Here is a 72,089-nt window from a genome sequence, read left to right as displayed (position 1 = left end):
GAGACTTTATTTTCTTGGGCTCCAAAATCACTGCAGATGGTGACTGAAGCCATGAAATTAAAAGACGCTTGCTCCTTGGAAGAAAAGCTATGACCAACCTAGACAGCATATTAAAAAGCAGAGACATTACTTTACCAACAAGGCCCATCTATCAAAGCTATGGTTTTTCTAGTAGTTGTGTATGGATGTGATAGTTGGAGTATAAAGAATGCTGAGCACTGAAGAATTGATGCTTTGTATTGTGGTGTTGGAGAAGACACTTGAGAGTCCCTTGAATTGCAAGGAGATCAAATTAGTCAATCCTGAAGGAAGTCAGTCCTGAAAGTTCATTGGAAGGACTGATGCTGAAACTGAAACTCTAATACTTTGGCCACCTGATTTGAAGAAGTGACTCATTGGAAAAGACCCTGATGCTGGGAAAGATTGAACGCAGAAAGAGAAGGGGATGACAGAGGATGAGATGGTTGGATGGCACCACCGACTCAATGGACATGAGTTTGAGCAAGCTCCGGGAGTTGGTGATGGACAAGGAGGTCTGGCATGCTACAGTCCATGGGGTTGCAAAGAGTCAGACATGACTGAGTGACTAAACTGAACTGATCTGGATTGAACTTTTTCCCAACAGTCAACAAATGGCACAAGACTTTTCTTGTATTGAACTGTCTTTAGAAAAATACCTTGATAAAGCACTCATGGTGAAGGATGTAACCTGAGGAAATGGATTTGGGACTAATATAATGAAAAAAAGTGGCTGAACTATTCTGAATAAAAAAGGGAAGGCATTTAATTTTGATTCTAGGAGGGAACATAAAAGAGAAGAAAGAAGCAAGGAAAAAGCGTGAAGCTAGCAAAAGAGTAAGAAGCTATAGATGTACTTGGGGTGAACTGTCCTGGGGATAGAATGGGGAAGGGGCTGTTTATTCTTTTCTTTCTTTTTTATATATTGTTTAAACTATGAAAGTATGATACCACATTTACAGGAGACTTGGAAAATGCAGAACAAAGTTATACATAGTTCCACTATATATTACAATCATTTTTAAGTAGATAAGATTTTTAGTTGGAGTTTCTACCTCAAACTCTCAAAAATTAATAAAATTAGTATGCAGAAAAGTAGAAGCATATAGTAGACCTGAAAAGCACTATAAACCAATTCAACATAATTAAGATTTACATAATTTTCACACAACAGTAGGATACAAATTCTATTCAAGTTCCCATGAGTTCTCCAATTCTATTCAAGTTCTCCAATGAGGAGACACTGGATCATATACAGGGACCTAAAACAAGGTGCAAAAATTTCAAGGTCTAAAGGCACTGAAATCATAGAGTCTGTTCTCTTATCAATGTGGAATTATGTTAGAAATCAACATCAAAAGATGTTTGAAAATAACCCACATATTTTCAAATGGAATGTGATATTTATTAAGAGAGATCTTTGACTTAGCCATTGAAAGCCTCAGTAAAGTTAGAAGACTGAAAAAACAGAGGGTGATTGCAGAGAAGAAAGCATTTAAATGAGAAGTTAATATCAAAATGAGAAATTAATATTCAAGATACTTTAAAAACTCCATGTATTTAGAAATTAAATGTCCACTTTTAAAGGATGGGTCTCTAAGAAGCCATAACAAGGAAAATTAGAAAATATTTATGACAGAATAAAAATGAAAAGAGGATTTACCAAAATTTGTTTCATGCAGCTGAAACTGCCAGGAAAGGGCTTTTAAGGCTAGAGAGGTGGGGTTTTATTTTTTTTTTTGGAGGTTTTTAAAAAATTTTGTATGAATTAGGCTTCCTATGTTTGAAAGTAACACAAACCCAAATCAAAGAAGTTTCAATAAAAAAATCTTAGTGGCTCATAAAGTTTGGAAAGATTCTAGGAGAGTCTATAGCATCTAAGGAAGAGTTATGGAAACCAGAGCTGAGGGAACTGGAGCCAGAAACTTAAATTAACATTGCCAGATCTCTCTCTCTCTCTCTTTGCCTTCTCTCCTTCCTTCTCCTATCTTGCTAATCTCTGCTTAACTCTTTCTTTCTCCATGTGCGTCTTACTCTTCTCTACTGCAGACAGGACTTTGCCATGTGGTAAGAGATATGACTACTATCAGACCCATCTCAATGACCACAGAGAGTTTTCTTCGGGTACTAGTATGCATATCGGAGAAGGCAATGGCACTCCACTCTAGTACTCTTGCTTGGAAAATCCCATGGACGGAGGAGCCTTGTCGGGGGCAGTCCATGGGGTCACTGAGGGTCGGACACGACTGGGCGCCTTCACTTTCACTTTTCACTTTCATGCATTGGAGAAGGAAATGGCAACCCACTCAAGTGTTCTTGCCTGGAGAATCCCCGGGATGGGGGAGCCTGGTGGGCTGCCGTCTATGGGGTCACACAGAGTCGGACACGATTGAAGCAACTTAGCAGCAGCAGCAGTATGCATATAATGGGACTTCCCATGTGGCGCTAGTGGTAAGGAACTAGCCTGCCAGTGTAGGAGATTGTAAGAGACCAGGGTTTGATGGAAGAGGGCATGGCAGCCCACTCTAGTATTCTTGCTTAGAGAATCTCATGGACAGAGGGGCCTCACTGGCTACAGTCCATAGGGTTGTAAAGAGTTGGACATAACTGAAAAGACTTAGCACACACACATATATATATATATAACAATCCTAGGGATCTTCTCTAATTAGCTTTACTTGGATTACATGTCCATCCCTGTATCAATCATCAGTGCCAGTGATATAGGGCACAATGATTGTCCTACACAAATCATGTGACTATATTTTGGCCTAGAGAGGAAGGGTCTATTATCAGAAGAATGGAGATGGAAATGTTTACTGGGAAGATAAAAATGATAGTGAAATCTTTGTGTTGCTTAAACCACCTCCCCACCCCCCCATTTCAAAAACCTTCAGTACAATCTTCTTTCCAGCAACAGGTTTGTGTAAATGGAATTTTTTTAGGTAGAAATTTTGGAAGGGATCTTAAGCCTTCCAAAGGTCTGGTTTAAGGTAGTAAAGAATAGGGAAATACACATAGATATCAAATGATCCATAAACTGAACTAATTTAGCAGAAGCAGGATTTTTAAACTGAACTAATTTAGCAGAAGCAGGAATTTGGAGCCATAAGTGACTATGAGAATAATGCTATGAAAGAGGGCATTGGATTGCAAAAGATGTAGTGTGGAGATTTGAGCCCTTCTTATGTACCTCTGTTACCTGGAAAGGGGCGGATTAATATTGTTGGCTTATTACAATGGGGTGTTGTAGGTTCTTCCAAGATTCCCCTGATGGGACTATTTAACTGTAATTCTTGTCATGTGGGTGATGCTTCTTATCCGACTGGCTGGTTTTTAACTTCACCTCCCAGGAATGAGCCTCCTATAGTCAACATAGGGTACATCTATGGCGTCATGAACTTTCAAACTGGCTCTGTGTGAACTCCATTTTAGACAGCCTGTGTCTGGTATGAGGAAATATTCTTATTTCTGTTCTGCCATCTGTGGATGGTCAGCCTTCTTTTTTACTCTGCTCTGTGGCCCCAGGCCTGTCTATCTCCAAACTCCAGAGGACACAGATCATGCTGAATGATCTGCTGCTTATGATTCTACTGAAGCCCTTCCAGTCAGCTTAAGGTGATGGAAAATTCCCCTTCCCCGCACTGTGAACACAGCATTTACACAACTCTTCTAAAGAGATTCTGTGCTTCCTCATCTCTTCAACTTTAACTCTTGATTATAGGGAATATGCTGAGGGTCACAAAACCTGCTTTTGATTATCTCCTTTGTAAACTCCTCAAAAAAGGGCAAGCTTTGTGAGGAGAGCTTGGCATCTACTGTTTTATTTTTGGTTTTGTAGACTTAGCCCAAACTCACAAAGAAAGAATACTGTTTTAAGTTCCTTTTAACAAGCATTGGGCTTTCCTGGTGGCTCAGACAGTAAAGAATCTGCCTACTTTGTGGGAGACCTGGGTTTGATCCCTAGGTGGGTAAGATCCCCTGGAGAAGGGAATGGCAACCTGCTCCAGTATTCTTGCCTGGAGAATTCCATGGACACAGGAGCCTGGTGGGTTACAGTCCATGGGATTGCAAACAGTCAGACAGGATTGAAGGACTAACAGACACACACGTACAAGCATTACTTCCCTTAAACATTTCAGTATATTGGTCCCATTTTACACATGAGAAAACAGGCTTAGAAAGGTTAAGTGACTATTTGAGATCATACAGAGAATAAGTGGCAGGGATAGACTCTGAACCCAGATTTTTCTGACTCCCAGATCTTGATGCGTCTTTAACTTTAAAAGTGTTAATTGATTACCAGGGAGGCCTAGAGTTTTGTGGTTAATGCTCTGAATCAGATGTGAGGAGCCTTGATCAAATGCTGGTGCCTCTGATTCATTATGGTGTTGGTCCATTCACCTTTGTGTCTCACTTTTCCTTTCTGTGAGCTGTGGAACATAAAAGTAATACTTCTATTTTATTTTTTTCTATTCCTTCCTGGTTGGTGTTGGTGAGGAGATTTAGGGGTTGGTGAGTAGGAAAAAGAATTGGTAGGATTAAAGTTTATTGAACATCCACTACTATGTTCCAGGCTGGCTCTGTGAGAGGCTCTTTACTATTTAATGTAACTGGTATTGACTAAAATCATTTAGCAACAAGTATAGCACAGTCAATGACCAATTAGGATGATACTGGCCATTAACAGTTAGTAGGCTGCACCCTTGAGACCTGCCTGAGTGTGGGCCTCAAAGAAACAGGCTTACAGAGCAGCTCACACAGGTCAAACAACCAATGAGGAGGGGCTTGGACAATTTTCTGGGCTGATTCATGACAAAGTCCATAATCTTTCCAGCTATTTGATGAATACTCAGGAGACAGTATCCACACGGAGTTGAGCTATTATTATCCTCAGATGTAGGTACTTTGATGTTACTTAGGAAAGGTAAACGGAGAAGGCAATGGCACCCCACTCCAGTACTCTTGCTTGGAAAATCCCACGGACGGAGGAGCCTGGAAGGCTGTGGTCCATGGGGTCGCTGAGGGTCAGACACGACTGAGCGACTTCACTTTCACTTTTCACTTTCATGCATTGGAGAAGGAAATGGCAAGCCCACTCCAGTGTTCTTGCCTGGAGAATCCCAGGGACAGGGGAGCCTGGTGGGCTGCCATCTATGGGGTCGCACAGAGTCGGACACGACTGAAGTGACTTAGCATAACATAGCATAGCGTAGGAAAGGTAAACAAGGCTAAGAGCTTTTATTTTTATGGTTCTCCTTTCAAAAGAACACTGTTTTGCTTCTTTCTCTTATCTATCTTTTTCTCATGCCTCTGGTGAAATAGGGAGAAAGCAATGGCACCCCACTCCAGTACTCTTGCCTGGAAAATCCCATGGACGGAGGAGCCTGGAAGGCTGTGGTCCATGGGGTCGTTGAGGGTCAGACACGACTGAGCGACTTCACTTTCACTTTTCACTTTCATGAATTGGAGAAGGAAATGGCAACCCACTCCAGTGTTCTTGCCTGGAGAATCCCAGGGATAGGGGAGCCTGGTGGGCTGCCGTCTACGGGGTCTCACAGAGTCAGATACGACTGAAGTGACTTAGCAGCAGCAGCTGGTGAAATAACTAGTTCAGTTACAAGCCTCAAAACCTTATATTCAGAATCTTACTTCCTCCTGTTGTGGCAGGACTACCTAATCAAGATACATGTACACGACTAAGAACAACACAAGAGAAAAAAGAAAGAAGGACAGAGGGGGAACAGATCAAAAAGAAAGAAAAGGTGACAAAGACAGAGAGGGAAGAAAGGAAAGAGGGAAGAAAAAGCAAACAAACAAAGATGCGGTTCAGACCAGGGCTAGTTCCGGAGCTTGTTTCTACAGATTAATGAATGGAAAGTTTGCAAATTTGGAAGTCATTTCTGACTCCCTAACAGCTTTCAACATCAAAGTGCTTCAGAGTCCCCAGTGTATTCACTTAACCCCAGGGCTCTGGTAATGCCCACCTGGGAGGGGAGGTAAGAAAGGTACAGACTCAACTGTTACTTGTGGAAAAACCAAGGCCAAACAGGAAGAATTAAAACAGAAAATGACTCATAAACCATAGAAAGGGGCACTTCCTTTACTTTGATCATTCATCTCACAGAAAGAAGCATTTCCATTGCTTTGTTTTTAGGAGCTTTCCTTCAACAACTCAGCCTCTCCTAACTCCCTCCTATGAGGCATGTTCAGTTTTTCCAAAGAAGTCACGACAAACTTCCCTGGCCTCTTCTTTCACTCTGACTTCTCTTCAGCTGAATACTCGTGTTGAATATTTGCTACTGAAGATAAAGGAATAGTCGACGATTTATAGATGCATTGCTTATAAAAAACCACAGCAGCAGCTGCAAATTTTATGGGCCTGGTAAAATCCTTCAGAGAAGTGATAGGTTTAGAAAAGCTCCTTAACAGGCCTTTTCTTGGTTCAGATGCTGTTCAGATCCCATTCTGAAACGGGAACTACTGTGATAGTTGAAATTGGTCTGCATAATAGAGTAACAGATGTCTTTCAGTTTTCCCCTTGGGGTGTGCTACCATATGTTTAAAAACCACTTCTCTAATAAAAACAACAACAAGCAAACAAAAACCCACAGAACACTGATTGGTAGCGCCTGTCTATTCTGTGGTATCATTTGCATAAAAATGTGTACTATTATGTAGTATTTCTACTTTACCTGTACAATACATGTAAATAGTCTCAAGAGCATAGAATAGTAAAGTGTAGTAAAATAATTGGGAAGTGAGTACTAATTATCTTTTAAAAATGTATTTTATTTAAATGTAACCTTATATAACTTCGCTTTTAATAATGGCTGTGTTTAACAACAGGCTTGTGAAATTTCTGAAATTTTAACAATGGACTTAAGTGAACCTGTATGCAATGATGGGCATTCCACTAGCTTTGGGGGCCCTGAAAGTTTGAGAGGAGGGGAAAGAGAGTGAGAATGGGCTCTCAGGAAGTGTACATGCCAAAATGACAGCAAAGTGATGCCCAATGAGAAACTCTCTGTGCATAGACACCAATGGACTTTGAGGACAGTGATTTAAATAAAGTAATTTAAATTTGTTCTCTAGTCCAGCCTTTTCCCTCAAATCTTAGGCCTGTTAAATAATGATTAAAGAAGACAATTTAGGTGATACAAGCGATCTTTACTTAACATTTTATGAAGTAGACAATCTCCATTTGGACAACTGCAAAATGAGGCAGAGGGCAGGAGCTTTCCTATTTTTTTATGTTTCTCTTTTTCTTGAAGTATAGTTGATTTACAATGTTGTGTTAGTTTCAGGTGTACAGCAATGTCATTCATATACATACACATACATATACATATGTGTTAGGGGAAGCACACTGATTGAAACCGCCCACCCTGGCCAGGCACCGTAGTAACCATATGCACGAGTTGTTTTATGACAGGAAATCCTGATAAGGAATACGGAGCTAATAAGCCACCACCAACCAGAAGACTTCAGGAAAGGTCGAAAGGAGACACCGCGTGTCCGTCCACTTCCCAGAATCCCTCTTGCTAGCATCCATCTTGGCTGAGCAATGCTTGCGCCACCAGGAAAGACTCTGAATTGGAATGATTGGCCAAAGACCACCCGGAAACTAATCCCATCACCATAAAACCCGAGACTGCTAGTGATGCGGCAGAGCAGTTCTCCTGGGTTCCCTTACCCTACTGCTCTCCACCTGGGTGCCCTTTCCCAGAACCAGTACAATATTGTAGAATAATTAGCCTCCAATTAAAATAAATAAATTAAAAAAAAAATCTCTTGCTTTGTCAGCACACGTGTCTCCTCAGACAATTCATTTCCGAGTGTTAGACAAGAGCCCAGTTTTGGGCCCTGGAAGGGGTCCGCCTTCCTGCAACATATACATTGCTGTAGGTAAATGTATATGTATGTGTGTGTGTGTGTGTGTGTGTGTGTCTGTGTGTGTGTATATGTATATCAGTTCAGTTCAGTCGCTCAGTCATGTCCGACTCTTCATGACCCCATGAATCGCAGCACGCCAGGCCTCCCTGTCCATCACCAACTCCCGGAGTTCACTCAGACTCACGTCCATCGAGTCGGTGATGCCATCCAGCCATCTCATCCTCTGTCATCCCCTTCTCCTCTTGCCCCCAATACCTCCCATCATCAGAGTCTTTTCCAATGAGTCAACTCTTCGCATGAGGTGGCCAAAGTACTGGAGTTTCAGCTTTAGCATCATTCCTTCCAAAGAAATCCCAGGGCTGATCTCCTTCAGAATGGACTGGTTGGATCTCCTTGCAGTCTAAGGGACTCTCAAGAGTCTTCTCCAACAACACAGTTCACAAGCATCAATTCTTTGGCGCTCAGCCTTCTTCACAGTCCAACTCTCACATCCATACATGACCACAGGAAAAACCGTAGCCTTGACTAGATGAACCTTTGTTGGCCAAGTAATGTCTCTGCTTTTGAATATGCTATCTAGGTTGGTCATAACTTTCCTTCCAAGGGGTAAGCATCTTTTAATTTCATGGCTGCAGTCACCATCTGTAATGATTTTGCAGCCCAGAAAAATAAAGTCTGACACTGTTTCCACTGTTTCCCCATCTAGTTCCCATGAAGTGGTGGGACCGGATGCCATGATCTTCGTTTTCTGAATGTTGAGCTTTAAGCCAACTTTTTCACTCTCCACTTTCACTTTCATCAAGAGGCTTTTGTGTTCCTCTTCACTTTCTGCCATAAGGGTGGTGTCATCTGCATATCTGAAGTTATTGATATTTCTCCCGGCAATCTTGATTCCAACTTGTGTTTCTCCCAGTCCAGCATTTCTCATGATGTACTCTGCATATAAGTTAAATAAACAGGGTGACAATATGCAGCCTTGACGGACTCCTTTTCCTATTTGGAACCAGTCGTTGTTCCATGTCCAGTTCTAACTGTTTCTTCCTGACCTGCATACAAATTTCTCAAGAGGCAGATCAGGTGGTCTGGTATTCCCATCTCTTTCAGAATTTTCCACAGTATATTGTGATCCACACAGTCAAAGGCTTTGGCATAGTCAATAAAGCAGAAATAGATGTTTTTCTGGAACTCTCTTGCTTTTGCCATGATCCAGTGGATGTTGGCAATTTGATCTCTGGTTCATCTGCCTTTTCTAAAACCAGCTTGAACTTCTGGAAGTTCACGGTTCACATATTGCTGAAGCCTGGCTTGGAGAATTTTGAGCATTACTTTACTAGTGTGTGAGATGAGTGCAATTGTGCGGTAGTTTGAGCATTCTTTGGCATTGCCTTTCTTTGGGATTGGAATGAAAACTGACCTTTTCCAGTCCTGTGGCCACTGCTGAGTTTTCCAAATCTGCTGGCATATTGAGTGAAGCACTTTCACAGCATCATCTTTCAGGATTTGGAATAGCTCAACTGGAATTCCATCACCTCCACTAGCTTTGTTTGTAGTGATGCTTTCTAAGGCCCACTTGACTTCACATTCCAGGATGTCTGGCTCTAGGTGAGTGATCACACCATCGTGATTATCTGGGTAGTGAAGATCTTTTTTGTACAGTTCTTCTGTGTAGTCTTGCCATCTCTTCTTAATATCTTCTGCTTCTGTTAGGTCCATACCATTTCTGTCCTTTATCGAGCTCATCTTTGCATGAAATGTTCCTTTGGTATCTCTGATTTTCTTGAAGAGATCTCTAGTCTTTCCCATTTTGTTGTTTTCCTCTATTTCTTTGCACTGATCACTGAAGAAGGCTTTCTTATCTCTTCTTGCTATTCTTTGGAATTCTGCATTCAGATGCTTATATCTTTCCTTTTCTCCTTTGCTTTTTGCTTCTCTTCTTTTCACAGCTATTTGTAAGGCCTCCCCAGACAGCCATTTTGCTTTTTTGCATTCCTTCTCTATGGGAATGGTCTTGATCCCTGTCTCCTGTACAATGTCACGAACCTCAGTCCATAGGATCATCAGGCACTCTATCTATCAGATCTAGGCCCTTAAATCTATTTCTCACTTCCACTGTATAGTCATAAGGGATTTGATTTAGGTCATACCTTAATGCTCTAGTGGTTTTCCCTACTTTCTTCAATTTAAGTCTGAATTTGGCAATAAGGAGTTCATGGTCTGAGCCACAGTCAGCTCCTGGTCTTGTTTTTGCTCACTGTATAGAGCTTCTCCATCTTTGGCTGCAAAGAATATAATCAATCTGATTTTGGTGTTGATCATCTGGTGATGTCCATGCATAGAGTCTTCTCTTGTGTTGTTGGAAGAGGGTGTTTTTTATGACCAGTGCATTTTCTTGGCAAAACTCTATTAGTCCTTGCCCTGCTTCATTCCATATTCCAAGGCCAAATTTGCTTGTTACTCCAGGTGTTTCTTGACTTCCTACTTTTGCATTCCAGTCCCCTATAATGAAAAGGACATCTTTTTTGGGTGTTAGTTCTAAAAGGTCTTGTAGGTCTTCATAGAACTGTTCAACTTCAGCTTCTTCATAAAAACATGATAGAATATAAACTGATGATATATATATATATATATATATATATATATATATACACACACATATATATATATATCCAGACACACACACTTTTTCAGATTCTTTTTGGCAGGAGCTCTTATATGATAAAGAATAAGGCAAAAGCAAGGAAGTATAGAGCCCAGAGTTGGCTTGCATATTTTACACTCAAGCAAGCAGAGTGTAGGTGAGCAAAATGTGCCACCCCAAAATATCTCTTTGGCATGAGAATTATTTTGAACTGAAAACAAGCAGGTCCCAAAAGACTCAGGAAGAAACTTTGACCTTCTCCCTAATTGCCTAAAAGAATTCAGACAGAGGGATTTTCCTGGAATAGAGCTATCACCAGAGATACCTGCAAAGACTATGGGCTAGGAGTGGTGGGGAAACTCAACAGGGCCTAGCGATCAGGATCCACTCTGTGTCCCATAGTTTCTGCCTGGCCCGGCAAACATTTGTTTACCAAACATTTGCTTTCCCATCTCCATGTGAATTGCCCTCTTTCCCCTTGAAATCCCAAACCACTACCCCAACACCCTCTTTGTTTTTAGCTAAATATGGTATATAAGGTTAGAGTTTGGACTATTTTGCAAGTTACTCAGTTTTCCTGTGTCTCTCCCAGGTATGCATGCTATTAAACTTTTATTTTCTTTTGATCATCTCTCTCATGCTGACTTAATTCTTGGGTTAGCCAGAAGAACCTAGAAGGAAAATTTCCTATGGCTGTCTTGGGTCTTCCTCCCTGCATGAGCTTTTTTCTAGTGAGTGGGGGCTACTCTCTAGTCATGGTATGTGGGCTTCTCATTGAGGTGGTTTCTCTTGTTTCAGAGCATGGGCTCTAGGTTGTGTGGGCTTCAGCAGTTGTGGTTCCTGGGATTTAGAGCACGAGGTCAATAGTTGTGATGCACGGGCTTAAGTTGCTCCAAGGCATGTGGGATCTTCCCAGACCGGCAATTGAACCAATGTCTCCTGCACTGGCAGGAAGATTCTTTACCACTGAGAAACCAGGGAAGCCATTCCAGAAACTTCAGACATTCAGATTACCTGACCAGGAGGAATAGTATATAAAGAAAAGCTAGGCTCCTAAAATGGCTGCCACCATGCCTTTGTTTATGGCTTTGTAGGAGAGGCCCTTGAATCATCTTTCAGAGTCTACCAAATCTTAATTCACATGAAATCAATGGCAATTGTATTTTGCAGACCACAGCAAAAGTGAAACATCAGGTTAGAAGGTACTGGGTTATAAGAGACAGTTTCTACGATACAGGAAGTAACTATTGTTCTCCTGATATAGTAGGAGACTTTAGGAAAACATGACTGTTGTTGTTCAATTGCTCAGTTGTGTCCGACTCTTTGTGACCTCATGAACTGTAGCACACCAGACTTCCCTGTCCATCATCATCTCCCGGAGCTTGCTCAAACTCATGTCCATTGAGTCGATGATGCCATCCAACCATCTCATCCTCTGTCATTCCCTTCTCCTTCGCCTCCTGCCTTCAATCTTTCCCAGCTTTAGAGCCTTTTCTAATGAGTCAACTCTTTGCATCAGGTGGCCAAAGTACTGGAGCTTCAGCTTCAATATCAGTCCTTCCAATGAATATTCAGGATTGATTTCCTTTACAATTGACTGGTTTGATCTCCTTGAAATCCAAGGGACTCTCAAGAGTCTTCTCCAGCACCACAGTTCAAAAGCATCAATTCTTCGGTGCTCACCTTTGTTACGGTCCAACTCTCACATTCTACTGGAAAACCATAGCTTTGACCATATGGACCTTTGTTGGCAATGTGATGTCTTGCAAAATTCAGGAAAACCTGGTAGAATACAGTAGTTAATAGTTATACTGACATACATGATTAATCAAGAAATGGAAAAATAATAGTTGCTATCTTCTGTTTAAGAAAGAGGGTGCTAATTAACTATTCTAGACAGATTTCCATAAATGTTTATAATACAAGAAAATTGCTTAAACAGGTAAACTTCAGTTCCTGAACAAGTTGCATTAATACAAATCACATTGTTCCTTAAAGATCCTGGTGCATGCAGATTTATTATCTAACTTTTACATTTGATTTTTTTTTTTTAGATTTTATTATTTATTTATTTATTTATTCTTTTGCCACGCTACGTGGCATGTGGGATCTTAGCTTCCCAACCAGGGATCAAATCTGTGCGCTCTGCAGTGGAAGCAAGTCTTAAGCACTGGACTGCCAGAGAAGTCCCTCTGTCTGAGTTTTTTTTTTTTTTTTTACTTTACAATATTGTATTGGTTTTGCCATATGTATAACCAGTTTCCTAATTTGTCAGAGTCATTTGTTTGAATATTAACAAGAAGTCTAAATTATGCCTCTGGCCACACTTTTCCATCTGATGTTCTGCTTTCAATCTCATTCTCAATTTATTTACAACCGGACTCATAAATTTTCATATGAAATAATAGAAAAAATATATATTTCCCTTTCCCCAGTTCATGGCACAGAATTCTCAAAATCCTGGTAGTTTCTTAATTCTTAAGGGCACTAGGAATATCTTTTGTTCTAATATTTTGTTTTTGATTTCAGCTTCTGACACAGAGCAACTAAATATCTTGGAATTCAGGAAATTCACGAGGCAGAAATGTTTTTTGTACTAATGACTCTTGGTGGGATCCTGGATAGTTCAGGTTGGGGACTGGTCACTAGAAAGACCAAAGTATGATTAAAAGTGTGGAACTTTCAGCTCCATCTCCCATCCTCCAGAAAGAAGAGAGGGCTGGAGACTGAATTAATGATCTATCATCTCTGTGTGATGACAACTCCATAAAAATCCCCCAAGTATTGGGGTTTAGAGAGCTTCTGGGTTGCTGAACACATGGAAGTGCTGGAAAGAGAGCGTGACTAGTGAGGGTGTGAACACTTTGAGCCCTTTCCCCCATTCTTTGCCTTACACAACTCCTTCTGGATGTTTTTCTGTATCCCTTAACATGTCCTTTTATAATGAATGAATAAATATAAGTAATTTATAATGAATGAATAAATATAAGTAATTTCCTGAGTTCTCTGAAACATTTTAGTAAATTATGGAACCCAAGGAAGGAGTTGTGGGAACCCTGATTTACAGCCCATTTGGACAGAAGTTCAGATAACAATTGAGAACTTGTGATTGGCATCTGAAGTGAGAGCTGGGGTACAGTTTCATCCAACTGAGCCCTTAATCTGTTGACTGTTGTTTTTCAGTTGCTCAGTTGTGTCTAACTATTTGCCACCCCATGGACTGCAGCATGCCAGGCTTCCTGTCCTTCACCATCTCCTGGAGCTTGCTCAAACTCATGTCCATTGAGTCAGTGATGCCATCCAACCATCTCATCCTCTGTGGTCCCCTTCTCCTCCTGCTTTCAATCTTTCCCAGCATCAGGTCTTTTTTAATGAGTCAGCTCTTTGCATCAGGTGGCCAAAGTATTGGAACTTCAGCTTCAGCATCAGTCCTCCAATGAGTATTCAGGACTGATTTCCTTTAATATTGACTAGTTTGATCTCCTTGTAGTCCAAGGGACTCTCAAGAGTCTTATCCAACACTACAGATCAAAAACATCAATTCTTTGGTGCTCAGCTTTCTTTATAGTCCAACTATCACATCCATACATGACTACTGGAAAAACCATAGCTTTGACTATATGGACCTTTGTTGACAAAGTAATGTCTCTGCTTTTTAATGTGCTATCTAGGTTTGTCATAGCTTTTCTTCTAAGGTATCTAAAGTATCCTTTAATTTCATGGCTGCAGTCAACATCTGCAGTGATTTTAGAGACCAAGAAAATAAAGTCAGTCTCTGTTTCTATTGCTTTCCCATCTATTTTCCATGAATTGATGGGACCTGTCAGATCTATCAGTAGCTCCAGGTATTAATAGATAGTGTTAGAACTGAATTGAATTGTAGGACACCCAGCTGATAATGGAGAATTGCTTGCTGTGTAGAATACCACATATCTGATGTCAAACACATTGTGAATATGATAGTATACTTTCTGTTTCTATGATTTTGATGACTCTAGATACTTCTTGTAACTGGGATCATAAAGTATTTGTTCTTTTGTGTCCGGCTTATTTCACTCAGCATAATGTCTTTAAGATGCATCCATGTTGAAGTATATAAGAGGGTTTCCTTCTTTTTTAAGGCTGAATATCTATTGAGCTTTCAATTTCAGTGATTATATGCTTCATTTCTATAAATTAATTTTATAAATCTTACTTTTTGTTTTACTTTATGTCTTTAATAATTTTAAGCATTAATCACTAGTTTTTGTCAACCTACTATTTTCTGTGCTTGAGGGCTCTAATTTTAACTTTCCTTTTTTTATATGCAAACTTTAAATTATAATGAATTGTTTCCTTGTGTGCTTTACATGTTTTAATGGGTGCTCACAGATTTTTGTTAGATAACTAATTCAGGTACCACAGATGGTTTTCCTAAGTTTACTGTTTTACTAGTTTAAGACCTTAAATCTATCTCTAATAATCTTAACCTAGTATTTTAATCTTCTTGACTCAGATCTTCATTTTTAAAACTTTATTTATTTATTTAGACTGCATCGGGTCTTGGTTGCAGCACGCAGGTTTGGTTGCTCAACAGCATGTGGTATTTTAGTTCCCCAGCCAGGGATCAAACCCAAGTCCCCTGCATTGGAAGGCCAATTCTTAGCCACTGGACCACTGGGAAGTCCCAGATCTTCATTTTTATCACCCTCTTCTATATCCACAAACTAGATCTTGCCAAATTCCATCTAGAATGGTTCTACCTGTCTGGAATATTAAACCTCTATATCCTACCTTTTGACAGCTTTTAATTTTGCTAGCTTTTGTGTCATTTCTCTGCACAAATTACAAGCCTCATCAGTATCTCTAGTCCAATGACCCACTCTTTTTTTCCCCTCAATTTATTTGTCTTCTCTCTAGCATCACTTTGATTTTCTGTATGTTGAATACCCATATCTTTTGGAAACTCCTTTTCTTTCCTTCTACATGGTATTGGTAGGGCTGCTGATCACATTTCATGTGCTCTAGCCATCCTTATCATAGATGCATGCCCCTGACCCAGGCTGTCTGGGCAATCCTTGTTAGGGATTGATATGTACACAATGAGAGCAATGATCAGGGTCAGCCTGTGAGGTCATGAGCTGTAAAGAATAAATAAAAGTCGAGCTTCTGGAGGTTGTCCTGCCATGCGTACTTGGAGAGATTTGGGAGAGAATGAAGTCAAACAGAAGCAAACAGAGCTGAATGATGAAAACAAAATCCTTCCTTCTCATTTACCAGCATTCACTCCCATCTAACATCTGAATCTTCTTTCTCTACTGAACTAAGCTTCTTAAAATAGTAATTTCCAATTTCAGTCTCTACTTCCATATCTTCTAGCCATTTTCTCAATTCATTGTTTACCAGCTTCAACAAACCATGTCAGTGAGGCTGTCTTTGCTAAGGTTCCTTATAACTTCCTACTTATCAAACTCATATATTATGTAAGTTTACTGCAGAATTTACATATATCCTATTTCTTAAAAGAATTCCCTTTCCTTGAATTTTTGCAACACTAGGATTTTCTGGTTTTTCTAAACTCTCTTTTGATTCCTTTTTCTTCTTCAGGTGGGAGTCTCTTCCTTAACCACATTACCTAGGGCTCTGTGTAGGTAATCATCTTTTTTTTTCATGTCTTTCCTTTTCATACATATATACACACTCCTTGGGTGACCTTACCAATATTATAACTTCAGCTGTCACCCAGATACAAATTGTTCCCAAATCTATATCTCCAGCTTCAACCATTCTCTTTTGTTCAGACCAAAGAAAATGACAATTGAGCAAAGACCAGAAGGAGATGAGGGAGTGAACCTTACATCTGGAAGACTATCATTCTAGAGTGTGGAAATAGCAGGTATAAAGGCCCTGAGATGGGAGTGTACTTGGCATGTTCAAAGAATGACTGAGAGTGAGGGGGAAATTAATAGAAAATGAGGTCAAAGAAATAATGGATGGGAGAAGGTCATGTCATGTAAGGTCTTATTATAGATCATTTTAATGACCCAAACTTCTGCTCAGAGTGAGATGAAAAGTCAGTGGAGAGATTTTAGCAGAGGAGTGATGTGTTCTGTCTGATGTTTTCAAAAGGATCATTCTGTGATGAGAATAGATTGAAAGAGCAAGATATGAAGCTGGGTTATTAGAGGCTACTGCAGTAACTTAGATGACACATGTTGGTGATCTGGACCAGGGTAATAGCAGTGAAGGAGCTGATTATGGATCTATTTTAAAGGGAGAACCAATAGCATATGATGACAGATTGTACGTGGAGTCTGAGATCAAAGGAGTATTCAAAGATTATTGTCCCAAGTAACTGGAAGGATGGGGTCACAACTTACTGAGGTGGGGAACTTTGTAGAAAAAGAAGGTTGTGGGAACCATTTATATATGAGATATCTAGGAGACATTCAAGTGTAGAAGTCTTGAGGCATCTGGATAAAGGATGGAGTTTAGTGCTTAAATGGATTAGAGATATTAATTTGGCAATTATCTTCCATAAATAACATTTAAACTTATGACAGTAGATGAGATCATCACTGGAATGAGAATAGATAGAAAAGGTAAATATTCTAAGAACTGAGCTTTGGAGTAATCTACTGTTAAAAGGCAAGGACGATAAGAAAACTAGCAAAAGAAACAAAGGAGTAGCCAGTAAATGGAAACAAAATCAAGAGAGTTTGATATCCTGGAAGATGATTGAAGAAATGTTTCAAGAAGAAAGGAGGGACTGACCATCAAATGTGGCTAATAGGTCAATTAAATTGAGAACAGAGCATTTCAATGGGTTAATAAAGAGAGATTTTACTGAAAAAAAGAAGCAGTAGCTAGAGAGGGAAGTAGGATCAAGAGATTTTTCTTTTGTTTATGTCGGTAATCTGTTAGGGAAGATCTGGTAGTAAGGGAATTTGTCAGAGTAGAAAGAGAATTGGGAGAATTGCTGGAGCAATGTCCTTGAGTAGGTGAGAGGAGATGGGTTCTGGTGCATAAGGAAAAGAACAATCCTTTTCCCAACACAGTTAAATTTGTCTATAGTAACAGGAGAGAGGACAGAATAGGGTACAGACATAGGTAAGTAGATACTTACAGTGGTAGCGAATGGAAATACTCTTCTGCTTTCTATTTTTCTCAATAAGGGAAATGAGAGTGAGAGGATGAGTGAAGAAGAATTGAAAAAGCGGTGCCCCTTATTTCTTCCCTGCCCTTATCTGCTAGTTGTTTAGGAGAATGAGAGAATGCACTGGGGAAATAAAATACAATTGCCTGGCAGCATGGGCTTTCCTGGAAGCTCAGCTGGTAAAGAATCTGCTTGCAATGCAGGAAACCCTGGTTCAATTCCTGGGTTGGGAGGATCCCCTGGAGAAGGGATAGGCTACCCACTCTAGTATTCTTTGCCTGTAGAATCCCCAGGGACAGAGGAGCCTGGTGGGCTACATTCCATGGAGTCACAAAGAGTCAGACATGACTGAGTTGAACACACATGTTGAAGTCAGGGATCATACATGTAAGAGAGACTAGCCATAGCATAGTTGTATGCCTTTCTCCATCTACCTTTAGATGTGCAAATTCAAACACAAAAGAGCCCAATACTTGGATTTAATCAGTATTGATTTTTTTATTTTTTATTTTTTGTTAGGCAAGTACAACCCCAAATGGAACAAGGTAGTTGAGGGTGTAAGGGAGGGAGTGGGGATGATAACCAAACACAGAATTTAAACTAGGTAAGGGGAAAAGTGATAACATAAGAGACATGATGGATCATGAATAGTGGTTAGATTAATGGACCATAGATCAGAGGATGGAGCTTAAAGGATTATTGGTATTGGGGAAAAATAGGGAGTGAAATGGAAAAAAGAAAGGTGGTGATTAGAGAGAGTGGAGTGCTTGGAATTAAATTATAATTATAGAAGAACTGTAACTTTTGGTACTAGCCCATAGCTATAGGAGGTAACCAGTCAGTGAAATCTAGGGAGACAAGTCTATGATGGTACAAGAATCAGAAGAGAAACCAAGTCAAGGAGTGGTGAGGAGGAGCTAGAAAGAGGAATATACTAGGATGTTCAAGAGGAGAGGAGGAGAGGAGGTCAAGAATCTGAAAAACTAGGTTAATGCATGGATAGAATTATGACAGTAGTAGTGTTGAAGGACATGAGCAGCTAGAAGCTAAACTTTTCAGGAAATGGGGGGCAGTGGCTTGAGGATAGCTGATGACTGTAACAAAGCAGTGGTGCTATAGTCTTAAAACACAAGGTTAGAAGCTAAAATTGCTCATCTTGTGGTCATGCATGACATGCTACTTACAAAAAATTTTGTCTTAAGTTTTCTGCAGAATTTGTCATACTTCCACTTTCTTGAACTTCTCTTTTCTTTAAACTGTATGACCTTGTGATCACTTGGTTCTCCTACCTGTCAATTCTACTTTTTTTCATCTCTTAGATTCTCCTTCTCAGTGGTGTTATTCCCGGCTCCCTATATGTTCTTTTCTCTCCTCACTATACGCACACTCCCTGAGTGATCTCACCAATCTCATGGCTTTAGCTGTAACACAAATGCACGTGGCTCTTAAATCTGTAGCTCCAGCCACAGCTATGCTCCCTTGCTCTAGACCTGTATTTCTGATTGCCCACTGAATAGCATGAGGATGGGTTTTCCAGGTGATGCAGTGGTAAAGAATCTACCTGCTAATGCCGGAAAGAAAGAGACACAAATTCGATCTCTGGGTCAGGAAGATAACTGGGAGTAATAAATGGCAACCCACTCTAGTGTTCTTACCTGAAAAATTCCATGGACAGAAGAGCCTGGTGGGATACAGTTCATGGGGTCACAAAGAATTGGACATGACTGAGAGACTGAGCATACACACACGCTTCAGACACCTTAAATTCATTCAAGACTGAATTAATTATCTTCTTCTTTCAACTTTTCTTCATCTTTGAATCTCAGTCACTAAGATGACTCATCATAATTCAATTCCTCTTTCTCATCTCCCAAATATAGTCAAGTTATGAATTTCTGTGAATTTCATTTCTCAACTGAATTCTATTTCTGAATTGTCAACACTGATTAAATCCAACTCTTTGACTTCTTCAAGGTCATATCTGTATATCAAAAATTTGGTGAAGAAAAAGGCATTGCCCTAGTCTCATGGAAATATAGAAAATATAGTTTATCTAATGTTCTATTTTCTATAGCACAGGAAGGCACTTGGAAGGAAGATGGAAAGGATGTTGAATGTCTACTCATCACCCTGACATATCAGTTATGGGGTATGGGGCTTCTCAAAGAGGAAGAGAATTTTTCTATTTTTTGTGTGTGTTTATATACATCAGATAAGAAGTTTTCATTGCATTTTGATACTTGTAAATTAAAAAACAAAAATGAAAAATTCACTACTTCGAGAAGCCTTGCTTGATCACCCTATCTAGGTAGGCTTTTCCCTATTATTCTCTAACTGTTCCTTCATTGATTTATCAAATACATAGAGTGCCTATTTTGCATCAGGCACTATTCAGTGGTAGGAATACAGTGAAGAAAAGGGACAAAATCCATATTTTCATTGATCTTGAGAATGGTGGGGGGAGTCAAACAAGAAACCTGTATGGAAAAGAAAAGTAAATCTATATGGAAATGCACAGTGTATTTTTGAATAGTGATAGTGCTATGAGAAAATAAAGGATAATAGAACAGAATAAATGGTGGGGAGGCTGGGAGCAATTTTAGGTAGGAAATCAAGGAAAGCCTGATCTTTGAGAAGATGAGGTTTTAGTGTAGATATGAATGATGAGAAGAAGTTAGCTAGACAAGGAGCTCGGGAGAGAGATCTCCACAAAGAGAGAGGAGCAATTGTAAAGACCCTGAGGTGTAGGAGGTTGGCATGTTCAAAGATGCTGTCAATATCTCTGAAGGCCCCCTTCAATCACTTATCACAGTGATAAGTGATTATCACATTTATCACTTATCACAATGCACTTATCACATGTAACAACATGTTTATTTTTGTTTACCTATTTGGATCTATATATATTTATTATCTTTTATTTGTTTATTGTCTTTTATTCCCATGATTCCTGAGGACCAAGGCTGTGCTTATCTTTTTAAAGATCCATACTTAGCACCTGGCACAGAGTGAGTAGTTCAATGTTTATTGAATAAATAAATAGTAATAGCTATTTAGTAAAAAATTTTATTTGTAGTATTAGTTATTGAAATGGTACTTTTTGTTTTCTAATTATAGAATTATAATTTTTACTATGCTTTTTCAAACTACATATCCTGTCCACTATAGTAAATAGGCTCTTTTTCTGTGCCCTTCCTCCCTTGAAAATATCTGTTCTAAGAAGCTTAATGTTAAAGTTTCTTTTCCCTTTGTTTTCAATTGTTGTGAATTCACCCTGTGATTTGGATTGTTATTGGACCCCAAGAAGGGCTTTCATACAGACGCTCTCCTTTCCTTGGGTCACTATAAGCATTAATTATAGTTAGCCTATAGAAATGAATAAAGGGAGAAAGAAAAGTAGAATTTAAGGTGATTATGGGACATTCACGAGATATCCAATCAACAGAGTCTAGGGACACAAGTCTGTTTATGGAACAGGAATCGTAAGAGAAGCCAAGTTAAGGAGAGGTAAGCAAGAGCCAGAAGGATGGAAAAGAAAACTAGGATGGTGCAACTTAACGAGAGCTGAAAGGGGGAAACTTAAGGGTGGGGAGGATTCTGTAAGGTCAAATGCTGCAGGGAGCACCAGAATACAGAGTAAAGACCTCTGTGTCTAGACATCGGCCCCTTTTATGATTGCAGCTTCAGAAGAGTGGTAAGGCTAGATGTGAGGAAGTGAAAGCTTTGGACATATGCCATTCATTCTGGAGCTCTGATAGTAAAAGAGCAGTGATTTTTTTCCTCTCCTTCTTTCACACAGGAATTATCTATATCCCATCTCCAGGAAGAGGAAGGTCAGGGGTCATACTCGCTTCTTCTCTAGTTGAAAAGTCACATCTCAATCCATTGTTGTCGCCTTGAAATTCAGGATGAAATGTCTGTCTAGTGACTCTGGAATAGGGTTCCCTTCTCTCTGTCCCACATCCATCTGCAGCAGTCTTCTCATACACTGGACCCCGAGGGGACAGGTTGGGTGGTTCTTTACTAAAAACTTCAGGTAAACATTCTAAAGCCACACAGGGTCCAAGCATTGTTTTGAGGGTGAATTGGGGAGTGGGTAAGGAAGATCAAGCATTGTTATTTTGGGTGTGGCTAATTTGCCCCTTTTACCAACATGATATCGGGCAAAGCTTCATGGTTTAGTCCAGGAGTTGAAAACTTAAACATTTACCAGGCAGATATAATAAATGAAAGAAATGGGCAGGTCAGGCCAGGGATGAAGTGTAGAGTGCAAGTCCCATTTAGAATAGGATTAATGCTACTCCCCAATGCTACTCAGCACCAGATAATTGTTTCTCTGTAGAAATGTGGTTCCACTGTGGTCAGATATATGGAAAACATTAAAAAAAAAAAAAAAAAACCAGGATCTTTAAGTGAATTGTTCCAATTTCTCATGTTACTATTTTGTTTTTGCATTTCCTTATAAATTTTATTTTCATGTTATTAATTTTTAAAAAAGCACTGTGGGGGCCAAATACCTGTAGATAGAATCCTGGTCTCCAGCTTCCAGTTGTGATTGTTTTTTTTTAATTTTTTGCTGCACATTTTGCAGGATCTTAGCTCCCCAACCAGGGATTGAACCTGGGCCCTTGGCAATGATAGCAAAACTCCTAACCACTGAAGTGCCAAGGAATTCTTAGTTTGTGATTTCTGGTTTAGAATGTAAGAAAGTATGCCAAGGAATATTTTAGTCCTTCCTTAATTCATACTGGTCACTCCCCACCTCTACAATACTTCATGGCATCCTGGGCCACTTTTTCTAAAGCACTCATTGATTGATTCTGGGTTATTTTCTCCTCCATCTTTATCTGTTGGCCTTGAGGGAAGTAGAAGGATGGGCAATACCCAAAAGATAGGAATGAGGAAAAGACTGTGTAGCTTTTCCAACTCTTTTAGTTTCTCAAATTCACAAGAAGGCTATTGGGTTTCTCTTACAGTACCTGAGATACCATGTGAGATTCTGGAGAATTTTCTACCTTCTTGGAATTTCAATTCCAGTGGAGATATATGTCTAGATATATGGATATATCAATCATAAAATTACATAAAATCTTATAAAATTATAAGCTTTATAAATAATTGGGGAAATACAGGAAGCTATGAGATTATATAACAGACAGCTGACTTAACTGGGTATGAGGATGAATATGTCAAAGAAGACTTCTCCAGAGAAATTATGTAGAAGCTAGATCTGGAAGACTAAATAAGAATTAGCTAACCTGCTGTGTGTGCTGTGTGTGTTTGTATGTATGTGTGTAAAAGGTATTGCAGAGGGAACTCTTTATGTTAAGCCACAGAAGCAAGAGAGTTTGGAGAATTCTAGGAGCTGAATGAAGATCAGTGTGATTGGGATGCTGTGAAAGAAGGGGTGACAAGGTAGTAGGGGTGTTGGAGGCCATGCCAAAGGTTTGGAACTACCAGTTGGTGTGACTGGAGTCTGCTTAAAAGGGAAAAGGACTTTTCTTCCTTTTTATTACCTTTCCAGGACAGTCAGTCACAATTGTCTTACCTCAGTCAAAGCAGTTTAATGGTGATGCATTTTCCTCCATTTTATTAAGGAAGAAGCTTACTTTCTGGACAAAGAAAAAAAATTTTTGGTAGAAATTTTGTAGGCGTTGCATGTTTTCTTCCCTGATTACAAAATTTATCTTTTGGGAATGGAGCATGCAGATCTTCATGGGTTTGCCTACAGAATAGTAGATTAGTTACAGTTGGTTAATTCCTTTTGTCTCCTGCAAGAAAGAAAAAGGTAATTAATTACATGGTGAGTGTTGGGTGGTCTTCAGGCCTAGAGAGAGCTCTGACTGAGAATGTCCCATAGCAGTGGTGCCATTTACTCTTATGAGAAACAGTAGCATAAGGAAAGGCTTGGAGAGGGAAATCCAGAGATTTTAAATCTAGAGATTTTTTTACCCCTCCTTTTTGACCTCTTAAGTTTGATATGTGAATTAGGGGTAGAGTTGAGATTCCAAAGAGACAGTCTGTGAGGTAAGGTCAGAGGTTAGGGTTAAGATATAAATTTGGGAACCATTAGCTTATAAATTGTATTAAGACAATGAGAATCACTGACATCATATAAGAAGAACATGTAGGTGGAGAAGTAAAAGGGGCCCATGTCTGAGCCTTAGCTCCAGTCCTTACTGGTCCTGCATAGGTGAAGGGGGTTCAGAAAGAGACTGAGAAGCAGCTAATAAGAAAGGAGGAAGGCTAGGGGAATCTGGTGTTATAGATTCCAAAGGAAAAGAGCGTGTCATTGGTAATACATATGGTGGAAGTTTAAAAGGTTCAAGGAAATATAAGAATCAAGAAGTCTATCTTTTATTTCCTGGTCTATACTGAAATGTAAGCTTAGTTTTTCTTATAAGCTCTTTTCTTATTTACCTCTTAGGTATTCATAGACACATTCCTAGTTCTTGTTTTAGTAGTAATTCCCCAGTGCTATCCCGACTTAAGGTGAATTCTGGTAGATTTCCTACTCTTGATGATGTAGCAGTCCCTTCCATGCCATGATTTCTAATTGTTTTTGCTGTTTTTGGGGCATCCTAGATGTTGAAGATGTTTCTCTACCTGCCCTGACTTCCACATTCTGATTTTTTCTCCTTTGAAAGACCTTGGAAATCTTATTTTTTTCTTGATCTCCTTGAGAAAAAGGCACTCTCTACCCAAAGAAGTTTTCCCCAAACTTTAGGCCATCTTGCATGGGCATAGACATAACTCTTCTTTATTCTTTGATTCCTCCATGACTCTATTACTGAAGCCCTTCCTTCTTCCTGAACAAATTTCTCAATCCTGTTCCGCTGACTGATAATATTATTAATAGCCAGTGTGTGTTTTAGTCGTTCAGTCATGTTGGACTCTTTGTGACCCCATGGACTAGAGCCTGCCAGGTTCCTCTTTCCACGGAATTCTCCAGGCACGAATACTGGGATTGGTTGCCATTTCCTTCTCCAGGGGATTATTCTGACCCAGGGATTGAACCTGGGTCTTCTGCATTGCAGACAGATTCTTAACCATCTGAGTCACCAGGAAAGCCCTAATTAATAGTCAGTATTTGAGATTAATTTAACTTTGGTGAATTTTGTTATGCTCATTTATTGTTCCCATCATTATTTCAGTTCTTCCTTATTCAACTCTCCCACTCCTTCCCATTAAATCTTGAGGTCTTGAGAGCTGGTCTCCATTACATAGTCTCCAGCACATGGGCCCTCTCCAACAGTCCTGGGCTGTTTAAAGAAATTTTTAAATTTCAGAAGAATCTGATTGGCTTCAAATCCACCAAACAAGGTTTCCCTGGTGGCTCAGTGGTAAAGAATATACCTGCCAATGCAGGGGACAGGGGTTTGATCCCTGGTCCAGGAAGATCTCACATTCATTGGACAACTCAGCCTGTGAGCTGCAACTACTGAGCCCATGCACCACAACTACTGAATGTGCACCTAGAGCCCATGATCTGCAACCAGAGAAACCACTGCAATGAGAAGCCCCCACTCACCACAACTGGAGATGTAATTAATTGCTACATGCATTTTAAAGCTCTATTTGTATTTTAACTATCTGTAGGTAAAAACTTAATCAAAAGCAAAAAGAATGTCATAGAGCTACATGTTTTGACATTTAAATTTTATTTAAGAAATATTCATAAGCAAAAAAAAAAAAAAAGCAAGTTCTAAAAAAACTCCATTCTGGTAAAAAAGTTCTTTTAATATGGAATCACAGAACTTCCTTGGTGGTCCAGTGGCTAAGATGCCATGCTCCCAATACAGGGGGTCTGGGTTTGATTCCTGGTTGGGGAACTGTATCCCTCATGCCACAATGAAGAGTTTGCATCTCACAACTAAGAATTCACATGCTGCAACTATAAAAAAGATCTGGCATGCCACAGCTAAAAGATCTGGCATGCCACAACTAAAGATTCTGTGTGCTCTAACTAAAAGAATCCACATGCTGTGATGAAGGTTGAAGATCCTCTGTGCCACCACTAAGACTCAGCACAGCCAAATAAACAAAAAAATTAAAAATATCGAATCATTAATAGTGGTTATCTTAGAGATTGTAGGCAATTTTTGCTTGTGAAATGTTTGAGTTATTTACAATGTGCATATATTTGTTATTTTATGATCAGAGAAAGATACACTTTAAAAAGATATATTAGAATGACTTCAATTAGATGGTAGAATAAGAGATTCTAGTCCATGTCCTACGACAGAAACACCAATTTAACAACCATTCATGGACAAAGATACATTTATGAGTGCTCCAGAGTCCAGCTGAGTGGTTCTAGCACCCCAGTGGAACATAAAACCCAAGAATGAGAAAGGTGGCAGAAGTTTATTTAAAGAAATAATAGCAGAAAACTTCCCAAATCTGGGGAAAAATGGATATCCAGATTCATGAAGTTTAAAGCAATAGAAATAGGTTGAGTCCAAAAATGTCTACACTAAGACACATTGTAATTAAATGGCCAAAAGTCAAAAATAGAATTTTGAAAGCCTCAAGAGAAAAATGACTTGTCAAATACAAGTAAATTTCCACATAAAACTGTCAAAGGTTTCTCAGCAGAAGCCTTGCAGTCCAGGAGGGAGTGGAATCATATATTCAAAGTGATGAAAGAAGACAACTGCCAACAGGAATAATTTATACCTGGCAAAACTATCTTTTAGAAATGAAATAGAAAGACTTTCTCAGACAAATAAAAACTGAGGGAGAACTGCCTTACAAGAAATGCTAAGGGAAGTTCTTCATATTGAAATGAAAGGGTGCTAAACAGCAACACCAAAGCAAGGGAAAGTACAGATCTCGTTGATAAAGGTAAGCACAGGCAATCCCTAATGGTTCAACTTACAATTTTTTGATTTTACAATCGTGCGAAAGTGTTATTCATTCAGTAGAATCCACACTTTGAATTTTGACCTTTTCCCAACTATGAATGTGTGCTATGAGACTCTCTTGTGATGCTGGGAAGGGCAGTGAGCCACAGCTGCCAGTCAGCCACATGACCATGATGGCAAATAACTGGTACATTTATAACCATTCCGTACCCATATGTCCATTCAGTTATTTCAGTACAGTATTTAATAACTTACATGAGAATTCATCAATACTTTATTATAAAATAGGCCTTGTGTTAGATGATTTTGCCCATCTGTAGGTTAACGTGAATATCCTGAGCAGTTTAAGGTAAGACTGAGTGACTTCCCTTTCACTTTTCACTTTCATGCATTGGAGAAGGAAATGGCAACCCACTCCAGTGCTCTTGCCTGGAGAATCCCAGGGATGAGGGAGCCTGGTGGGCTGCTGTCTATGGGGTTGCACAGAGTCGGACATGACTGAAGCGACTTAGCAGCAGTAGCAGCAGCAGATTTATTAAATGCCTTTTGGCTTATGACATTTTCAACTTCCACTGGGCTTTTGGGGAAATAATCCCATTGTAACTCAAGGAAGAATAATGTAGGATTGTAATAGTGCCACACAAGTCATTTTAAACTCTAGTATATTCGAGATTTTTTGTATTTCCATACAAATTGTGAAATTATTTTTCTAGCTCTGTGAAGAATACCATTGGTAGCTTGATAGGGATTGCATTGAATCTATAAATTGCTTTGGATAGTATACTCATTTTCACTATATTGATTCTTCCAATCCATGAACATGGTCTATTTCTCCATCTATTAGTGTCCTCTTTGATTTCTTTCACCAGTGTTTTATAGTTTTCTATATATAGGTCTTTTGTTTCTTTAGGTAGATATATTCCTAAGTATTTTATTCTTTTCGTTGCAATGGTGAATGGAATTGTTTCCTTAATTTCTCTTTCTATTTTCTCATTATTAGTGTATAGGAATGCAAGGGATTTCTGTGTGTTGATTTTATATCCTGCAACTTTACTATATTCATTGATTAGTTCTAGTAATTTTCTGGTGGAGTCTTTAGGGTTTTCTATGTAGAGGATCATCTCATCTGCAAACAGTGAGAGTTTTACTTCTCCTTTTCCAATTTGGATTCCTTTTATTTCTTTTCCTGCTCTGATTGCTGTGGCCAAAACTTATAAAACTATGTTGAATAGTAATGGTGAAAATGGGCACCCTTGTCTTGTTCCTGACTTTAGAGGAAATGCTTTCAATTTTTCACCATTGAGGATAATGTTTGCTGTGGGTTTGTCATATACAGCTTTTATTATGTTGAGGTATGTTCCTTCTATTCCTGCTTTCTGGAGAGTTTTTTTTTTTATATCATAAATGGATGTTGAATTTTGTCAAAGGCTTTCTCTGCATCTATTGAGATAATCATATGGTTTTTATTTTTCAATTTGTTAATGTGGTGTATTACATTGATTGATTTATGGATATTGAAGAATCCTTGCATCCCTGGGATAAAGCCCACTTGGTCATGGTGTATGATCTTTTTAACGTGTTTTTGGATTCTGATTGCTAGAATTTTGTTAAGGATTTTTGCATTTATGTTCATCAGTGATATTAGCCTGTAGTTTTCTTTTTTTGTGGCACCTTTTTCAGGTTTTGGTATTAGGGTGATGGTGGCCTCATAGAATGAGTTTGGAAGTTTACCTTCCTCTGCAATTTTATGGAAGAGTTTGAGTAGGATAGGTGTTAGCTTTTCTTTAACAAGTGGTGCTGGGAAAACTGGTCAACCACTTGTAAAAGAATGAAACGAGAACACTTTCTAACACCACACACAAAAATAAACTCAAAATGGATTCAAGATCTAAACATAAGACCAGAAACTATAAAACTCCTAGAGGAGAACATAGGCAAAACACTCTCTGACATACATCACAGCAGGATCCTCTATGACCCACCCCCCAGAATATTGGAAATAAAAGCAAAAATAAACAAATGGGGCCTAATTAAACTTAAAAGCTTCTGCACAACAAAGGAAATTATAAGCAAGGTGAAAAGACAGCCTTCAGAATGGGAGAAACTAATAGCAAATGAAGCAACTGACAAACAACTAATCTCAAAAATATACAAGCAACTCCTACAGCTCAATTTCAGAAAAATGAATGACCCAATCAAAAAATGGGCTAAAGAACTAAATAGACATGTCTCCAAAGAAGACATACAGATGGCTAACAAACACATGAAAAGATGCTCAACATCACTCATTATCAGAGAAATGCAAATCAAAGCCACTATGAGGTACCATTTCACGCCAGTCAGAATGGCTGCAATCCAAAAGTCTACAAGCAATAAATGCTGGAGAGGGTGTGGAGAAAAGGGAACCGTCTTACACTGTTGGTGGGAATGCAAACTAGTACAGCCACTATGGAGAACAGTGTGGAGATTCCTTAAAAAACTGGAAATAGAACTGCCTTATGATCCAGCAATCCCCCTGCTGGGCATACACACTGAGGAAACCAGAAGGGAAAGAGACACGTGTACCCCAATGTTCATCACAGCACTGTTTATAATAGCCAGGACAAGGAAGCAACCTAGATGTCCATCAGCAGGTGAATGGATAAGAAAGCTGTGGTACATATACACAATGGAGTATTACTCAGCCATTAAAAAGAATACATTTGAATCGGTTCTATTGAGGTGGATGAAACTGGAGCCTATTATACAGAGTGAAGTAAGCCAGAAAGAAAAACACCAATACAGTATACTAACGCATATATATGGAATTTAGAAAGATGGTAACAATAACCCTGTATACGAGACAGCAAAAGAGATACTGACGTATAGAACAGTCTTTTGGAGTCTGTGGGAGAGGGAGAGGGTGGGATGATTTTGGAGAATGGCATTGAAACATGTATAATATCATATATGAAATGACTCTCCAGTCCAGGTTAGATGCACGATACTGGATGCTTGGGGCTGGTGCACTGGGATGACCCAGAGGGATGGTATGGGGGGGGAAGAGGGAGGAGGGTTCAGGATGGGAAATACATGTATACCTGTGGTGGATTCATTTTGATATATGGCAAAACCAATACAATATTGTAAAGTTAAAAAAATAAAATAAAATAAAAAAAAACTCTAGTAAAAGTTAAAAGATAAAGGTATTAACCATAAATATAAAAATCTATTAATGGAGACAAAATTTTTAAAATTTGCATTATGACATCAATAGCAAACTATGTAATTAGAAATTTTTGAATGCAACTCTTCTATGAAGAGTTTTGCATGCAACTAAAGTTAAACTATTATTAGCTTAAAATAGACTATTATAAGATGCTATATATAGGCCTCAGGGTAACCACAAAAAAACACCTAAAGAAGATACACAAAAGAAAAAGAGAAAGAAGTCAAATCATATAAATACAAAGAATTATCAAATCATAAAGAGGACTTCCCTGGTGGCTCAGACGGTAAAGCGTCTGTCTACAATGCATGAGACCTGGGTTAGATCCCTGGGTCAGGAAGATCCTCTGGAGAAGGAAATGGCAATCCACTCCAGTACTATTGCCTGGAAAATCCCATGGACAGAGGAGCCAGGTTACAGTCCATGGGGTCGAAAAGAGTCGGACATGACTTCACTTTCACTTTCAAAGAGAGGAAAAGAACAAAAAACAGCAAAATAAAAAAATATTAACAAATGACAGTAGTAAGTCCTTACATATCAATAATTACTTATTAATTTAAATGTAAGTGGACTAAACTTTTCAATCAAAAGTCTTAAAGGTGCTTGAATGGATACAATAAAAAGATCAAACTATATTCATTCTACAAGAGACTCACTGGATAGCCATTAGCTGAAAGTAAAGGGTTAGTAAAAGATACTCCATGCAAATGGTAACAGGTATATGAAAAGATGCTCAACATCACTAATCATCAGGAAAATGCAAACCAAAACCACAATGAGACATCACCTTATACCCATTAGGATGACAATTATTTTAAAAAATCAAACAACAAGGACCTATTGTACAGCACAGGAACTGGTATAGTTCAACATTCAATATCTTGTAATAACCTAAATGAAAAAGAATCTGAAAAAGAATATCTATATATCTATATCTGAATCAGTTTGCCATATACCTGAAACTAACACAACATTGTAAATCAACTATACTTTGATGAAAAAAATCAAAAGATAAATGTTGGTGAGGAGGATGTGGAGAAAAGGGAACTCTTGTACACTGCTGGTGGGAATATAAATTGGTACAGCCACTGTGGAAAATCGTATAGAGTTTCCTCAAAATTGAAAAATAGAACTACAACGTGATCCAGCCATTTCACTTCTGAGTATATATATACAAAGGACATGAAATTCATGGATGAACCTAATGGACATTATGCTAAGTGAAATAATCTAGAAGTGGGAAAACAAGAGTATACAATCCTATTGATATGAGTAATATAAAACAATTAAACTTATAGAAGAAGAGAGTAGAATGGTGGTGACCAAGGTATAGGAAGAGGGGGAGTAGAGAAGGTGGAATAGGGAAGGTGTTGGTTAAAAGATACAAAGGCTCAGTTATGCAAGAGGAATGAGTCCCAGAGATCTACTGCATAGCATAGAGCCTATAGTTAAGAACATTGCATTTACACTTAAAAGTGTAAGAGGGCAGATCTTATGTGCTCTTATCACACATGAAAAATTAAAAATTAAAAAGACAGTGGAGGAAACTTTTGGATGTGATGATATATTACTATTTACAGTATTGATTGTGATTATGGTTTCATCAATGTATACTTATCTTCAAACTCATCAACCTATTTGCATTAAGTATGCACAGCTTTTTGTATGTCGGTTGTTCCTCAATAAAACATTTTTTTAAAAATTGGAGAATTCAACCCTGGGAAAAAGGAGGATTATTTCTCAGATGAGGTAAATGAATGGAATTAGAAAATTTGAGCAGAGACAGGATAGGAAATAATGTGGAAACGGTATACACAGACAGTGTATCATTTTTCCTTTCTTATTGTGCTGAAGACCTGTAAGATTATATTAGTTCAGGTGAATGTAATTTAGTAATAATAATAACAAACAGTAAGAATACAACAATAATGATGGCTGACTCTTAATTGATTGAGCTCTTTTATTTGCTAACCATAATGCTAAGAGTTTCAGGTGAATTGTTTTACTTAATTCTCACAAAACTCCATTACTTCATAAACAACTCCATTTTATCTATTTATTAAGAATATTTATTGAACACTTGCTATATGTTAGGGATACGGTGATAAAATTATCATGGTCCCTCTTCTTGAAGAGCTTATGGTATAGTAGGAAAAACAGACATTAAACAAATGAAAATAAATATTTAATGACATAATAAATGACATAGAAGGTGTGATAGAATAATAGGGGGATATATTTCAGATAGAAGGGCCTGGGAAGGTCTCTCTTGTAATGTGACATAGGTAAGCTGACACCTAAAAATAAGGAGGAGCCAGGCAGGCAGAGGAAGGGCCTTGAGGCAGAAGTAAATAGGTCTATTAACATAGATCATGAGAAATGCTGGACTGGGAGAAACACAAGCTGGAATCAAGATTGCCAGGAGAAATATCAATAACCTCAGATAGGCAGATGACACCACCCTTATGGCAGAAAGTGAAGAGGAACTCAAAAGCCTCTTGATGAAAGTGAAAGTGGAGAGTGAAAAAGTTGGCTTAAAGCTCAACATTCAGAAAACGAAGATCATGGCATCCGGTCCCATCACTTCATGGGAACTAGATGGGGAAACAGTGGAAACAGTGTCAGACTTTATTTTTCTGGGCTCCAAAATCACTGCAGATGGTGACTTGCAGCCATGAAATTAAAAGACTGCTTACTCCTTGGAAGGAAAGTTATGACCAACCTAGATAGCATATTCAAAAGCAAAGACATTACTCTGCCAACAAAGGTCCGTCTAATCAAGGCTATGGTTTTTCCTGTGGTCATGTATGAATGTGAGAGTTGGACTGTGAAGAAAGCTGAGCGCTGAAGAATTGATGCTTTTGAACTGTGGTGTTGAGAAGGCTCTTGAGAGTCCCTCGGACTGCAAGGAGATCCAACCAGTCCATTCTGAAGGAGATCAACCCTGGGATTGCTTTGGAGGGAATGATGCTGAAGCTGAAACTCCAGTACTTTGGCCACCTCATGCGAAGAGTTGACTCATTGGAAAAGACTCTGATGCTGGGAGGGATTGGGGGCAGGGGGAGGAGGGGACGACAGAGGATGAGATGGCTGGATGGCATCACTGACTTGATGGATGCGAGTCTGAGTGAACTCTGGGAATTTGTGATGTACAGGGAGGCCTGGCATGCTGCGATTCATGGGGTCGCAAAGAGTTGGACACGACTGAGCGACTGAACTGAACTGAACTGAACATAGATCATTCTTTCCTCTAATAAGAGAGATAAAAGAAGATCTAAAAGGCTAAATAGAGATAGTGGAGGAAGAATGATGCTAGTTGAGGGTGGGATGGGCCAGACTGTCTAAAGCCATGTATATTCAACTTTTATCCTGAGTGCATTATGAAGTCTTGAAATATTTTAAGCAGCCAAGTGAAGGATCTGATTTATGTTAAAAACAATGCTTTGGCTATGTCATGGAGAATGGATTGGAGGGAGCCAAGAGCAAATATTGGGGAGAATTGCTCTGAGTTTATTGTAGCATTCAGGTTGAGAAGATAATGGTTGTACATCGGATGGTGGTTGCAGATTTGGAGAAAAGTGGAGAGGTCTACTAATTGGAGGTCGAGTCCAAAGGGCCTGGTTATAGAGAAGCTGAGTTCAGTTCAGTTTAGTCACTCAGTTGTCTTTGACTCTTTGTGACACACACCATGGACTGAAGCCAGTGATAACTTAAGTCCTTCATTTGTATAATAGGGCTGATCCACTGCTAGCCTCCTTTTTCAGTGTAGGAGACCGAAGCTGGAAAAGGTTAGGTAACATGTTCCAGGAGATACATCTAGTAATGATGTATTATGATATGACCATGGGGTCAGCTCCAGAGAAAATACACATAACCAGCACACTGTATTCCCTCCCAGTGAGTTACAGTCCTGCTGCTTTCTAAAAGGAGAGAACTGGTTGTCTTCTGAATTATAACCTCTCTGCCAACCATGAGTCCATTTGCTTAGTTACCTAAGAGAAAGTCAATAACCAGACTCTTTTTTTTTTAACCCTTTCCCCCGTAACCATAAGTTCATTCTTTAAGTCTGTGAATCTGTTTCTGCTTTGTAAATAAGTTCATTTGTATCATTTGTTAAAAAGAGCTGCATATCACTTAGTATAATAATCTCCAGGTCCACCCATGTTGCTGCAAATGGCATTATTTCATTCTTTTTGATGGCTGAGTAATATTCCATTGTATAAGTGCACCACATCTTCATTATCTATTCTTCTATTGGTGTACACTTAGGTTGCTTCCATGTCTTGGCTATTTTAAATCATGCTGCAATGAATGTTGGAGTGCATATATTCTTTTGAACCACTTTTTTCTTCAGATATATGCCCAATAGTGGAATTGCTGAATCTCATGGTAGCTCTATTTTTAGTTTTTAAAGGAAACTCCTTACTGTTCTCCATTGTGGCTGTATGAATTTACATTCCCACCAACAGTGTAGGAGGGTTCCCTTTTCTCCACATCCTCTCCAGTATTTATTGTTTGCAGATTTCTTTGGCTACTCAGGGTCTTTTGTGTCTTAATACAAATTTTAAGATTTTTTGTTCTAGTTCTGTGAAAAATGCTATTGGTAATTTGACAGAGATTTCATTGAATCTATAGATTGCCTTGGGTAATATAGTCATTTTGACAATGTTGACTCATCCAATCCAAGAACACGATATATGTTTCCATCTGCTTGTGTGGTCTTTGATTTCTTTCATCAGTGTATTATAGTTTTTGAAGTACAGGTTTTTGTTTCCTTAGGTAGGTTTATTCCTAAGTATTTTATTCTTTTTGATGCTGTGGTAGATGGGATTATTTCTTGAATTTATCTTTCTGATCTTTTGTTGTTGGTGTATAGAAATGTAACAGATTTCTCTGCATTAATTTTGTATCTTGCAACTTTACCAAATTCCTTGATGAGCTCTAGTAGTTTTCTGGTCTCATCTTTAGAATATTCTATGTGTAGTATCGTGTCATCTGCAAACAGTGATGATTTTACTTCTTTTCCAATTTGGGTTTCTTTTCTTTTCTTCTCTGATTGCCATGGCTAGTACTTCTAAAACTATTTTGAATAAAAGTGGTGAGAGTGGACATCCTTGTCTTGTTCCTGATCTTAGAAGAAAAGCTTTCAGCTTAACTGTTGATCATGATGTTAGTTGCAGGTTTGTCTCATGCTAAGTCACTTCAGTCATGTCCAGCTCTGTGCGACCCCATGGACAGCAGCCCACCAGGCTCCTCTGTCCACAGGATTCTTTAGGCAAGAATACTGGAGTGGGTTACCATTTCCTTCTCCAAGGTTTGTCATATATAGCCTTTATTATGTTAAGGTAGTTTCCCTCTATGACCACTTTGTGGAGAGGGTTTTTTTTCAGTTTTATTTATTTATTTTTAAAGAAATTTATTTATTATAATTGGAGGCTAGTTATCTTACAATATTGTAGTGGTTTTTGCCATACATTAGCATGAATCATCCATGGGCGTACATGTGTTTCCCATACCAAACCCCCCCTCCCACCACCCTCCCTAAGAGTTTTTTAAAAAATCTTAAATGGGTGTTGAATTTTGCCAAAATCTTATTCTGCATCTATTGAGATGATCATATAATTTTTATCCTTCAATTTGTTGATGTAGTGTATCACACTGACTGATGTGCAGATATTGAAAATCCTTGCATCCCTGGGATAAATCCCACTTGATCATGGTATATGATCCTTTCAATGTATTGTTCAATTCAGACTGCTAGTATCTTGTTGAGAATTTTTGCAGGTGTATTATATGATGTATATTTTGGCCTGGAGCAGATTAGAAAATGTTATTTGGGTCACATTCTGGAAATGATGTTATTCCTTAAATGTTTGATGAGGGTAAGCAGATTCAAGTCTGATAATCCTAGATATTCAAATTGTGTTGTCAGGCAGAAACCAAGCTCTGTTCTTTCTCATGGGATCAGGATCAGATATGTAATTCTGAGATTTCTTTGAAGTCTTTCAGAAACTTACACGACGTTGTGATGGGCAGCTGTCTTGGTATAAATGGGCTTTCTCTAATAGGAAAAAGAGAAAAATAAAGAAGGTCAATAGAAACCAGAGTGTCAGGCCATTTCTCGTGGTTATAGAGGTGTCTGGAAATCACTATGGGCAGATAGGGATATTCACAGCCTAAGGTAAGATTAAATTAAAAGAAAAATAAGTAGCTTACATCACTTGCTGTACAGCAGATATTGGCATAACATTGTAAATCAACTATACTTCAAAAAAATAAACAAACAGATCTATATTTTTAAAAAGTAAGTTAAAAACTCAGCTAAGTGTGGTGATCTTAATATTAATACAAGATAACTTCCTGGACGTGTTTTAGGTGTGTCCTGAGACTTTCTGTAGCCTGTATTTCTGGCATCTGTAAAATGGTCCCTTTGCTATTACTATATTTGTGAAATCTTAGGTGTGAGAAGAGAGATAAGAGTGTAAGAACAGCTGGCAATTATGGGCTTACCTCCTGGGGATGATTAACTTCAGAGTAAATTGTGGTGGAGTCATAGGTTTTCACAGGTTTTGGGATTTTTGTTTCCTGCAGAACACAATCATATTGACTTGGCTTACATAAAGAGATATGTACTCATGCATACATATATTCACATAAAGAGATATAAACGCATGCAAACAGATATATTCTTGGGAAAGGTAGTGTGACGAAAGAGGGATGATGTCAAAATTCTTCAGGAGGAGGGCTATGGAGTGTTTAGCAAGAGGAACTGGAAATCAAGCACCACTAGCTCTCAAATTTGTGAACGATCAGTCACCTTTCCTGAGCCCCAAACTGAAGCACAATGCTCCAGCAAACCAGTGGGCTCATGAGCCAGAGAAAGACAGAAGGGTGACCTTGTTGGCAGGTGGTGTGAGGGAAAGAAAGCATTCTTGTCCTGCATCCAACTCTACTCTCTTTCCTCCATTTTTAAGAACTAACCTACAGGGACTTCCTTTGTGGTCCACCAGTTAAGAATCTGCCTGCCAGGGCAGGGGACATGACTTTGATCTCTGGTCTGGGAGGATCCCACATGCCATGGGGAAACCAAGCTCATGCGCCACAACTACTGAAGTCTGTGCACCCTAGAGCTCATGCTCTGTCACAAGAGGAGCTACTGCAAAATGAGAAGCCCACACACTGCACCTAGAGAGAGTGACCCCTGCTCACTGCAACTGGAGAAACTGAGCAGCAACGAATACCTAGGGCAGTCAAACAAAACAAAACAACAAAACACCTAACCTACACTACCAGATGGTCATTGTATTACATCTTGGTCTCAGATCTTTACTACCTATAACTGGAGGTATTGCCTGCTCCATTTTGCCCCTGTGTTTCTAATAGCCTGGTCATCATGTCATTGGGGTCTCCTTGAGCATGGAGAACTGTTGGACTAGGAATACCTCATCTTAAGAATGGCTCTGCTTGGAATAAAAAGCCTGATGATAACAGAAGTCCCCTGTGCTCATAGTTTTTGGCATTTTAAATGAATTAGGGTGTATCTAGGGTGTTATCAAAACCTCTGAAACTCTCCAAAGTACCATGTTTTGCTAAAGAAAAAGTTAGCAAATTTGTTGGAGATTAGATTCTTGGTTTGTTGTGAGTGATTCATCTTGTCATCAAGAGAAAACTGGAAAGGCAATTGAAATAACTAAGGTGAGAGCATCTTTTCTTGTTTGCTATCTTTAAAGAGCCTACTTTGATATTTGGCAAAACTAATACAATTATGTAAAGTTTAAAAATAAAATAAAATTGAAAAAAAAAAAAGAGCCTACTTTGCAAGCATCTGTAAAGGGCTTTGTGAGGGGAGATTTGCTGTGGAATCCAGGATTTCTAGCTACACCACTGCTTCCATTATTGAAGAATGCTGGCTCTCTTGACTTATTTTTCATTAGATGTGGAACTGGTCTCCCAGGATGTGTAGTGTTATTTAGAAATGCACCATTTGCAGGTGCTTTATTTTGGGGCTGATGAGGAATTACTGATGCATGGCGGGGAGTTCCTGATGCCTGACCAAGGCCATCCTGTTATGTCGCTAGAGGGGAGGGGACGATTGAGGGCTGCTCATGCCTTTAGTGTCTTTCACAGTTGAGGGATTGCCAATTCTTGTCACTCTTTCTCTCTTAAGAGGCTCTTCTGAGCCCTGCTATTTCCCCTAAAAAAGGAAGAGAAGTCCCCTGATACAGAATTGTGTCCTTTGGGAACTCTCAAACTTAACTGAACTTTATCCATCCAGCAGATATTTACTGGGCTTCATGCTAAGACACAGGGGAAGAGAGAGGAAGACATAATTTTCACTTCCAGGCAGCTTGTAAGTAAGCTGAAGGGACATGACTTACTGATACATTACATAGTTAGATTAAGCAATGTAAAGCAGGGTATGAGTAAACATTCCACCGGCGTGAGAGCAAAAGGGTGTAGAAGGTCCCAGACATATAACTCTTGTCACTGTCTTCACTTCACCTCAGTGGTGGGCATCGTTTGGATTTAGTCAGATGATTGTGACAAGTTCATGAATAATTACTGTAAAAATAATGACCATGATGGAGTATAAAGCTGAAAGTACTCACCTTGTTTGAATGGGTGACCTGAGCATACACAGTATTCCCTGAAGAGAAGGAAGCGTACTCTAAGTTACTCACAGTCTCTGCTGTTAACACAAGAAGACACAGTCAATGGCTGAAGAACTCTGGTCTGCTCTCCCGGGACCTTGTCAACCTCATGTCACTGTCTGGCCCCAAAACGGTAGTTGTTTGAAACATTGCCCTTGCTTAGGGTACATTCATGTTCCCAGTCTTGGGAGTTCAGGGTTGAACCAGAACTTTTTCAGCCATTTGATCTATTTCTGACCTCATCTCCTGGGGGAATGTGGTCTTGAGCTACCCTAAAGCCTCAGAGTCTCTCTGGATTCACATGAAGGGAAGCTTCTGGGACAAAACAGCACTGTCTCCATGGGAGCTAGAGAATCTCACTGGTGAGCATAATGGAGCCAGATTGTCTCACATATATAATACTATTCAACTTTTCAGAGCTCCTTAGAGTGGGTTTGATTATATTAGAGATGAGAAATTTGAGGCTCAGAAAGTTTTATTGCCTTGGTGCAAATTTACACAGGAAATGATCAAACAAGAATTTGAATGCATGCTGCCTGCAATGCAGGAGACCCTGGCTTGATTCCTGGGTTGGGAAGATTCTTGGGCTTCCCTTGTGGCTCAGCTGGTAAAGAACCCGCCTGCAATGCGGGAGAACCTGGGTTCGATCCCTGGGTCGGGAAGATCCTCTGGAGAAGGGAATGGCTACCTACTCCAGTATTCTGGCCTGGAGAATTCCATGTACTGTACAGTCCATGGGGTCACAAAGAGTCAGACATGACTGAACAACTTTCACTTCAAACTCAATACCCAAACCCTGGCTGAATAGAGTGATGGGTCAGGCAGTCATCTTTGGGCATTTGATGCTCTAGTCCTATCTTTACACTGTGCCTGCTGTTGATAATGGACAGACCATGAGCCCTTTCACTGGCACTTAGCTCTCCATTGACAGGATGGGGGAATGGCCCTAATCCCATCCCAAGAAATTGCCTGAGTGACCAGTTTGCATTCTTGTAAGGGACCCTGTAGGTCCCACAGGGGATAGACTTGCACAATTCCAGGTCTTCTTCCCTTGCACCATCTGGTCCATCTGAATAATGACATTCTGACCTCCTCCTCCTCTCTCATTATCTAGCCCTCTGATCACCCCCCTTCATTTTCCATCTGGCTCTTGCCATCTGTAGTGACTGGGAACTAAGAGTCTGGAAGCTCACCATGACACTGGGTTTGCTGAGTAGACAATTGAAAGAAACCTGAAAAATAAAATCAGGGAAACTGAAATATGTGACTGTAGTGAGAGAAGCCTTCCATCCTCTACCCCTGTAGGTGTGTCTCTGGAGTAACAGCCCCCAACCCTCTGGCACCAGGGACGGTTGGTGGAGGGGGTGGTTTTGGGATGGTTCAAACACATTAGATTTATTGTGCACTTTATTTCTATATTGTGGCAATCTCAAGATATTCTGCCTTGACTTTAGGGTTAGAGTTCTCATTCCTATGAGAATCTAATGCCACCCCTGATCTACAGGAGGTGGGGCTTAGGTGATGTGAGTGATGGCGAGTGGCTGTAAATACACATGGAGCTTCATTCGCTTGCTCACTGTTCACCTTCTGCTATGTGAACTCATTCCTAAGAAGCCCCATACTGGTACCAGTCTAGGGCCTGGGTGTCAGGGACCCCTTCTCTAGAGGATGTGGTGGGAAAGGGACCCAGAAAGGAGGGCAGGCAGGCTCCGAGGCTGGGTCCTGCATTTTCTAGTAGGACAGTCTCCTTAGGAGATTAGCACATGTGTATTCACAGCCCAAGTGTGGTCCCCGTGGACTGACTGAGCCGGGTTTGCATCCTCCCCCCCTTTATCTGTCTTCTGCAAGACAGAGTCTTGTATCAGCCCCAGACTCTAAGTCTCTGAAGCCTGAGAGAAGTAACAATAAGAAGAAAGGAAAACCTGCTACTTTTTTCCTCTGAACAAATATTAATATGAATGCAATGAAGAATATACATGTCAAAACAACCACAATGATAATCCATCTGATATCCAGGTATTCATTTTTCCCATTAATAACACCTGCAAAGAAAAAAAAAAAAAAAAAAAAGACGTTGCACTTGAGACACATCGAGTGAGGCCCAGAGTGGTATTTTAGAGCCTCTATTGCATCTCTTCTAGACCATCTTTGGGGGTTGGGTGGGTTCATCTATACCCAGAGGGTCTGGGGGTCTGGGCAGGATTTCTTCAAATGGGAGTCTCATTTAGGCAGACAGGGCAGGGTGGAGCCTGGTAGAGACAGAGAGAAGAAGCAATCTTGCCTTCCTAAAGACTTTGCTCCTGGGCTCTGGGAGGCTTAGAGAAATGGTTGGTGGAGGGGGAGGGAAAAGGAGAACATTCTAGAGGAGTAAGAGACACAGAGCTCCAGGGGGTGTCTGTCCTCTCCCAGCATCACTCAGCTGTCTCCCATTGGGCCTCTGTTTAAGGAATCATAAAGGGCATGAGTGACACCCCACACCCCACAACACTCAAGGCCCTCAGAGAGACCTGAGACAGACTTACCTTCACAGATACTCTTGTCAGAGACAGAAGAGGATAAATAGCTGACAGGATTCTCAGCTATGCAGGTGTAGGTCTCTTCACTGAGGCTCTTGGGGTCCCAGGATATAGAGATATTTGCTTCATTATGATATGGATTTCCTGCGACCTGCCACCTGAATGAGACGTTATCATTTGGATTCTCCACAGAGCAGATCAGCTGGATCTCACAGGTATTATTTTCAGACCATTTGATGTGATGGGCAACTTGTAAGTTGCTCAGTCGTCCTGTGTGCAGAGAAGAGTCCTGGATGAAGGACAAATGGCTTGGCTCAGCCCTCTGTGAAAAATCTCTATCAGCCCCATGTTTCCATGTATCCCACCTGACACTGCTGTATACTCTGTAAATAACTCTGTGTGTGCTGCCTAATTGATGGAATTGAGGCCTCTGGTGACCAAATGATGAGGGATGTCAGTATGAGACAGAGAAGGCAGTGGAAGAGAGGGAAGGGAAAGACTGGAATTTTTGCCAGCTAGTCAGGGGATTTTGAGCTGATCACTTTAATTTTTGGAGCTCCAGTTTATTCCTGGGGTCCTTCTTGTATAAACATAATTTGGAGACTATGCAGCCCAGCCTTAGACAGTTCAGAAACCAGAAGAGCAGGTGCGTGAGCTCTATTTCCTCCATTATCAGAATTTTCCTAGCTGGGATGGAAGATAAAAGCTTAACTTACTTGGAGAACCAAATTTCCCACAACTTTGTTGGGATACTGGTTCTCATTGGATCTGGTGCTGCCTCAAATGATAACAAAGAGATCTTGATGCGGAGTGTCAGCAAGTCAGAAAGGGGTGTATTGAGAACTAAAGAATCAGGGAAGGAAGGAGTGAAGAAATAGAGCAAGCAAGCAATTCATGGGAAGGAAGAAGTGCAATAGATTTGGGCATTTGAGAATACACATGATGCAGGTACTTCTGACAGCGGAGACCAGAAAATATTACCTAAAACTGTGTCAGCAGCTGTGAATCAGTGTGAATATGGGAGCAGTACAGGAAAACCTTCTGACCTAGACTTGGCCCAAGGGTTGAAATAAAGATGACCCAGTAAAAAATGGAATGACTCCAACTATCTCATTAGAGGAGATTAGGCAAAGCATTAAGTTTAGCTAACTGAGTAGGGGTTGTGGAACATACCTTGTTCGAAAGGAATTTTCATGTCATGGCAAGAGTGGATTTGGAGTTAGGAAGACCTAGGTTAGAATCACGGCTTTGTCATTTACTGGCTACATGACCATGGACAAATTTTAGTCTCTACTTGCCCCAATTTCTTCATCTGTAAAACTGGGCAATAACACCTACTTCTTGGATAATTATGAGGATTAAATTAGATAGCATATAGCACAGCAATGGCAAATGTTTGGCTTGAATATTTACCTCCTTCAACCAATGTCCATTGCTGACCTCAAAAACCTATATTAATATCTTACTCCACTTGATGAATATATAATTACCCACTTGACATTTCCACCTGAGTATAACATATATCCCCAAGTCAACATGTCCAAAAATATCCTCCAGTTGTTCTCCGCCTGCCAAAAGTAGAAGCCAAAGTCCTTGTGAAGGCTCCCCAGAGCCTTAGATGATGTGACTCCCTATTTCCTTACTGACCTCATTTCCTCTTACTCTCTCTTACTCTGCTCATTGATGTTTGAGCCTGCCAGACACAGGGAGGGCCTGTGCTGGAGAGCTCTTCCCTCAGATATCTGCATGGCTCACTCTTTCACCTCCAACTGGCCTTGTCTCTAATGTCATCTTCTCAATGAGGCCTATTATGACTCCTCCATTTAAAACAGACTGTTGCTTTCTGGCATTTCTGGTGGTCCTTATGTTGTTCTAATCTCTTTTTCCATGAGTTTCTCTCATGGCTTACTTACTGTGTTCTTTGTTCATATATAACGTGTATTTTTATTATTGCCTCCATATCCTCTACCCAGAATGTCAGCACCATGATGAGGTCAGGGATCTTTGTTTTGTTCACTGATGTATCTCAAGGGACTAAGACAGAGTCTCGAACATCATTCATGGTTAACAAATACTGTTGACTCAGTAAATAAACTTAACATGACTCACATTTTTCTTAACACTGAATCTTAGGCTGCTGCTGCTGCTGCTAAGTCATCCCAGTCGTGTCTGACTCCGCGCAACCCTATAGACAGCAGCCCAACACGCTCTGCCATCCCTGGGGTTCTCCAGGCAAGAGCAGTGGAGTGGGCTGTCATTTCCTTCTCCGAATCTTAGGCTGCTGCTGCTAAGTCACTTCAGTCATGTCCGACTCTGTGTGACCCCATAGATGGCAGCCCACCAGGCTCCCCCATCCCTGGGATTCTCCAGGCAAGAACACTGGAGTGGGCTGTCATTTCCTTCTCCAATGAATCTTAGGCAGTTACTCCCAATTAATTGATATTGACCCATAAGATCAAATCTTTGCTATCCCTAGCATAGTACACACAGATTAATTGGTCAATGTTTTAAAAAGCCGATAGTTTTTATCTTAAAATTCCTTTGCACAATTGTAAAAACAAACATGTTGGTGTACCTTATGTCTGTTTTTGTGTGTGTGCTTTAGAAGGAGAGGCACTCCAAAATGCCCTGGGAATGTATTGGCATTCAGTCTCAAGAGTGCGGTTGTTGCAGAAGTTGTACTTGGTCTTCTAAATAGTCACAGAAGAAACTTGTCTCAACAAGTATAATGGAGCCTGGTACAGGGTCAAGGAGTCATAAGCTTTAGGTTCTAATCTCAGCTCTGTCACTAACTGCTGTGCAATGTCATTGAATTGTTTTGTTTCTGGACCTCAGTCTAGCTCCAAATGTCATACTTTTTACCACGAGTCTATAGTGCATATTTGCAGTCACATAGAATTGAAATATGTACTATTTTTTAGTCCATACAAAATTAAGCCCAAGTTTTGACTCACTGAAGATCTGCAGGTTATAATCGGTGTACAAAGAGGAGGTTGATGTGGTTATCTGGGCACGGTAATGTCCCACGTCTGCCATTGTCAGATTGTTGAGCTGCAAGGAGTAGGACTCAGTGACATTCAGTTGATCTTTCCGTTTTGGATCAGTCACCTGTATTTTTGCTTCTTTTGGCCATATGAAGATGACAGAGCTTCCCTCGTGAAGCCAGGTGATGAACGTGATATTCTCTTTCACAGGAAACTTTGAGGGAAGAGTTACAGACTCCCTCAGGACCCCGTTCACAACCAGTGGGGTTGAGCTGGCTTCTGAAAATGAGTTCCCTGTGAACACAGAAAGGAAACTGTTGTGACTCTCCCTTCCCTACCTCCCACACCCTTTCTCCTCATGCTGCCAGTCTGTTAGAGCTCACTGATACTGAAGTCCAAAGATAAGATGAAGAGGAAAAGGATAGGGAGGAGTGCTGAAGTAGACAATCACAGAGGCTCCGCCAACAAAATGCCTGGCACCCATGGTTGATGAGTAGTTGGTCCCAGCCAGTCTACCTGTGACCAGCTGGATGCCATACTAGCTGGTCACACCTGGGTCATAGCCATACTATCTGACCCCAGCCTCTGAGTTATCTGGGCATGAGATGGAGAGGGACAACTGCATCCAATCCCTGGCACAGATTTCAAAAACTGCAACTCTTTACTGATGAAATATAATTAAAGCTTGACATTTAGTAAATACCTGCTGTGTTCAATGTAGTAGGCTTGTGAGATTTAAAGGACTAATAATAGGAATTTACAGTTCTTATACATTATTTCATCTGATGCTGACAACAAACTTTGACAAGTAGGATGAATATTATCATATCCATTTACAGACAAGGATCTGAGGCACAGAGTAGTTAACTAATTTTCCTAGAGTTGCCCAGCTAAAGAATAACAGAGTTGGGATTCAGATCCAACTCCTTTGACTCTAACTATTTTGTGCTCCTTGCATGATACCAGAAGATATCTTTTCTGCTCCCAAAAGATAACTGTCTAGGAGTTGAGAAGATAAAAACTGGTAAGTATAAAATTAATATATATAACTTCAAAGTAACATGTAATGGCTACACTCTCATGAGCCTATCTCAGAGCCATTAATGTTTGAGCAAAAAAGGTGAAATGGTTACAATCATTTTTAAAGAAGATTCTTCCTTAACATCCTTTGCCAAATTCCTAGCATTTATCATACCATTTTGTAGCCTTCTGTTCTCTTAACTTAATCATCTTATTTAATAGTTATCTTAATTATCTTTATATCTGAGCACAAAGCCTGACACAAAGTAGGATCTGGAAATGTTTGAGTGAATCAGTGAATAAGTAACCATTACCACTAGGATTCAGCAATATGTGAACTGAGAACTTCCAGATGTTCAAGCTGGATTTAGAAAAGGCAGAGGAACCAGAGATCAAATTGCCAACATCCGCTGGATCACAGAGAAAGCAAGAGAATGCCAGAAAAAAACATCTACTTCTGCTTCATTGACTACACTAAAGCCTTTGACTGTGCGGATCACAACAAACTGTGGAAAATTCTTAAAGAGATGGGAATATCAGACCACCTTATCTGTCTCCTGAGAAAGCTATATGCAAGACAAGAAGCAACAGTTAAAACTGGGCATATAACAACAGACTGGTTCAAAATTGGGGAAGAAATATGTCAAGCCTATATATTGTCCCCCTGATTACTTAACTTATATGCAGAGTACATCATGTGAAATGCCAGGGTGGAGGAATTACAACCTGGGATCAAGATAGCCTAGAAAAATATCAGCAGCCTCAGATATGGAGATGATACCACTCTAATGGTAGAAAGTGAAGAGGAACTAAAGAGCCTCTTGATGAGATTGAAAGAGGAGAGTGAAAAAGCTGGCTTGAAGCTCAGCATTAAAAAAAAGAGCTAAGATCATGGCATCTGCTTCCATCAATTCACGGCAAATAGATGGGGAAAAAGTGGAAGCAGTGACATATTTTATTTTCTTGGACTCCAAAATTACTGCAGAGAGTGACTGCAGCCATGACGTTGAAAGATGCTTGCTCCTTGGAAGAAAAGCTATGACAAACCTAGACAGCATATTAAAAAGCAGAAACATCACTTTGCCGACAAAGGTCCTTATAGTCAGAGCTATGGTTTTTCCAGTAGTCATGTACGATGTGAGAATTGGACCATAAAGCAGGTTGAGTGCTGAAAAATTAATATTTTTGAATTATAGTGCTGGAGAAGACTCCTGAGAGCCCCTTGGACAGGCAAGGAGATCAAACCAGTCAATCCTAAAGGGAGTCAACCCTGAATATCCATTGGAAGAACTGATGCTGAAGCTGAAGCTCCAATACTTTGGCCACCTGATGCGAAGAGCCAACTCATTGGGAAAGTCTCTGATGCTGGAAAGATTGATAGCAGGCAGAGATGGGGGCAACAGAGGATGAGATGGTTGGATGGCATCATCAACACACTGAATATGAGTTTAAGAAAGCTCTGGGAAATGGTGAAGAACAAGGAAGCCTGGCATGCTGCAGTCCGTGAGGTCGCAGAGTTGGATGCGATTTAGAGACTGAACAATAACAACTATTATCACAACCTCAACTTTCTTAAGACCCCTTAGTTCTCAGGAGAGAATCTGAGTAGGGGAGGAAATATCTCTTTGGATTTTTGTGCTCAACTCCTGGGTGAGCTCGCACTTCCTCTCTCTCAAATTGTCGTATGCATGCCTGTCACATGAAAACTACTTCACCCCTTACTACATTTTTCCATCAGCATTGTAACATGCTGTTGTTTGTCATTTGGCCCTTCTTCCCTCTTGGAATAACACGCATGAATATCACAAGCAAAATCTTGAGTGAAAAAAGAAAATTCAGATACAAATAGAATACAGTGGCATGCTTCCATTTATTTAAAGTTTTAAAACAAGCAAAATAAATCTATTCTTTTAAAAGTTGGGATAGGGTTACCTTTGCAGTGGAGGGAGAGCAAGTAGGAGGGAGCATAGTGGGGGCTTTCTGGGCTGCTGGTTATGTGCCGTTTCTTAACCTATGTCTGGATACACAGATTTGTTCATTTTATGATGATTCATTGAGCTGACACTTAGGATTTGCAGTTTTCTCTATTTCAGTAAAAGAGGTTAAACAACAAAAAGCAAAACAATATAATTGCAATGGCCTATGCGGGACAAGAGCTTCCCTGGTGGCTCAGATGGTAAAGAGTCTGCCTGCAGTGTGGGAGACGTGGGTTCGATCCCTGGGTCAAGAAGATCCCTTGGAGAAGGAAATGTCAACCCACTCCAGGACTCTTGCCTGGAAAATCCCATGGACAGAGGAGCCTGGCAGGCTACAATCCATGGGGCCACAAAGAGTCAGACACGACTGAGCGATATCACTTTCTATGAGGGACAAAATGATCTGATTCTTTTTCTCTCTGGCCTAATTTCCTATAACTTTCCACCTTCTTCCCTTCCTACCTCACATTATGCTGGCCTGGTTCTTCCTTGAAAGGCCAGGGTTGTACACTTGTAATTGCCTCTGTCTGGAATGCCCTTCGCCCAGGTATCCGCATGGCTCACTCTTTTTGTCTCCATAAGGTCTTTAACTTAAACTTGCCGTCTCAAGGAGGTCTTCTATGACTACACTTTCCTCACCACCAGTCCTTACTGCTGTACACTCACTGCCTTTGAATTTGTTTTTCTCTGTAATATTGTCTACCGCACTTTGTAATTCGCATATTTGTTTTACTGTTCTTTCCCCCTTCCACTAGAATATAAGCTCCATGAAAGCAAGAAATTTGTCTGTCTTGTTCAGTGTGGTGGACGCTCTTGAACAGTGCTTGGCACATAGTAGGCCCTGGTGGTTCAGTGGAAAAGGATCTGCCTGCAGTGCAAGAGATGCAGGAGATGTGGGTTCAGTCCCTGGGTTGGGAAGATTCCCTAGAGGAAGGCATGGCAATCCATTCCAGTATTCTTGCCTGAAAAATCCCACAGACAGATGAACCTGGCAGTCTGCAGTCCATGGGATTGCAGAGTCGAACATGACTGAGTATGAGCATGAATATTGTTAAGTGAATGAGTACATCTCCACTCCTTATCTTGGAGTTTCTGTGCCAAGGATGTTTAGGTCCAGTTCCTCTTTGTAAGGAATCTTGGCATATCCTGTGGCCCAAGGACTCTTCAGGAACTGTTATTCTTTGTCTAGTACAGACTTTTAAGCTTCCTTTGTTTTTACAGGTTGAAATCCTTCATTTATTTAGCAATCATTTTACTATTTGCTCAGCTCTATGCCAATTCAGTGAATAAAAGCCTTAGAAATCATGGCATTCAGAGCATATTTATTAGATTCCTTTTATATACCAGTTTCTGGGCTGATGACTGTGAATACAAATATGAATAAGACACTGTTTGTCCTCTGGGCTCACCTTGTGGTAGAGAAGCCTGACAGGTAAACGTGTAGCTGCGGTGTGGCGAGTTAGGCATAGACCTAGGATAGAGTTTGCTTCCATATAGCCCTCACATCACTAATTTCACCCTGCACACTCACCATCAAGTGTTTCTTTCTCTTAGCCATAATTACGAGGTTGCTTTCCTCTATTTTGCATACTCTTGACTGTAGGGATTATGCTTATTATCTCTGTAACCCTAGCTTTTAGCACAATTTTGAGCCCAATAAATGTCGAGTTGATAAGAGGTATATGCTCTCAGTTCAGTTCAGTCACTCAGTCGTGTCCAACTCTTTGCGACCCCATGAATCGCAGCACGCCAGGCCTTCCTGTCCATCACCAACTTCCGGAGTTCACCCAAACTCATGTGCATCGAGTCAGTGATGCCATCCAGCCATCTCATCCTCTGTCGTCCCCTTCTCCTCCTGCCCCCAATCCTTCCCAGCATCAGGGTCTTTTCCAATGAGTCAACTCTTTGCATGAGGTGGCCAAAGTATTGGAGTTTCAGCCTCAGCATCAGTCCTTTCAAAGAACACCCAGGACTGGTCTCCTTTAGGATGGACTGGTTGGATCTCCTTGCAGTCCAAGGGACTCTCAAGAGTCTTCTCCAACACCACAATTCAAAAGCATCAATTCTTTGGTGCTCAGCTTTCTTCACAGTCCAACTTTCACATCCATACATGACCACTGGAAAAACCATAGCCTTGACTAGACGGACCTTTGTTGGTAAAGTAATGTCTCTGCTTTTTAATATGCTGTCTAGGTTGGTCATAACTTTCCTTCCAAGGAGTAAATATCTTTTAATTTCATGGCTGCAATCACCATCTGCAGTGATTTTGGAGCCCCAAAAAATAGTCTGACACTGTTTCCACTGGTTCCCCATCTATTTCCCAAGAAGTGATGGGACCAGATGCCATGATCTTTGTATTCTGAATGTTGAGCTTTAAGCCAACTTTTTCACTCTCCACTTTCACTTTCATCAAGAGGCTCTTTAGTTCCTCTTCACTTTCTGCCATAAGGGTGGTGTCATCTGCATATCTGAGGTTATTGATATTTCTCCTGGCAATCTTTATTCCAGCTTGTGCTTCTTCCAGCCCAGCGTTTCTCATGATGTACTTACTCTGCATGGCAGTGCAAACAGTGAAAATGGTGGGGCAGGAAGGGTTGGAGGTTGTCAGGAAACACATCACAGAGAAGATACCATTGTAGTATGGCTTTGAATAAAAACAAGAGATCCTTCATTGCTTGATTATTTCAAGAATGCCCTGCTCTTTCTTTGCTCTGTTGTTCCCTTTGACTGAAACACCTTGCCCACATTTTCCCCTCAGGTGAGCTCCTATTTATCCTTCAAGGGTAAGTTCAAATTGCTTATATTTGTGGGGTTTTGCATCAATCCAGGAGAGTTGAAAGGAGTTTGTAGTGGGAGAAGAGGAAAAGGTATAGAAAGAGGAGAAGGGGTTGGTAGGAGTTGTTTTCTGCAGGTCTAAGAATAAGATTTAAACCTCTGTGCTTAAGGAAGGTGAAGGTCAGAAACTGCTTTTGAAAAAGCTCAGAATTACTTTTGAAAAAGTTCAAAAGCTACTCTGAAAGACTTTGGACTGAAGGAGAGCTGTTTTGGGGTTCAGATGATGCAGTATGGCCCAGAGAGCACAAGAAGGTCTTTTTCTCTACTCTACCTGGAATCAGCACTGATGCTTTGGGAATGTCCTAGATCTGTATCCTTGGCATGAATATTGTTGTTCTCTGCAGAACATTGAGGTCTCCCCTAAGTGGTTCAGCTGGTAGCAGATTTGGTTAGGCCTGGAACCAGAACAGACTAAGAATTGGGAAGATGTTTCATGACTGCAACAGAAGGCTGCTTTAGCGATCCATGGGAAGTTCTCTTATTAGTCACTGGGGGCCACTTGGAGCATGGGGTTGGTGCTGAGGTCTTGCTCATCCTCTGGTGTAGATGTTGAGTCAGCAGAAATTTGCAGTATGTTTGTTTACAGGTTTCACTCACTCTGGGAACATGAGTAGTGTCTTCATCAGCTTATTATGCCCTCAGAATCTGGCCCAGGGAACCTGGAATACTGCATAGGTTGAGACTGGAATGTGAAGTGACTTGAATGATTATCTGAATGATTTTTTTTTAATGTAGTAAGAAAAATGGAGTATTTTTGAGAAATGAGAAGGAATAAAGAAAGCAGGTAAGACTGAGTTGATTCTGGAAAAATGGCAGAGAAACTTTGGGTTATCTAACCTAGGGGACTGGTTCAGGCCTATCTAAAGGAAAAAGAAATATAGTGGGCTGTTTTAGCTCAGCATGAAACAAGTTCAGAAGGAGGTTAGAAAATACACAAATAGCCAATAAGCACACGAAAAGATGCTCAGTATCATTAATTGTGAGGGAAATGCAAATCAAAAACCTCTATGAAATGTCTTTATATCTACTAAGACGGTGACTAATAATAATAATAACAATAAAAATAATTGAAAAATAAGTGTTGGTAAGGATGTGGAGAAATTAGAACACATTGCTGGTGGGAATGGAAACTGGTACAGCCACTGTGGAAAAACTGTTTAGTGATCCCTCAAAAAATTAAGTACAGCATTATCATATGATCCAGCAGTTTCATTCCCAGAAGAACTGAAAACAAAAACGTGTACAAAAGTCTTCATAATAGCACTATATGAAAAAGCCAAAAGCTGGAAACAACACCAATGTCCATCAGGAGGTGTGTGGATGAATAAGTTATGGCACACACACACAGTGGAATATTATTCAGCAATTAAAAGGAATGAAATATCGATACATGATACAATAGGAATAAACCTTGAATACATTTTACTAAGAGAAAGAAGTTAGACATAAAAATTCACAGATCACATGATTTCATTTATATGTAATATCCAGAACAGGTGAACTCATTGAGACAGAAAGCAGATGAATGTTTGAAGGGGGAGAAGGGTTTGAAGGGTTGGGGAGAGAAATGAGAAGGGATTGCTTAATGAGTACAAGGTTTTCTTTCAGGGTGATGAAATGCTCTGGAGCAATAGAAGTGGTGGTTTCCCAATGCTGTGAGTTTACTAAATGTCACTGAATTTGTACACTTTAATATTATTATTTTATGTTTTGTAAATTGCACCTTAATGAAAAAACGGAAGAAAGACAACAGTCTGCTTGTGCATGGAGACACAACTGAGGCTAGATCTAGAGTGAGACTGAAAACTGGGAGGCTTGGAAGCCTGGCAGTCCAGTGGGCAGTGACTGCAGATTCTGAGAGGTGGAAAGACCCAGTTCTTGATGATAATGACAAAATGTAAAACAACTCTCTGCCTGTGGTGAGCAACAATAAACATTGATAGGTGTGGATGGTTGGTAAGAAGTAGATAATGCTGCTCAAGGGAAGGGGAGTCATTGGATTATAGTCTTTGAGCAGAAAAACCTGCAGAGTTTTTGGCTCAAAACCTCAGAATCATTTGGTTGGCCCATGTGTATTGGTTATAACATATATTTCCTACTACTGTTCTCTCTTGCACATCAGAATGCCTGTATCTGCTTCTTGCAAACACACTCAAAGAACTAGTTCTTATTTCTCCATCCTTCCAACCCCATTGTGACTAAAGTCTCATATGTGGTCCATGGAACATCACTGGTGTTCCTTGGGAACTTGTCATAAATGCAGAGACTTAGTCTCCTTTCCAGAATCAGCATTATAATAAGATCCCCTAGTACTTTGTATGCATATTAACGTTTGATAATGTTTCACGTTCACTTTTCACTTTCATGCACTGGAGAAGGAGATGGCAACCGACTCCAGTGTTCTTGCCTGGAGAATCCCAGGGACAGAGTTGGACATGACAGAAGTGACTTAGCAGCTAACATTTGATAAGTTCCCACCTGGAAAGAATTAAATGTAGAAGCAAGTGAGATTCATTTTCTCCAGGGCATGATGACGTTTGATCTCAATTATACCTTGAGCTTCCCTGGTGGCTCAGATGGTAAAGCATCTGCCTGCAATGCAGAAGACCCGGGTTTGATCCCTGGGTTGGGAAGGTCTCCTGGAGAAGGAAATGGCAACCCACTCCAGTATTCTTGACTGGAGAATCCCATGGATGGAGGAGCATGGTAGGCTACAGTCCATGGGGTTGCAAAGAGTTGGACACGACTGAGCGACTTCACTTCACTTCACTTCATATCTACTGGAATTATTTCTTTATCTTTACAGCTAAATTTCCTAAAAGGAGCAAGTTATGGTGTCTGGCCCCTTGAAAGAATGTAGGCTGGCATGAGTCATCTTCCTTCATGCTTGCTTCAAGATTGATTTGTACCAAACTCTTATCACAGTGGTTTTCTTTTAGTTCCTTAATCATTCTAAACTCTTCCCTGCACCAGGACCTTTGCACATGTAATGTCCACTGCTTTGAATGCTTCTTCATTAGATTCCTCCCTTGTTTGACTTCTCTTTAAATATCAGTTGAGATGCTACCTTTCCAGAAAATCCTTTCCACACCGCCTCCATCTAAAGAAGGTCCTCTTGTTTTTCTATCCCATGGTCCTGAAACCAAGCAGGACCTTGTGGGGCTCATGGACATAGAAACCTTTCTGTCCTGCTTTTCTTGTTTGTAGGGAATAGACTCCAGCATTCATGACCTTTGAATCTTCCCTGGTGTCTTAGACAGTAAAGCGTCTGCCTACAATGTGGGAGACCTGGGTTCAATCCCTGGGTTGGGAGGATCTCCTGGAGAAGGAAATGGCAACCCACTCCAGTATTCTTGCCTGAAAAATCCCATGGTTGGAGGAATGTGGTTATGCTACAGTCCATGGTGTTGCAAAGACAGACTGAACTTTCACTTTCATGACCTTCCCTGAGTTCCTAAGGGCAGATTATAACAATTGCTAATCTGGAAAGGGAAGGGATGCAGACACAAGGGAGGAGCAGTAAAGACAATGGTGCAGCCTTAGGGGCAGGGCCCTGGTTCTGCCTTCGGGATGCACAACAATATCTTTGAGCTCTTTATACTAATAGAATGAACACTCCCAACATATGGAAGATGCCAGCATTCTTCATTCCAGATTAAAGGAACTAGAGAAGCTCTTCTAGAAGACCACCTCAGGCTAGATTAAAGGAACCACAGAAACTCATCAGATTATCTGAGACCAGATTAAAATAGTACAGGCCCTGCACACACCCTAATCTTATTAGCAATTCTACCCTTGAATGGTTGCTATAAAACTCTTCGCCAAATCCTCCCAAGTTGGAACACATGGTTTTTGAGAGCAGAAGCCTTCTGTGTCTCCCTTTTCCTGGCAAACCAATAAAACTATCCTTTTCTACTTCACCCAAAACTCTGTCTCTGAGACTTGATTCAGCACCAATGCACAGAGGCCGAGTTTTCAGCATCAGTACCCTGCTTATTATCTTCTTAGTATCACAGTTTATAATTACAAATACATTTATGTGAATATATAGCTGTTTGTAAACTATGCAGCATAGTAAAATGGTTATGAATAGACTCTGGAGCCAGTCTCCCTAAATTATAACCTTGTAAATTACTGCTTTCTTCCTGGACCTCAGAACACCTGCACACACATTCAAGTATGTTTCATTTCCTATACCATTCACTTCCCCCACAGCAGTTTGACAGTAAGCAAGTTACTCAAACGTTGTATGACTTCATTCCTCTTCCTTAAAGTGGGGATAGGAATAGTGTATATTTCATAGGGCCCTTATGAGAAATATTAATGGGAATGGGGAGAAAAATGGGAATTTTAACCTGAGGATATTAAGAATATTGAATTCTAGAGATGAGTTCAATTTTGCAAGGAGGTAAAGACACCTCCGTGGCTCCTGGGCCAGGGAGTAGCTCTTGAATGTATAATTTTTTCCTCTTTCTGCTCTTCTACATATTCCCCAAGTTTCCATCTTCCTTACAATTTTCTCCTTAGCTTTATTTATTATTTCTATGCTGTGAGTTCCAAGCCTCCAGCCTCAGCTCTACCTCTAGTCCTGAATTTCCAGCTGCTTTCAAGAAATTTCATGAATATCACACTAACATCTTAAAATTAGTAAGTCCAAAATTGAAATCATCATCTCATCATGGCTGCTCCCTCCTCCCCACTCCCAACTTTGTAAACTTTTTGGCTATTCTGTCTGAAATTTCTCTGCCCCCAATATTTAATCTCTCCTCTCCTTGCTTGATTTATTTCCTCCTTATCATTTATCACTATCCAATATACTTATTTATTTTGTTTCACTTATTTGTTTTGTTTATAGCTTGTTTCCTCTGCTAAAACGTTAACTCCGTGAGGGCAGAATTTTTTTCTGCTTCATTCATGGTGTACACTCAGAAACTAGAATAGTGCCAGGCATCCAGTAGGTGCTCAATGATTGTTTATTGGATGACAATGAATTCTCTCCCCACTTCATTCCCATTGCCAGGTACTCGAGCTAATTCTACATCTGTGGTGATTCTTGCTTCTGCCCTCTCTCTTGTGCTGCTACCATTTTGATTCAACTGTCACTGTTCCTCAAAACTATCACAAGAGCTTGCCACCTACTGGCTAATGAAATCTGTGCGAGTTATTTCAAAAGGGGATAATAATAGTACAGACTCCTAGAACTGTCAAAAAGCTTATGTGTATGATGTAAGTATAGCATTTGACCCAGTGCCTGGAACAGTACAAGCCCACAATGAATGTTAACTATTTTTACCTGCTGTCCTGGGCTAGTTCTGGGATAGCTTTCTTGTCTTGTCTCCTGCCCCTTCCTGTACTTTGGCCCCAGTGGACCACTTGTGTTTCCCCAAAACCTGACATGAACCTTCAAGTTTTCCACATAATGGACAGCAGGGAATGAGAAGCATGTAGGATCTGAGAATTCCTGTCTGGCAGATTAAGTATTGCTGGACTAGCTAGTCCCTGATTTGCATCAAAGGAAAGGAAAGCTGGAGAGTAGTTTTTTCACAGTACGCAAAAACCGTGAACACTATTTTGAGTGTTTTAGTTGGGTTCAGAAATTTCAGCTAAACAGAACCATAGATTTTCAATATTTTCAATGAGGCAAGAAAGAACATGTAGCCTACTTGTGATCACAGAGTAAGATAGCAGCTACTCTGGTGAGAAGGCTTCTTTTCTTAACCTTGCTGCTGCTGCTGGGGCTGCTAAATCGCTTCAGTCATGTCCGACTCTGTACGACTCCATAGACAGCAGCCCACCAGGCTCCCCCATCCCTGGGATTCTCCAGGCAAGAACACTGGAGTGGGTTGCCATTTCCTTCTCCAATGCATGAAAGTGAAAACATAAAGTGAAGTCGCTCAGTCGTGTCTGACTCCTAGCGACCCCATGGACTGCAGCCCACCAGGCCCCTCTGTCCATGGGATTTTCCAGGCAAGAATGCTGGAGTGGGGTGCCATTGCCTTCTCTGTTCTTAACCTTAGCTCTCTTTATATCACAACATGCGGCTATAACCCCCAGTCGTATCTTAGAAAAGCTCATTTCCCATGCCCCAGCATATAATTCATTTAAATGCAGACACAGTTGAAGCTGTTAACTCTAGATGATCTCAGGCTGTAAGCTGTTAAGTTGAGAGGCAATGGCAGTTTATCAGGCACCTCTGTGAGCCCCACCAGATCCCTTAGTAGAGATACAGACAGACACCTAAATGTAGGTGATTTAGATCGAGCAAACTGCACAAAACCAGGAGTCAAACATGACTACATGGGTATACTTCAGCATTTACCTGGGCCACGGCAGAAGACAACTAGTAGGAGAGCCTGGAACAGCCAGATCATGCTCTTAGCGGTGGAGAATGGTGTTGGAGACTTCAAGATAGTCAGTGTTCTTGCCATTCTCTCATAAACTGAAAGTGCTTCTTATCGACACTGCCTGTTTCCTCTTAGAGGCGTGGCAAGACCTTCTTCCCCTGCACTAAAAGTCCCAATTTTATTTTGCAAATTTGTTTACTTTTTTTCTGAGCTAAGTGCAAAAATCATGTGTGATGTGAACTGGAATCTTCACTACTGTTAACTTAAAAAATAGTTACAACCTAAAAGTTGAGAGTTATGTTTTATTTGCCAGAAATTTTTAGGACTTCAGACCTGGGAGACAGCATCTCAAGTAACCCTGAGAGAACTGTTCTGAGGAGGTGGGGCGGGGGGGGAGGGGTTAGGCTATACAGAAGTTTGCAACAAGGGGCAGGTAGTCCAAACATCAAAAGATTATTGTTAATTAAAGAAATATCTCAAGTTAAGGAATTTAGCGCTTTTCTATGTATGGAAGATGCAAGAGTCTGGGCTTACTGAAATCATTCCGTTCATAGGCATCTCAGCTACCTGGGGCCAGCATCCTGCATTTTTTTACATCCTTTGTTCCTCGAAGTGAGTGGAGGCAGCATTATAGCTGTTGGACCACAGGTATTCTTCTCTTTCATGGGCACCCTGGAGGACTGGAATCACTGATGACTGTACATTCTTGTTTATTGATATAATAGGAAATACTGTTTCTTACTATCTATATCCTTTCTTCTTTTATTTTGATTCTTTTTTTTTTAATAGTGGCAAAACAAGTGTCAGCTACAAATTGGTCGGAGAAGGCAATGGCACCCCACTCCAGTACTCTTGCCTGGAAAATCCCATGGATGGAGGAGCCTGGTAGGCTGCAGTCCATGGGGTCACTAAGAGTCGGACACAACTGAGCGACTTCACTTTCACTTTTCACTTTCATGAATTGGAGAAGGAAATGGCAACCCACTCCAGTGTTCTTGCCTGGAGAATCCCGGGGATGGCAGGACCTGGTGGGCTGCTGTCTATGGGGTCGCACAGAGTTGGACATGACTGAAGCGACTTAGCAGCAGCAGCAGCATGGGCACTTGCTATCTTCCTTTACAATAGTTAAATCATGTGTTGCTGCAGCTGCTGATCTTCAACAGCTCCTGAAATGAGTTCAGGGTAGAGAATAAAATGAGGCAGTCTGTGCTCTGGGAAAAACTGGCAGGACAGGTCTTCAAATAGTTAGGTTGCAAGAAGGGGGACCCCTTCCAGGGCTTGAGAGTGGGTTCTTGTCTAACACTCAGAAATGAATTGTCTGAGGAGACACATGTGCTGACAAAGAAGGAGTCTTTATTGGGAAGGGGCACCCAGGCAGAGAGCAGGAGGGTAAGGGAACCTGAGAGGACTGCTCTGCCATGTGGCTTGCAGTCTTGGGTTTTATGGTGATGGGGTGAGTTTCTGGGTTGTTTCTAGCCAATCACTCTGATCCAGGGTCCATCCTGGTGGCACACACATTACTCAGCCAAGAAGGAAGTCAGTGAGAAGGATTCTGGGAGGTGGTAGGACACATGGCATCTCCTTTTGACCTTTGCCAAACTCTTCTGGTTGGTGGTAGCTTACTAGTTCTGTATTCCTTACCAAGACCTCCTGTTGTAAAATAACTCACGCAAATGGTTCTTTTGGTGCCTGGCCAGGGTGGGTGGTTTCAGTCAGTGTGTTTAGTCTAACAATTAGGTATTTTCAGGAATCAATTTTATGAGCCCAATTCTTGTATCTCCTTATATCTAGAAAAACACTAAAATCCTCCCTGGTGACAACCGTTCCTTGATGTCAATCCAGGATATTGGACTGACTCATTGGATTGACACATCCAATGAGCAGAAAGTTTCACCAGACTAGCAGAAACCTTCTGGGAAAATATGTGCTTGAGTGCATGTATTTCTCCTTCACCAAAATCACATGCATACCTACCTTCTCCCCCTGCCTCTTTGGGACAGTTTATCAGAGCTATCTGAGGTGCTGTCTCCTGGGCTGCAGTCCTCATTTTTGCACCAAATAAAACTTAACTTGCAGCTCTCATGTTGTGCATTTTTTTAAGTTGATACAACCTAAATTGTATATTGTGGTTATGTAATCCGAAACTTACTATTTTAACTGTCAGTTCAGTAACATTAAATAAAAACCATGTTGTGCAACTGCCAACATTATACATTTCCAAAATGTTTAATTACCTTCAATATTGTGATTCAACTGTATCATTCAGATGACCGAATATATGTGAGATAGATATATCTGTTTCACATATATTTGGTCTTTGTCCACAGCTTTCAAAATCTTCAGAATTTCCTGAGCTATTAGAATAATGCAAACATCTTTTGTTATATTATTTGGTCCCTCATCTTTAATTTCTGAAATCGCTTTTGTTGTTCAGTCACTAAGTCACATCCGAGTTTTTGTGACCCCACAGACTAGAACATGCCAGGCTTCCCTGTCCTTCAGTATTTTCTGGAGTTTGCCCAAACTCATGTCCATTGAGTCAGTGATGCCATTCAACCCCTTCTCCTCCTGCCCTCAAGTTTTTCCAGCATCAAGGTCTTTTCTGATGAACTGACTCTTAGCACCAGGTGGCCAAAGCCTGAGGAAGTATTCATTCAAACCTCTGATATGTAGCTGGGAGGTCAAAAGCCCAAATGACAGCCTGCACTTGTGACTGGCATCTGAGGTGGTGGTGTGGGTGGGGGCAGTCTTATGGGACTGAACCTGTAGCCAAGCAGAACCTTATGGTGCCTTCCCCAGACTCAACCTTCCATCCCATGTCTTCTGCCTGCCTCTCTTTTTTTGTAGAAAAGTTTTATTCTCCAAGGCCTCCCCTGAGTCACAAAGGATGAGCTCAAGAATTGATTGAATTGATGTGAACTTGAAGTAACAACAACAACAAAAATTGGGGCCAGGAAAACTGGTAATGAATCAAACTGTAAATCAGCCACAAAGCAGTCACAGAATGTTGAGCTCTTCCCTGAAGGACATAGATACAGTGTCTGATGCACATTTCTGAGTTGTCTTACAGATACTAAAACCCTCACCAAACTGAAGAAGCTAACTAGATAAAGACAATGAGCCCCCAGACTGCCTGGAGTCTGAGGACTTATGATGTTAACACCCGTGACACCACCCTATTATTCGCCATTAACCAGTCAGAATTGTGCATGAGCTGATCATACAACCTGTGACTCCCCTCCATCACTCTGCCCTTTAAAAAGGGTCCCTGAAAGCCATGAAGACATCAGGTTTTCTGAGCATCAGATGCCTGCACGCCTTGTTTGGCATCTACAGAAAACACTCTACTTTCTTTCAGCATGGTCCAGTATCAGTAGACCGGTTTACTTTGCACAGGTGAGTGGACTGAAGTTTGGTTCAGTAACAAACCCTTAACTTATGGAACCTGATGTTATTTCTAGGCAGAGAGTGTCCAAATTGGGCTGTATTATCAGTTCAGTTCAGTTCAGTTACTCAGTCATGTCCGACTGTTTGAGACTCCATGGACTGCAGCACACCAGGCCTCACTGTCCATCACCAACCAACTCCTGGCATTTACTCAAACTCATCTCCACTGAGTCGGTGATGCCATCCAACCATCTCATCCTCTGTCATCCCCTTCTCTTCCCACCTTCAATTTTTCCCAGCATCAGGGTCTTTTCCAGTGAGTCAGCTCTTCGCATCAGGGGGCCAAAGTATTGGTGTTTCAGCTTCAACATCAGTCTTTTCAGTGAACACTCAGGACTGATTTCCTTTAGGATGGACTGGTTGGATCTCCTTGCAGTCCAAGGGACTCTCAAGAGTCTTCTCCAAGACCACAGTTCAAAAGCATCAATTTATAGTCCAACTCTCACATCCATACATGACTACTGGAAAAACCATAGCCTTGACTAGACGGACCTTTGTTGGCAAAGTAATGTCTCTGCTTTTTAATATGCTATGTAGGTTGGTCATAACTTTTCTTCCAAGGAGTAAGCGTCTTTTAATTTCATGGCTGCAGTCACCATCTGCAGTGATTTTGGAGCCCCCCAAAATAAAGTCTGACACTGTTTCCCCATCTATTTCCCAAGAAGGGACTCGATGCCATGATCTTAGTTTTCTGAATGTTGAGCTTTAAGCCAACTTTTTCACTCTCCTCTTTCACTTTCATCAAGAGGCTTTTTAGTTCCACTTCACTTTCTGCCATAAAGGTGGTGTCATCTGCATATCTGAGGTTATGATATTTCTCCCAGCAATCTTGATTCCAGCTTGTGCTTCATCCAGCCCACCCTTTCTCATGATGTACTCTGCATATAAGTTAAATAAGCATGGTAACAATATACAGCCTTGATGTACTCCTTTTCCTATTTGGAACCAGTCTGTTATTCCATGTTCAGTTCTAACTGTTGCTTCCTGATCTGTATACATATTTCTCAAGAATCAGGTCAGGTGGTCTGGTATTCCCATCTCTTTCAGAATTTTCCACAGTTTATTGTGATCCACACAGTCAAAGGCTTTGGCATAATCAATAAAACAGAAGGAGATGTTTTTCTGGAACTCTCTTGCTTTTTCGATGATCTGGCAGATGTTGGTAATTTGATCTCTGGTTCCTCTTCCTTTTCTAAAACCAGCTTGAACTTCTGGAAGTTCATGGTTCACATATTGTTGAAGCCTGGCTTGGAGAATTTTGAGCATTACTTTACTAGCATGTGAGATGAGTGCGATTGTGTGGTAGTTTGAACATTCTTTGGCATTGCTTTTATTTGGGATTGGGGTGAAACGTGACCTTTTCCAGTCCTGTGGTCACTGCTGAGTTTTCCAAATATGCTGGCATATTGAGTGCAGCACTTTCACTGCATCATCTTTTAGGGTTTGAAATAGCCCAACTGGAATTCCATCACTTCCACTAGCTTTGTTCGTAGTGATGCTTCCTAAGGCCCACTTCACTTCACATTCCAGGATGTCTGGCTCTAGGTGAGTGTGAGTGATCACACCATTGTGATTATCTGGGTCTTGAAGATCTGTTTTGTACAGTTCTGTGTATTCTTGCCACCTCTTCTTAGTATCTTCTGCTTCTGTTAGGTCCATACCATTTCTGTCCTTTATCAAGCTCATCTTTGCATGAAATGTTCTCTTGGTATCTAATTTTCTTGAAGAGATCTCTAGTCTTTCCCATTCTATTGTTTTCCTCTATTTCTTTACACTGATCACTGAGGAAGGCTTTCTTATCTCTTCTTGCTATTCTTTGGAACTCTGCATTCAAATGGGTATATCTTTCCTGTTCTCCTTTGCTTTTTGCTTCTCTTCTTTTCACAGCTATTTGTAAGGCCTCCTCAGACAGCCATTTTGCTTTTTTGCTTTTCTTTTTCTTGGGATAGTCTTGATCCCTGTCACCTGTACAATGTCACGAACCTCTGTCCATAGTTCATCAAGGACTCTATCAGATCTAGTCCCTTAAATCTATTTTTCACTTCTACTGTATAATCATAAGGGATTTGATTTAGGTCATACTTTAATGGTCTAGTGGTTTTCCCTACTTTCTTCAATTTAAGTCTGAATTTGGCAATAAGGAGTTCATGATCTGAGCCAAAGTCAGTGCAAGTCTTGTCTTTGCTGATTGTATAGAGTTTCTCCATCTTTGGCTGCAAAGAATATAATCAATCTGATTTCGGTGTTGACCATCTGGTGATGTCCATGTGTAGAGTCTTCTCTTGTGTTGTTGGAAAGGGGTGTTTGCTATGACCAGTGCGTTCTCTTGGCAAAACTCTATTAGCCTTTGCCCTGCTTCATTCCGTATTCCAAGGCCAAATTTGCCTGTTACTCCAGGTGTTTCTTGAGTTCCTACCTTGCATTCCAGTCTGCTATAATGAAAAGGACACCTTTTTTGGGTGTTAGTTCTAAAAGGTCTTGTAGGTCTTCGTAGAACTGTTCAACTTCAGCTTCTTAAGCGTTACTGGTTGGGGCATAGACTTGGATTACTGTGATATTGAATGGTTTGCCTTGGAAATGAACAGAGATCATTATGTCATTTTTGAGATTGCATCCAAGAACTGAATTTCAGACCCTTTTGTTGACTATGATGGCTACTCCATTTCTTCTAAGGGATTCTTGCCTATAGTAGTAGATATAACGGTCATTTGAGTTAAGTTCAGATGGGTGAGTTAAATTCACCCATCCCAGTCCATTTTAGTTCACTAATTCCTAAATGTCGATTTTTTGCCATCTCCTGTTTGACCACTTCCAATTTGCCTTGATTCATGGACCTAACATTCCAGGTTTCTATGCAATATTGCTTTTTACAGCTTTTTACAGCATTGGACTTTGCTTCCATCACTAGTCATATCCACAACTGGGTATTGTTTTTGCTTTGGCTCTGTCTCTGTATTCTTTCTGGAGTTATTTTTCCACTCTTCTCCAGTAACATATTGGGCACTACCGACCTGGAGAGTTCATCTTTCAGTGTCAAATCTTTTTGCCTTTTCATACTGTTCATGGGGTTCTCAAGGCAAGAATACTGAAGTGGTTTGCCATTCCCTTCTCCAGTGGACCTCATTTTGTCAGAACTCTCCACCATGACCTGTCCGTCTTGAGTACCCTACATGGCATGGCTCATAGTTTCATTGAGTTGGACAAGGCTCTTGTCAATGTGATTAGATTGTTTACTTTTCTGTGACTGTAGTTTCAGTCTCTGCCCTCGGATGCCCTCTCCCAGGGCCTACCATCTTATTGGGGTTTCTCTGACCTTGGACGTGGGGTATCTCCTCATGGCTGCTGTTCCTGACCTTGGACGTGGGGTATCTCCTCTTGGCCCCTCACCATTCACTATTAGTATGGGGTAATTCCTTACTGGTGTGAACCCTCCCCCCAACCCCTGCCCCATCAACATAGGAACTGGGTACAGAACATTTTGGAACCATTAAGCAATGACTCCCTGATTACCTTGTCCTTCAACCTCTACCAACCTCTAATTTATGTTCCATTTCTATTAATTTTCTTTCTCTAGATACCTCATATAAGAGGAATCATGCAATCCTTACCCTTTTGTGCTTGGCTAATTTTACATAGCATGTCTTTAAGATTAATCCATTTGGAGCATGTATCAGAATTTTGTTCTATTTTTTATGGCTGAATAATATTCCATCATTTGTATATATATGACTGAGACCAAGCTCACTCTACTTGTCAAACAACAGGTCAGTTAATCAAGAGACAAGATGTTGAAACAAGGAATACAACTTTATTTGGAAAGCCAGCTGACTGAGAGAGGGGCAGACTAAAGTCTCAAAATAGCCATTTTATCGGGGTCTGGATGCCAGGTTTTTTATAGATCAGAGAGTGGGAGAGGTGAGGAGGTAAAGTTAAAAAGGTCATTAATCTTACAGATATTTCCTGGAATGGCTAGCCTTGGGGAGGAGATGTGTTAATTTCTTCCTTCCTGTAGCCATCCACAGGTGGACAGGGTCCTGAACAAAGACATTTTGGTTTAACATTCAGGCAGAGGGGCAGGGTTCTCTGAGACAGGTCATTCTGTATGGACAGTATCCTTTTAGTGAACAAAAGCAATGGGAAACAAAGCAAAGCAAAGAAAAAAAAACAAACAAACAGATCCAACACGGAGTCCATTCTTCCCTGTAACATATATACTACATTTTCTTCATTTATTCATCTGCTTATGGACATTTTTCATATCCCCTGCTTTTGAAAGATCCACTTTGCTTCTTTGAAAGACCTACATTAGTACCTGTTTTCACTAACTGAAAGAAATTCAAAGATGATTTTTGCATTTGTGAATAAAGGCAAAAAGCAAAAATAGTATTGAACATTTGTTTTGCAAGAACTTTTACAGAGGCAATATACACCCTGAGCATTGAGAGTGATACCACCAAGCTTCTTCCCCTGGAACTACTTGGCATATCAGCATCAAGCTGCTGTAACTTTGAACTGTGTCGGTGATTTATCTTGATTTATTTTGTGCATCTGTTAATAAGATGTTTCCTAAAGCAATTGCTTCTTTGGTTTATGCTCTCTCTGCTTACAAAAGGTTTCAGAGGGACACTCTAGTTTTGGATAGCAGGGGGAAATCTGTATTGTGAATAATGCTACAGTGAACATTGGAGCATATGCATCTGTTTAAGTGTTTCCTTTCATACAATAATTCTATGTTTAGCTTTTGTCCTAAACTGTTTTCCATGGTGTTTTCTACACCATTCTACATTCACACCAGTAATATGCAAGAGTTTCAATTTCTCCACATCCTTGCCAAAGTTTGTTCTTTTTTTTTTTTTTATAATAACCATCCTAATGGATGTTAAGTAATATCTCATTGTGGTTTTGATCTGCATTTCTTTAATGATTAGTGATGTTGAACATCTTTCCATGTGCTTATTAGCCATTAGTAATTTTTCTTTGGAGAAATGTCTATTCAAGTATTTTGTCTACTCAAGCCTTAAATTTTTTGTTGTTATTGAGTTATAAGAGTTCTTTATGTATTTTAGATCTTAATCACTTACCAGATATATGATCTGTAAATATTTTCTTCCATTTTGGAGTTGTGTTACTTAATAGTATCTTTTTTTTTTTTTTACTTATTTATTTTTAATTGAAGGAAATTTGCTTCCTAGTATTGTGTTGGCCTCGGCACACATCAACATGAGTCAGTCATAAGTATACATGTGTCCCCTCTCTCTTTAACTTCCCTCCCACCTCCCACCCCTTCCCACCCCTCTAGGTAGTTACAGAGCCCCGATTTTAGTTTCTTGAGTCGTATAGCAAATTCCCATTAGTTATATATTTTACAAATGGTGTATATGCTTCCATGCTGTAGTATCATTTGATGTACGAAAGTTTTTAGTTCAAGTGAAAATTGATTTACCTGTTTTTCTTTTTTTCTTTTGGTGCCTATGCTTTTGGTGTCATATTCAAGAAATCATTGCCAAATCCAACATTATGAAGGCTTTCCCCTTTGTTTTCTTCTAAGTGTTTTATATTCTTAGCTTTGATATTTATCTCTTTGATACATTTGAGTTGGCTATTGTACATTGTTTAAGGCAAGATTCACCTTCATTCTTTTGCATACAGATGTCTAGTTTTCCCAGCACCATTTGTTGAAAAGACTGTTCTTCCCCTATTGCATGTTCTTAGTATCCTTGTTAAAAATCATTTGTCCATATATTTGAAGGTTTATATCTGGTCTCTCTGTTTTATTCCACAGGTCTCTATGTCTGTCTTATGCCCCTGCCACACTATTTTGATTATTGTAGCTTTGTAGTAAGTTTTGAAATCAGAAAGTGTGAGTCCTTCAGCTTTGTTCTTTTTCAAGATTGGTCATTCAGGATTAAATTTACTCAAATACATTTTTTTTTCATCTATCAAGATGATTATTTCTTTTCCCCCCTTTAATATGCATTAACAAAACACTGCAATAAAATATTTCTTTAACAAAATATAATCCAAGTCTTGAAAGAGAGAAATCTTCAACCTAGAATACTCTACTTAATAAGATTATCATTTAGAATAGGAGAAGAAATAAAGAATTTCTAAGACAAACAAAAACTAAAACGAAGTATTACTTAATAGTATCTTAGAATAGAAGTATTGAAAGGTCATCTCTGAACAGAACACAATCAAGAAGTAATAGGAAGGAAGAAATTGAAAAGCAAATCACTTAAATTGACCAGTATACAGATCAAAAGGAGGAAAAACTATTTGTGAAAGCAATGATAAACAGAAGGAATGGCAAAAGAATAAACATGAAAATGTAAAAGGGAACATCAAAATTATAAAATGTGGGGGGGAAGAAGAGTAACAAAATGCATATTCTTTTTCTTTTTTTTTTAGAATGTGCTTGAGCCTATATGATTATTAGTCTAAAGCAAGCAGATATAGGAAGGGGTTAACATATTTGAGAAACAGGGAAATCACAAATAGTAAAATATACAATAAATTCAGGATGGGGATCACATGTATACCTGTGGCAGATTCATTTTGATATTTGGCAAAACTAATACAATTTTGTAAAGTTTAAAAATAAAATAAAATTTAAAAAAAATTAAAAAAAAATACAATAAATTCACAAAAAACCTAAATGAAGAGACCACAAGCATAAAATAAAAGGAAAATTTTTCAAACCACAAAAAGAAAAGCAGAAAAAAAGAGAAAGGAACAAAGATGAAACAAAGAATCAACTGAGAAACAAGGTTTGAAATGACAATAAATATATATGTATCAGTGAAAGTGAAAGTGTTAGTCACTTAGTTGTGTCCAACTCTTGTGACACAATGGACTATATAGTCCACCAGGCTCCTCTGTCCATGGAATTCTGCAGGCAAGAATACTAGGTTGGGTTGCTACCTCAAATGCCAATGAACTAAATGCTCCAATCAAAAGACATAGAGTGACAGATTGGGTAAAAAATAAGAGCCCATAAAATCCTGCTTGCAAGAGACCCACTTTAGGGCAAAGGACACATATGGATTTCAAGTGAGGAGCTGGAAAAAGACATTTCATGAGAACAGAAATGACAAGAAAGGAGGAATTGCAATACTAATATTAGACAAAACAGATGTTAAAGAAAGGCTATGAAGAAAAATAAAGAAGGATACTACATAATTATAAAATGATCTATACAAAAAGAGGATTTTACACTCATCAATATATATATGCATCTAATATAGAAGTGGGCTTCCCTAGTGGCTCAGCTGGTAAAGAATCTGTTAGCAATGTGGGAGATGTAGGTTTGATCCCTGGGTCAGGAAGATACCCTGAAGAAGGGAATGGCTACCCACTCCAATATTCTTGTCCAGAAAATCCCATGGACAGAGGAGCCTGGCAAGCTACAGTCCATAGGGTCACAAAGAGTTGGACATGACTTAGCAACTAAGCAAATACAAATGCTAACAGACATAAAGGGAGAAACTGATGGAATACAATAATATTAGGAGACTTTAACACCCCACTCACATCAAAAGATAGATCTTTCAGACAAGAAACAATAAGGCACAGAGGTCCTAAATGATACAATAGAACATTTAGACTTAATTGATATTTTCAGGATACTACATCCAAAAAAAGCCAGAATATACATTTTTTCCAAGTTCACATGAAACATTATCCAGGACTGACCTCATCTTAGAGCACAAAACTAACCTCAATCAAATTAAGAGTAGAGAAATTATTTCAAGCATCTCTGAGCACAAGGGCATGAAACTAGAAATCAATCACAGGAAAAGAAATGAGAAAAAATGAATATATGAAGACTAAATGATATTTACTAAAAAAAAAAAAAACAATGGGTTAATGATGAAATCACAAAGGTAAATAAAAATACTTTGAGACAAATGACAATGAAAACACAACCTACAAAATTCTATGAGATGCAGCAAAAGCAATTCTTAGAGCGAAGTTCATAGTGATATAGGTCTTCATAAAGCAAAAACAAACAAAAGACAAGAAAAATATCATGTAAAAAACCTAACCTACTACCAAAAAGAATTGGAAAAAAGAAGAACAAGCAAAACTTAAACTTAGCAGAAGGAAGGAAATAATAAATATTGGGGGGAAATAAATACCATAGAGATTAAAAATGAGAGAGAAAAAAATCAACAAAACCAAGAACTGATTCTTTGAAAGGGTAAACAAAACTGACAACCCTGGCCAGGTTAACCAAGAAGAAAAGAGAAAGAACCCAAATCTGACTGATAACCACAGAAATAAGAGAATACTATAAACAATTATATACAAAAATATTTGACAGCCTGGAAGAAATGGACAATTTTCTAGACACATCAGCTCAGTAGAGTCTCAGTCATGTCCCACTTTTTGTGACCCCATGAACTGCAGCACGCCAGGCCTCGCTGTCCATCACTAACTCCCAGAGTTTACTCAAACTCATGTCCATCGAGTCGGTGATGCCATCCAGCCATCTCATCCTCTGTCATCCTCTTCTCCTCCCATCTTCGATCTTTCCCAGCATCAAGGTCTTTTCCAGTGACTTAGCTCTTCACATCAGGTGGCCAAAGTATTGGAGCTTCAGTTTCAGCATCAGGCCTTCCAATCAATATTCAGGACTGATTTCCTTTAGCATGGACTAGTTGGATATCTCCTTGCTGTCCAAGGGACTCTCAAGAGTCTTCGCCAACACCACAGTTCAAAAGCATCAATTCTTTGGCGCTCAGCTTTCTTTATGGTCCAACTCTCACATCCATACATGACTACTGGAAAAACCATAGCTTTGACTAGATGGAAATTTGTTGGCAAAGTAATGTCTCTGCTTTTTAATATGCTGTCTAGGTTGGTTATAGCTTTTCTTCCAAGGAGCAAGCATATTTTAATTTTATGGCTGCAGTCACTATCTGCAGTGATTTTGGAGCCCAAGAAAACAAAGTCTGTCACTGTTTCCATTGTTTCCCCATCTATTTGCTGTGAAGTGATGGGACCGGATGCCATGTTCTTAGTTCTTTGAATGTTGACTTTTAAGTCAGCTTTTTCACTCTCCTCTTTCACTTTCATCAAGAGGCTTTTTAGTTCTTCTTCACTTTCTGCCATAAAGGTGGTGTCATCTGCATATCTGAGGTTATTGATATTTCTCCTGGCAGTCTCGATTCAAACTTGTGCTTCATCCAGCCCAGCATTTTGTGTGGTGTACTCTGCATATGCATTAAATAAACAGGGTGACAATATACAGCCTGGACCTACTTATTCCCCAATTTGGAACCAGTCTGTTGTTCCATGTCCAGTTCTAACTCTTGCTTCCTGATCTGCATACAGATTTCTCAGGTGGTCTGGTATTCCCATCTCTTGAAGAATTTTCCAGTTTGTTGTGATCCACACAGTCAATGGCTTTGGCATAGTTAATAAAGCAGAAGTAGATATTTTTCTGGAACTCTCTTGCTTTTTCTATGACCCAATGGATGTTGGCAATTTAATCTCTGGTTCCTCTGTCTTCTCTAAATCCAGCTAGAACATCTGGAAGTTCTCAGTTCACATACTGTTGAAGTCTACCTTGGAGAATTTTGAGCATCACTTTGCTAGCATGTGAGATGAGTGCAATTATGCAAAAGTTTGAACATTCTTTGGCATTGCCTTTCTTTGGTATTGGGGTGAAAAGTGACCTTTTCCAGTCCTGTGGCCTCTGCTGAGTTTTCCAAATGTGCTGGCATATTGAGTGCAGCACTTTCACAGCATCATCATTTAGGATTTGAAATAATTCAGCTGGAATTCCATCCTCCACTACCTTTGTTCATAGTGATGCTTCCTAAGGCCCACTTAACTTCATATTCCAAAATGTCTGGCTCTAGTTGAGTGATCACACTATTGTAGTTATCTGGGTCATTAAGATCTTTATGTGTGTAGTTCTTCTGTGTATTCTTGACACCACTTCTTAATTTCTCCTGCTTCTGTTAGGTCCATATCATTTCTATCCTTTATTGTGCCTATCTTTGCATGAAATGTTCCCTTGGTATCTCTAATGTTCTTGAAGAGATCTTGAGCTTTTCCCATTCTATTGTTTTCCTCTATTTCTTTGCATTGATCATGTAGGAAGGCTTTCATAATCTCTCCTTGCTATTCTTTGGAACTCTGCATTCAAATGGGTATATGTTTCCTTTTCTTCTTTGTCTTTAGTTTATCTTCTTTACTCAGCTATTTGTAAGGCTTCCTCAGACAACCATTTTTGCCTGTTTGCATTTCTTTTTCTTGGGGATGGTTTTGATCCCTGCCTCCTGTACCATGTCATGAACCTCCACCCATAGATCTTCAGGCACTCTGTCTATCAGATCTAATCCCTTGAATCCATTTGTCACTTCCACTGTATAATTGTAAGGGATTTGATTTAGGTCATACCCGAATGGTCTAGTGGTTTTCCCTACTTTCTTCAATTTAAGTCTGAATTTCGAAATAAGGAGTTCATGATTTGAGCCACAGTCAGCTCCCAGTCTAGAAACATACACCTCCTCAAAACTGAATAAAAAATATATAATTTGAACACACTGATCACTGGATGTGAAGCAGAAGCTTTAATGAAAAAAAAAAAAAAAAAAACACTTTCTTCAAACAAAGATTCAAGACCAGAGGGCCTCAGAATCAAATTCTATCTAACACACACAGAAGAACTTATATAGATTCTTCTCAATCTCTTCCAAAAAATGAAGAGAAGGGAACAGTTCTAAAAACATTCTATGAAGCCACCAGCATCCTGATACCAAAGCCAGACTTAATATTGAGATTGTCAAATAATCTTCTATAAAAAATTGAAATTGTTTATTTGCGTATAACAAGTGGCTTTTTTTGTTAATGAATTCTTCAAACTTAAAACAGAAGTAAAACTTTTGCAAAATAATGGAACCATAAAAAAAAAAAACAAAAAACCAACAACTAAGTGGGAGACATAACTTTCCCAGACTTCAGACAATACTAAAAAGCTACAGTAATCAAAGCAGGTAGTATTGGTACAAAAACAGACATACAGATCAATGGATCTGAATCAAAAGCCCAGAAATAAACCCATACACTTATGGTCAAGTAATCTTAGACAAAGGAGGCAAGAATATAAAATGGAAAAAGGCAGATTCTTCAGCAAGTGGAGCTGGAAAAGTTGGGCAGCTGCATGTAAGTCAATGAAGTTAGAACACACCCTCACACCATGCACAAAAACAAACTCAAAATGGATTAAAGACTAAAACATAAGACATGACACCGTAAAACTCTTAGAAGAGAACACAGACAAAACATTGTCTGACATGAATCACACCAGTGTTTTCTTATGTCCATCTCCCAAGGCAATAGAAATAAAAACAAAAATAAATAGGTGGGACCTACTCAAGCTTACAAGGTTTTGCACAGCAAACCATAAAAAATCTGAAAAGACAATCTATGGAATGGCAGAGAATATTTGCAAATGATGCCACAGACAAGGGCTTAATCTCTAAAATATACAAACAACTCATACAATTCAACAACAAAAGCCCAAACAATCCAGTCGGAAAAATGGGCAGAAGACTTTAATGGACATTTCTCCAAAGAAGACACACAGATGGCCAATAGGCACGTGAAACTATACTTAACATTATAAATTGTTAGCAAAATGCAATCAAAACTACAATAAGCTACCACCTCACACAAGTCAGAATGGCTATCATTAAAAGTCTACAAATAACAAATACTGAAGAGGGTGTGGAGAAAAGGGAACCCTCCTACACTGTTGGTGGGAATGTAAGCTGGTACAGCCACTATGGAAAACAGTATGGAGGTTCCTCAGAAAGGTAAAAACAGAGTTACCATATGATTCATACCACTCCTGGAAACATACCAAGACAAAACTATAATTCAAAAAGATACATGTGAATACAAACACTATTCACAATAGCCAAAACTTGGAAATAACTTACATGTCCATTGACAGATGAAAGTATAAAGACATGGTACATATGTACAATGGAACAGTACTCAGCCATAAAAAGAATGAAATAATGCCATTTGCAGCAACATGGATGCAAGTAGAGATTATCATACTAAATAAGTCATAAAAAGAAATGTATATACCATGTGATATCACTTACACGTGGAATCTAAAATGTAGCACAAATGAACCCATCTACAAAAACAGAAACAGACTCAGACATAGAGAACAGACTTGTGGTTGCAAAGGGGAAAGTGGGGAGGGGGAGGGATGGACTGGGAGTTTGGGGTTGATAGCTGCAAATTATTACATTTAGAATGGATGAGTAACAAGGTCCTGGTGTACAGCACAAGGAACTATAATCACTATCCTGAGATAAACCATGATGGGAAAGAATGTAAAAACACAATGTACATATGTGTATAACTGAATCACTGCTGTACAGCAGAGATTGACACAACATTGTAAATCAACTATATTTCAAAAAGATTTCTTAAAGATAAACCATTTTTGCATTTTGGAGAGAACATCTACTTGATTGTACTTTTTCCCCTTTAATTCCTTGCTTGGTTCAATTTAGTAAAATTTG

The 72,089-nt window shown here is 39.8% G+C and overlaps 1 protein-coding gene across 8 annotated transcripts; it reads right to left on the bottom strand.

The window, feature by feature from the left end:
- Positions 1 to 12,240: 12,240 nt before the first annotated feature.
- On the bottom strand, positions 12,241 to 56,205 carry SLAMF6 (SLAM family member 6). 8 transcript variants are annotated; one of them, XR_006551562.2, is made up of 10 exons: positions 56,064 to 56,205; positions 43,884 to 44,207; positions 40,936 to 41,199; positions 40,336 to 40,455; positions 39,607 to 39,645; positions 38,372 to 38,409; positions 36,273 to 36,347; positions 35,780 to 35,823; positions 23,236 to 23,458; positions 12,241 to 12,334 (listed from the first exon to the last, which is right to left on the bottom strand). XR_006551562.2 is itself a non-coding variant. In XM_025287521.3 (9 exons), exons 1-9 carry the CDS (start codon positions 56,170 to 56,172, stop codon positions 23,428 to 23,430), a joined length of 1,086 nt encoding a protein of 361 aa, XP_025143306.2. In that variant the 5' UTR covers positions 56,173 to 56,205; the 3' UTR covers positions 22,867 to 23,427. The 8 variants fall into 8 exon arrangements, 2 of the variants coding, with proteins under 2 accessions (XP_025143306.2, XP_006047613.3); XR_006551564.2 differs by having other exon boundaries at positions 40,390 to 40,455; XR_006551561.2 differs by having other exon boundaries at positions 12,248 to 12,334; positions 38,372 to 38,451.
- Between the last annotated feature and the right edge of the window lie 15,884 nt (positions 56,206 to 72,089).

The sequence above is a fragment of the Bubalus bubalis genome, chromosome 6 (assembly GCF_019923935.1).
Source record: "Bubalus bubalis isolate 160015118507 breed Murrah chromosome 6, NDDB_SH_1, whole genome shotgun sequence".
NCBI lineage: Eukaryota > Metazoa > Chordata > Mammalia > Artiodactyla > Bovidae > Bubalus > Bubalus bubalis.
Note: the sequence above shows the minus strand (reverse complement) of the source record. Positions and strands in the feature narration are given on the sequence as shown.

Coding starts and splice junctions, on each gene's coding strand:
- SLAMF6 (XM_025287521.3), bottom strand. CDS start 56,172: ATGGCAAGAACACTGACTATCTTGAAGTCTCCAACACCATTCTCCACC. Junction 35,824..36,272: donor AAGTTAATCATCCCCAGGAG/GTAAGCCCATAA, acceptor TTTTCCTATTAG/AGAAAGCCCATTTATACCAA. Junction 23,459..35,779: donor GCTGCCCATCACAACGTCGT/GTAAGTTTCTGA, acceptor TCTTTCTTGCAG/GAGACAAAAGGAATTAACCA.